The sequence below is a fragment of the Papaver somniferum genome, chromosome 10 (genome assembly GCF_003573695.1).
Source record: "Papaver somniferum cultivar HN1 chromosome 10, ASM357369v1, whole genome shotgun sequence".
NCBI lineage: Eukaryota > Viridiplantae > Streptophyta > Magnoliopsida > Ranunculales > Papaveraceae > Papaver > Papaver somniferum.
The window spans coordinates 32034336-32095283 of record NC_039367.1 but is presented as its reverse complement, the minus strand read 5'-3'; the positions used below and the strand labels follow the sequence as shown (position 1 = coordinate 32095283).

The 60948-nt window shown below is 35.2% G+C and overlaps 1 protein-coding gene and 2 long non-coding RNA genes across 3 annotated transcripts; all 3 read right to left on the bottom strand.

Annotated features, from left to right (window-relative positions):
* Positions 1–11543: 11543 nt before the first annotated feature.
* Positions 11544–13643, bottom strand: LOC113318883. Its single transcript, XM_026567165.1, has 3 exons — positions 13166–13643; positions 12994–13060; positions 11544–12865 (listed from the first exon to the last, which is right to left on the bottom strand). The coding sequence occupies exons 1-3, from the start codon at positions 13235–13237 to the stop codon at positions 12039–12041; spliced, it is 966 nt and encodes a 321-aa protein (XP_026422950.1). The 5' UTR covers positions 13238–13643; the 3' UTR covers positions 11544–12038.
* Positions 13644–19523: 5880 nt separating this feature from the next.
* On the bottom strand, positions 19524–20512 carry LOC113316973. The gene is made up of 3 exons (XR_003343143.1): positions 20290–20512; positions 19975–20112; positions 19524–19771 (listed from the first exon to the last, which is right to left on the bottom strand). It is a non-coding gene; the product is annotated as an uncharacterized LOC113316973 (long non-coding RNA).
* A 479-nt stretch (positions 20513–20991) lies between these two features.
* Positions 20992–22156, bottom strand: LOC113316972. The gene is made up of 4 exons (XR_003343142.1): positions 21824–22156; positions 21635–21670; positions 21270–21360; positions 20992–21176 (listed from the first exon to the last, which is right to left on the bottom strand). It is a non-coding gene; the product is annotated as an uncharacterized LOC113316972 (long non-coding RNA).
* Between the last annotated feature and the right edge of the window lie 38792 nt (positions 22157–60948).

The window sequence follows — 60948 nt, the reverse complement described above, 5'->3', positions numbered from 1 at the left end:
TAAGTGTTACTTCAATTTTGTATTTATTTTCGTAGGATTGATTTTTCTGTCTGAGTTCTCTTTGTGTTGTGTCAAAAGAAATTCTTTTTTCTTTCAAAATTAAGGTCGCTCTTATTGTTCTTTCAGGAATGACATACTATGGGGGGGAGTTCTCAATTGAACTTGTGCTTAATTGCCAATTTTTTGTGGGGAGTGCGTATGTGGAATATTATAGGGGTTATCTTGTATCTTTATAGACTCCTTGATGAATGCATTTAGCTTCGGCTTTATGATTGCATCTAAATAAGATGATATATGCTTTCTTTTGGTCATGGAATGTCTCTTTTCAGAAATTTCATTAGGATCCCGTTCTTGTACCTTTGCCAATTTTATTGACAAGAAAGGGGAGAATGTAGTTCACACTACAAATACATATGGTTTTCGGATCATTACGTAAGCGGGAATGGTTTCCATGTGATACGGAGTATTGACTAAGGGGGAGTGACATATCACCATAGTATTTTTGTTAAAGTTGTGATGCAATTGGATTTTGATACTGTGTAATGATATTATAACACTGTATAACAATGATTGAGAACTCTTGTTTTCTCGTTGTTATAGCTACGCATTTTCAACAACGATGATGCTAAAATTACAAACTTTGGGATCATATGAGTACTTGGAAGTGACGAAGGTTTCGAGTAATGTTGAAGATTAGACATGTGGAATAGGATCTAAAAAGTTTATTTATATATTTTTTGTATTCCATATGTATTGATAGTTTTGTCACTTAAATTGAAAAAGTGGGAGATTGTTAGAGCATTGCTCGGTCAAACTCACATGCGTTGCTATCTCAAGCATGTTTTTCAATGTTAGTGATCAAAACTATAAGTCTTGATTTCTAGTATACTATATCTAAGTTCTCGAACTAGGATAGAAAGTGTAGTTGAGCTCAAGAACTCCATGGCAATCATCATACAAGACGAAGGACTACTCAAGGAACTGGTGGATTTTCATCGACTAAAAGGTATGTGGAGACTTGAACTTATATATCAGTCAAAATTCTATTTATCTCCTATCTTGAGACAAAATTCGTTTTTCTAAATAGACTTAGATTATACACATTTGGTATTTCGAGCCGAGTTTATATTTCCTATTTATTTCTCGAAATATGTGTTGGTAAAGCTTTCGCTTTATCCAAGTTCATGTTTACCTAGTGACGAAAGTCATGTTAAGTTTCAATCACTTTGAAAATTGCTCTGATGAAAAATAGTTTGTGAATAACAACTATATAACGTCCTCTAAGAATGTTTCAATGATTGAATGAGAGTTTAGACTATATAAACATTTGGAGGATATAAGCATTGTTGTGGAAACACATATATGTATAAGTCCTTATTGCTTGAACCAAAGTTTGCGAACTTTGTTGATCAAGTGAAACCGGAGAAGTGTGTGATCTAAGTCCGCGAACTCAGTCCGCAAACTCAATCCGCGAACTGGCGAAGTTCACAAACCCGAGAATTTCTGCTGGAGTTTGTAAACTTCATCCGGGAACTTAAGTCCGTGAACCCAGTCCACGAACTTGAGTAGGTTATGTCTAAAAACGATATTTGTGAACTTATCTTTATAAACTAAGGAATACAATTGCAAAACGTGGCTTTATAGTTCATGAACCGATTCGAGTGAATCAATTCTACTTTAACCTTTGTTTTTCTTCTCTAAAAGCAGGTTAATGACTTAAAGACTTCATTGGGATTGTGAAGCCAGACCGATACTATTTTTCTTGTAGTTATGTGATCTGATCTTGATGTTTCTATCGTACGAATTCAATTGCAGTAATTGGCTTGATATTCCTATCTCTGATAGGCAAGATAAAAAGAAATCACAAACACGCCGTCTCATCGTTTGTGATTCCACAATATTTTTTTCACTGCGTCGATTAAGACTATTGTGAGGTGATTGATAATACTAGAATGTTCTTCGAGAATATAAGTCTATTTTATCAATTGGTTCTTGTTCACCTTGATTTATCAAAAGACGGAACAAAACTCGTAGGTATATTCTTGGGAGACAGATTTATCTATTACCGTAAACTTTTTTGTGTGATACAGATTTGTTTATTAAAGTCTTCGACTTTGGGTCGTAGAAACTCTTAGTTGTGAGTGAGATCAGATAAGAGAATTAAGTGCATAGTATCCTACTGGGATCAGAGACTTAGGAGCATAACTTTACCTTGGATCAGTGTGAGATTGATTGGGGTTCAACTACAATCCAGACCGAAGTTAGTTTGGAGTAGGCTAGTGTTTGTAGCGGCTTAATACAATATGTGTTCAATCTGGACTAGGTCCCGGGGTTTTTCTGCATTTGTGGTTTCCTCGTTAACAAAATTCTGGTATCTGTGTTATTTCTTTTCCGCATTATATTTGTTTATATAATTGAAATAATACAGGTTGTGCGTTGTTCAATCAATTAGAATATCCGACCTTTGGGTTGTTGATTTAAATTGATTGACACTTGTATATTGGTCTTTGGTACCATCCAAGTTATTTCTCTTTGATAAAGACTCGCATATTTCTATTTTCTTGAGTAAAGATCAAATCGAGAGATTGAGATATAAACTCTTTGATATACTTTTTATCTAGATTGAGTCTGACTATCTAGTTGATTCTCTAAAAGTATATTGGAGTTTGTACATACAAATTGCTAATCGAATTGTTGGGTGTGGTTGTTAGACCCCCACTTTTTCAAGTTCAATTAAGAACTCTCCCCCATAAAATGTCATTCCCGAAAGAACAACAAGAGCGACCTTAATTTCAGAAGAAAAGAAGGATTTATTTGGACATAACAAATCACATACGAGTATGAATTTAAATACAATATACTCAATTAAATTAACCATAAGAGAACCCATGATTAATTAATCGGAAATACTCAGTATAAGTGAACTTATATAGACTCAAAAATACTCAATTAGATTTATCACAAGAGAACCCATAATTAATCTAATTAGAATACACAACCAAATTAACCACAAAAAAGTAATCAATTTAATTGGTCATGCTCGATATAAGAGAACTTACGGAGCAACAACTAAATAACCAACTGAGGATGATTAATTTAGTTGAATCATGCTCGACATAAAGTACCTCACGGAGAAACAACTAAGCTTATCATAAGTGAATGAATAACTCAGTCGATTGCGCTCAACATAAGACACCTTATGGAACAACACAGTATATGCACAAAAATTGTAGACTAGAGGTCGACCAAATACTGTGGAATAATCAAGGATTCATTCTAATTTCCATCACCATTTGCACAATGACATACAATAGACATAATCCTTGTAAACAAAATATTTTAACCTATCTTCCATCAATAATTGACATAATAGGCTTAACTTTTGTATTTGTCAAAATTTCATTCCTTCTTTTATAAACACATGTATATCGACATATAAAGGACTTAACTTTTGACAAGGTATGAGACAATCATAGTTCACGGACGCAAACACACATATCGCATAACCAATTGCAATATATAAAACTATAAAGATTAATACTGCGAAAATCATCTTCCAAGAAATTTAGAATTTAAACCAATAAATATAAAAACATAAAGATGAAAACGTTGGACATAGCTATGTCTAATCACAATAATGGTTATTCCAAACTCTAGTTATTCTTCTTAAACAAAACAAGAAATAGAAGATTTACTAGACATGCGAAATAAAATTACTCATCATTTTCATCATAGGAACCTCTCCAAGATGCTTGAATCATGTTCAATTCTTCCTTGAGATCGAAAAACTTAGTTGCAACCCATGATAATTGTTCTTATACGAACTTCACTCTTGAATTTACCTTATACACACCCTTGTGAATTTTTTGAAGTAGACTCAAGGTGGTAGGATCACAATCATCAAGGGAATTATCTCTTTGTATTTTGCACACATTCTCCCTTATACGTTTGAAAGTAAAGGGACGAACCAGTTTAGGAACGCCAAGTGAGTTGCCAATTGCATCAATACCATGTTCACGGAAACTTTGACCAATCAAGCATGGGTAACCTAACTTCTTGCTGGATGAAGTCATCGAGATCATTTGAGAATTGATGAAACCACAAATATTGAGACTCGGAACACCCAATTCAAGGAAATACACCAATTCCGCAAACTCATGACTCCACTTGGAATTCTCAATTATGAAGGGACAAGATTAGATATACCAAGTTTACCAAAATCCATCAGATCAACACTAAGAACATTATTAGGAAACTTTCCTTGATTCCAAGTCACCTTCTTACCGCGAAGGCCAAGAAAGATGTCATCACGTGATGGTCGTTCATTACTTGGTCTAGGTAGACGAACATTTACCAATGGAATTTTGGTAATCTTCGAAATCAACTCTATATTAACAAGAAATCTTTCTCTACTTATCATGGTTTTGAATTCCATTTTACCAAGATCAACATCATGAATGTTGCCATAGAAGACTCTTGTGAGAGTATCAAATCCTTGGCCAAGACCATCAAATAAGTTTCCAAGATTGAATTTTTCAAAACAAACTAAATCTTTAGAAGAATCCAATTTCTTTTCTAGAATAAAACCCATAGATGAAATCCTTTCAAAAATATTAGCACAAGAATCATTGACAAACCTGATTCTAATAGAATTTTGGTCTAAAGGAAGATCCATGCTAGAGGAACCCAATCTTTTTGAAGTTCTTTTTTGAACCCTTGAGATTCATCATGAGATCTTGAAATTGGAGAGGAAAAAGAGGAAATTACTTACTTGGGATGAACTTTGACCACCTCCTTGTCTTATTTTCCTCCAAGGAAGAATTAATGGAGAAAAGAGATGAACCCTAAAAAGTTCACGTACACTGAAAGAGAATGTCCGCGTACCTCTTCTTTATAGGCTCACTTATGGGGTTGGACCCTTCTATGAACCGTGACCCACAAAAGGAATGTGGGATTTGTTTTAATGTACAATCCGTGACAACACACAATGTTGAGAGGAACCAGATGCCATAGAAAGCCTAATCAAAACTTAACCCAACTGTACACAAATCAAACCAGTTCTTGCACCATCTCAAGATATATACAAATGGGGTAATGCCAGGTATGTTACCAAATAACATGATGTGCAGAGATATCCTCATGCAATATTTTTGGTTGATATTTGTGAACAATTCCAGTGATATAATCAAAGTAATGATGATAATCATGGTTGTCTGAGCTTTCTATCTTCCTCTTTGGATGACTAGAAAGAAGATTCTTCCGATTTTTAGTCCGTACATTGTTGTTTGATAGTTTTACATGTACAACACATTTATAGGATTTATTCTTAGACTTAACAGAATTAAGTTTTTCTAAGAATTTATATACACTTTCGAAGGCTCTAAATAGATCTTTGTCTCCATTATGATAGTATTCCTCAAAGGAATGAAGAATTAATCTAGTGAGAGTCCATATCTTTGAGTGTAACGAGTGTTTTCCCAATCTTCCCTTCTTTCTATTTTTTCCTTTAGATTGAATCTCATCATATAAATTTTCCTTTTTAGATGAATTGAGATTATCATGAGAACCTTGAAGGTTTTGTCCATAATAATCTTTGAGCAATCTTCAAGGAATTCTGGCGTGCGATACATATGCCAAGAGCAAGTTTTCCAAAGAAAATTTCCATGGAAAATTTTTATGGACCGAACAAACACAAACTTATCAGGTTTAAGGTGTTTGCCTGCTCTGATACCAATTGAAAAAGCGGGGGTACAAAAACCACACCCAATATTTCAATTAACAATCTGTATGGACAAACTCCAATATACTTTTAAGAGAATCAACTAGACTCAATCGTAATAAAGTATATCAAAGAGTTATATCTCTCTTTCTTGATTCAATTCTTTCTCAAGCAAATAGAAATATGCGAGTCTAATTGAATACAAAAGAAATCACTTGAACGGTTCCAAAGACCAATGTTCAAGGATCAATCAATTTCAATCAACAACCAAAGGCCGGATTTCCAATTGATTGATTCAAACGCACAACCTGTGATATTTCAACTATATAAAAAATTATAATGCGGAATAGAAATAACACAGATACCAGTTATTTGTTAACGAGGAAACCGCAAATACAGAAAAACCCCGTGACCTAGTCCAGATTGAAAACGCATTGTGTTAAGCCGCTACAGACACCAGCCTACTACAAACTAACTTCGATCTGGACTGTAGTTGAACCCCAATCAATCTCACACTGATCCAAGGTACAGTTGTGCTCCTTACGTCTCTGATCCAAGCAGCATACTACGCACTTGATTCCCTTAGCTGATCTCACCCACAACTAAGAGTTGTTACGACCCAAAGTCGAAGACTTTAATAAACAAATATGTATCACACAGAAAAGTCTACATGAATAGATAAATCTGTTTCCCACATAAATACCCACAAGTTTTGTTCCTTCTTTTTATAAATCAAGGTGAACAGGAACCAATTGATAACCTGGACTTATATTCCCGAATAACAACCTAGTATTATCAATCACCTCACAATAATCTTAGTCGACGTGGCGAAAGAAGATATTGTGGAATCACAAACGATGAGACGAAGATGTTTGTGACTACTTTTGTATCTTGCCTATATTAGATATTAATGTAAAGCTAATCATTACGATTGTACTCAACACGATAGAATCGACAAGATCAGATCACACAACTACGAGAAAGTAGTATTGGTCTGGCTTCACAATCCCAATGAAGTATTTAAGTCGTTAACCTTGTTTTCAAGAAGAAACCTAAGGTTCAAGGAGAATCAACTCTAGCTAATACAACTAGTATCACACAGGAGACGTGGGGATTAGGTTTCCCAGTTGCTAGAGTTCTTCCTTATATATTCTTTCAAATCAGTGTTTGCAATCAATGTTAGCTTAGTAACAAAGCATTCAATATTCACCGTTTGATGAAAACTTGATTAGATTCAAGCTAATATCTTTCAATCGTCGAATCAAAAACTTATCTTGTTACACACAAATGAAATGCACGATTTTAGGTTTATGTAAGCGTACCCAAACATGTACATTTGTTGGCTCAACAATAGTTAACCTGCTTCAAAAAAAAAAAACAATAGTTAACCAAATGGTTATCCATATGAGAACTTTCATATCAACCATATTCTTCTTCACCATATCTAGTTCAAATGACTCAAATGAACTAGTTAGAGAGTTTTTCAATTGCAAGGAAATCTTATGTAACTACACCAGACACAATCGAAGCAAAAACGATTTGATTCACTCGAATCGGTTCATGAACTTTATAGCCCTGGTTTGTATTTTGCATTCATTGGTTAATATTAATATAAGTTCACAAACAATCGTCTTTAGATATAACCAACTTAAGTTTGCAGACTTAGTTCGCGGACTGAGTTCACGGTTCTTGTTCCGGTTCTCTTGATCAACAAAGTTCGCAAACTTCGATTCAAGGAAAAGGACTTATACATATATGTGTTGCCACACAATGCTTATATCCATCATTGGTTATATAATCTAAACTTTCATTTCAATCATCGAAACATTCTTAGAGGACGTTATTACATAGTTGTTATTCACAAACTATTTTTCGTCAAAGTAAATAATTTTCAAAGTGATTGAAACACAACATGAATTTCGTCACTAGGTAAATATGAACTTGCAAAAGAGAAAGCTTACAAATACATATTTTGAGAAATAGATAGGCGAGATAGACTCGGCTCGAAATAGCAAATGTGTATAGTCAAAGTCTATTTAGAAAAACGAATTTTGTCTCAAAATAGGAGATAGAGTAGATAGACTTTTGAGTGATTGATAAGTTCAAGTCTCCACATACCTTTTAGTCTATGAAGTTTCACCAGTTCCTTGACTAGTCCTTCGTCTTTTATGATGATTGCCATGGAGTTCTTGAGCTCAACTACACTTTCTATCCTAGTCCGAGATTTAGCTATAGTAGGCTAAAAATCAAGACTTATAGTTTTGATCACTAATATTGACTAACATGCTTGAGATAACAACGCATGCGAGTTCGACCGAGCAATGCTCTAACAGAGAAGATCATGAGGCAGTTCCTTTGGGGTTCTTCAGCTAAGAAGCAAAAAAGAAGCTGGGTTGGTTGGAAGAAGATTAGTCTGTCTAAGGAGAGTGGAGGTGTTGGAATCAAGAAGCTTATGATCACGAATGATGCCCTTCATGCAAAGTGGATTTGGAGATATGGGAATGAGTAAGATGCATTATGGAGAAAGATTATCAATCAAAAGTTTGGGGGAAACACAAAAGTTTTTTTTACTAATACTACAAACAAGAATACAGGGAAAAGTTTATGGGAAGGGATCCTATACTCAGTTCCAAGTCTTGAGCAATGCACTGCAATCCAAGTGAACAATGGCAATAGAATTTTGTTCTAGAAAGATAAGTGACTTAATGGCCAGGCTCCTATGTTGATGTTTCCTTCACTATTCAAGATCAGTAACAAGAAAAATGCTCAACTATAGGATATGTTGGATGTCAGTGTTAATAATAATTGGAATTTTGCATTCTGCAGGTTACTAAAAGAGCAGGAAATTGAAGATGTGGCTCATCTTTTGTATTTGCTTCCTAATATTGATAGAGATAGTGGCAGTGATCAAAGAGTTTGGCAGGAGGAAACAAAAGGCTTTTCTGTGACAGAATGTTATAAAGCCTTAAAAAATGATGGTCTATTGAGGTTTCCTTTCAAATCTATTTGGAACCCCATAATTCCTCATAAGGTTGCACTCTTTGTATGGACTTTGTGTTGCAACGCTGCTTTTACCCTGGAATCTAATTCATATAGGAATACTATCATGGTAAATGGTTGCCTATTATGCAAGAAGTCAGTTGAATCAAACCAACATATCTTTCTTCACTGTGAAACTACCAGGTCAGTGTGGTATTACTTCTTGAATTTTTATAAATTGCAGTGGGTTTTTCATGATTCAATAAGAAGTAACATCTGAGAATGGAGAAAGAAGAATTGCAAGAACAGTTCAATCAAGAGCAAAATTTGGACTTTGTATCCATTTGCTATTTGGTAGGCTATATGGATTGAGAGGAATGCAAGACTATTGAATGGGCAATATAAGACTCGGGAGGAATTGATTGATAGTGTGAAGATCAATATTTATAATTGGTGTGTCGGAACAGACATCTTTGAAGACGTATCTATAAACTCTGTCTTGAATAACTGGGAGGGTGTAATGGCTTAGATGGGTAGTTAGCTTTTTTGCTTGGGAGCTTTTGGGTTCAAAATTTTGTTTAGTGGATGTGCTCTTTTGAGTATGGTCTCATACTTTTGTTCCTTCTTTTTCTTTCTTTTCAGTTGCACACTACCTTAGTGGAATGCTGATTTTTACCAATAAAATTGTCATTTTTGAGTTAAAAAAAATTTTAGGCTTTGACGGTCCCTTTCAATTCTAACATTATTTAACTCCATGCTCTTCGCCCAACAAGCAACTTCCGGTATGCCCAAAGGCTCTGCTCCTTCCGCACAGGAGGCACGGAGGAAAAGTTAAAAAGTGTAACTTCGGAATGTTTCCTTCTAAACATTGAAATGACATATGAACCGGACCCATACATCCGCTGCCAGGCTTACCGAGTGTAAAGTCCAGAAGATGATCTCAACCCTCACAAAAACTCTCTCCGCTTTCGGAACTGCACGTTAACAGGGGATATTTATGATATGGTCCCACCACTGTGTGAGAGGTGGGTTCGTAGGGCAGATTGCGGGATTCAACCCCAGTCGGTCAATACATCGTTTTTTATTATTGAAGTGTGTAATACAGCAGACACGATCGTCATCAAGTGATACCGAGACATCTTATACCACACTTGAAGATAAAAGGGAAATCAACAAAGTGCTTGCAACGAGTGATGTTGGTTCTTTATACAGACTTCTTCTGTCACATGAGACTGTTGAGAAATACATCTTCTCATATTGGGACGTAAACGGCAATGAATGTTGACCAATGAGTTTAGAAGCTGGCGACGAGATTGGAATGTTTTGGGATTCAGTCTCTTATCTTTGTTTTCAAACTACTCAAAAAGCACCCTTAAACAGAGAAATTTAAGATCCCCTGGTTCAATATGTAATTTCTTTCTTTTTGAGTGTTTAATGAAACTCATTATGTTTTTCAGATGCTCTTTGCTTGATTTTCTTTGACAAACTAAGCATGCATACGAGTGACAAACTAAGTGCATAACCTGAGGAAAAAAGAAAGGGGAATAGGAAATCCTGGCAGAGATGCCAGAACTTCCACATTGAAACCAGCTTGACTAAATAAAGAAGAACAAAATTGCATACAGCAACTGCTAATTCCTCCAATTAAGACAAAAAAATCAAAGCTCACAACAGTAACTCCAGCATTATGTGTTTCACACTTCCAAGTAACTAAGCATCCACAACCGTGACTGCACGGAGAAACTGATATCATAAAAAAATTATACAGCATATACATAGAAAAAGTACGGGTACCATCTTAAAAACCATCCCTTGGTTTATCTAGCCTAAGTGTCAGTATAGTAAAAGCTACTCTAATGGTGTGCATTAGAGCTGCCAGTGACTCGGTACTAGAGATAAGACCATGTGAAAAATACTTCTCCTGGATGCAGAGACAAATGTCTCACCTACTACTGTACTTCCCTCCAATCTATCACAAGCTTAATTTTCACGAGTTCTGCGGCTTCTGCCTCATGTTTCCAACCCCAGTCATATTCCTACAATATATATCTAAGATTAACATAGACAGGGTAAAGCAGTCGATAATCAGTTACAGTGTGCATGAGGATTAGTAATTTCTGAAATTTGAAAAAAAAATCTATGATCAACCTATCACACCAGACCACAGCTCAAGCATCACAGTGAAACCAGCTTGACTGAATACAGAAGATAAAGTTACATACAGAAACGGCTGATTCCTCCAATTAAGACAAAAATCAAAGCCCCACAACATTAACTCCAGCATAATGTGTTCACATAACTAGAAGAATAGCTGATTCCATATGTTAAATTGCTACATTAACTCTCTCTCAGCGGCAATTGGCTTATATGATATATAATCACAGTACAGACTAAGACTACTTACAAAATTCAATAGCTCGAAAACACTATCCTGAGATTAGCAGCACGGAAACCATGTCCCTGCACTATCTATTTCTTACACTTCAATAAATATGCCAGTACTCAGCATTCCGGTCCTCCTTAGGCAACCATCATAAACTCCTGAGAAACAGTGAAAAGAAATATACAAGTACAACTGACAAGTTGCCTACAACTGTAAGATAACTTGCGTTAGAAAGAAAGTCAAATGCCATATTTCCACTTACTTTGCTGCTTATGAAGGGCATGTAGTTGTTTCTATAGCTTAGGCTATTCAATACTACATTCACCACAAGACAATTTGTCGATGTTCATATGGCACTTTCAACAAAATCTACCAAATTCTCATCCAGGTTAGGTTATCCACAGGAAAAGCATATATTAAACAGAAATGGAAAGTGTATGTACCATATCGTGCCAGAGAAACTTGTGAAATGCAAGTACTTCATTATGATTGTTCAGCTTAAAGTTTATTGTTTCATACAAGATAACATTCTGATGAAATGGATCACCAAGAGCTGAAAATATTACAAATATTCCAGTTTATTGTTCTGCATAATGGACACAAAAATTCCAATGCTACAAGCATAAAGCAGATAGTAAATGCACAATGACACTAATTATTTGAGCATATAACTACACTTATCGATTTGAAAATATTGTACTGGATTTTGATGTATTCATTGTCTATACCACCATATCTATTCACATGCCCGCATGTCATCTACATCAGCACAAACATCATACGAGGAAGCATATAACTCGGTAACATACCAAGTTCAGTTCCTCCAGTGCCTCGTCAAATCCATATCCCTGTATTCACATCTTCCTCAATGAAATTTCTAACTGTGAAGACGACACATAAGACACGAGAAAAACAACAAACACATTCCACAACAAAAAAAGGGACTTTGTTCTATTCCTAAGACCTTGTATTCATGCTACACGAACGAGCAAACCGGATAGAAGGAGCAGCTCCTCCACCAACACCTGTATCCTTGTTTAAAGGATCAGCATACTGTTTTCTGCAACCCGGACAACGCACATCAGCTTCAAGAATCCTCTTATGACAGAAGAGGCAAAGATGAAATCCACAAGAACAAGGGAGAAAACTCGAGTCCGTCAGATCCAAGTCTTCATAGCAGATAGGACAAGATGAAGGTGGTGATGTTATAACGTGGCAAGCCCAATTAACACCTCCACGACCACAGTGCCTATCAGAATTCGTTGGTAAACTAAGTTGTTTTGCAAGATTAGGTAAACTCTGTGGACGATAAGCATCATCAGGCCTCCATGCACGAGGTTTTGCCTCAGGATTCAATACAGCCCTGTTACGTTCAGGTTTGGCCAATTCAGCAGAGACTTTTTTTGCAGCAAAAGGATCAGATTTAGGGGCTTTCTCCTTTTCATCTGCAATTAAGGCATCAGCCATTGTCTCCCAGTCATCCAAACATCCATCGTCATCATCTTCTACTCTTTCCTCTTCCTCTTCTTCGCTGATGGTTCCAGAAAAACATCCATTACTACTACTGCAACTTCCACTGCTACTCCCTGGACGTTCTTTTCTAGTATCATTCCCACCCAAAACACTATCAACCCTACCACCACAATTAATTATGAATTCCACAACATTTTCACCCCTTGTTGATTTCATCTCCAAATTCCTCTCATTTTTTGAAGGTGGTAAAGATACTGGAAGAACTGAATCGTTCCCCCCACTCAATTCCTCCTTAAATCCCTTGTTTTTGGCTGAACCATCCAATAATATTGTTTCAATAATAAAGCATAAAGAAACGATCTTTCTTGACAAATAACAAAACCATCGAAGAAAACACTGAAATTAATTCATAAAATCAATAATTCACCCATGCACATACCTTGAGATAGCCATTGTTCTCTCCGCGCATCGAGTTTTTCTTGCTTCAATTTCGCCAACCTGTTTGTCTGAATTATAAAAAAAAAATCAGAACCCATGAATTTTTTCCAAGAAAAGATAGAATCTTTGATGAATTGAATCAAAACCCATGATTCAAAATTAGTTTCACCCACCCTTTTTTTCTTGCCGAATTCCTTGGGGCAAACAGGAACAGAACCCTTGTTCATCATTGAATCAGAACCCATGATCGATTTCTAACAAATTTGCGATTGAGATTTCTTGAAACCCTAATTCACAGGAAGAAGATATAAAACCCTGAAAAATTTTCTTGAAATTTTTGAGAAAGATATTTTCGTGAGAGAGTGGATAACGAAAGCCTCTGTGTGTTGTTTGGTTTCTGGTGAAGTTCAATTTCCCCCCTTTCGTATGTCTAGTTCTTTTCTCTCAATATTTCCGTTTTAGCTGTATTTAATTGTTTGTATATGGGTTGTGGGGGGTTTTAATGGCTGTTTTTTGTGCAAATTGGGGATATACGGGATTTGTTTTGTCTTTTTTTTTTTTCACATTTGTAAATTACGTGGGTATTACTTAATGAATTAATGAGTAATTGCATTTAATGAGGCAATTAAAGGAAGATTAATTGCATGTCCCCCAGTAATTAATTAAAGATTATCTATTCCCGGATGATTATTTGTTTCTGCTGTGATATTCCCAAAGAAAAACCAAAACATGGGAAAGGAGCTGATGGCCGTAGGCTGATGCTAGCTGCGGTGGCGAATGGTCAGAAGCAATTTTTATTTTTCATCGATTATGTATTGCTATTTAAAAAAATTATTGGACCACAATTTGTTGCTAGGTTATCGATCAATGATTTGTACAAGTTATAATTATTTGTACACTTTATTTACATCAACAAAACAGAATAAAAACTAGAACTTAACCGGTTGAGAGAAGAATGAAAGAATGAATATTTAAATCATGGCGTGTTGCGTACTTCGCGAAATTATGCGCCAAAGAATTAGCATCTTGCATAATGAAATAAAAACTAAGTGCACTGATCTCTTAAGAGCAACTGGAGTGGTGCGATCAAAACCAAAGATCAAAGATCAAAAAAAAGACCAAATTTGGGTTTAGTCCGTGTTGTGACGCAACGGTACATGATTAAAATTTCGTCAGGCGGACTGTTATGGCTGCGCCCCATTTTACACTTTCATCAGGCGGACCTTAAAAGTCCGCCCCATTTATTTATTTTTTGTAACTTTCATCAGGCGGACTTTAAAAGTCCGCCCCATTTTTTTCGTAACTTTCATCATTCTTTTTCTTTTTTATTTAATTTGAATTTTCATCGGGCGTAATTTAAATCTCCGCCCGTTAACAAGCGTACTTTAAATTTCCGCCCAGCAACAAGCGTACTTTAAATTTACGCCCAGCAACAAGCGTACTTTAAATTTACGCCCGACTATATTAGAATTTGGGATTTGGTCGCGACCATATTTGGTCTGGAATTTGATCTTTGATTGGGATTTGATCTTTACTCCGTCCCACTGTGTTACGATCTCATCCCAAATTTTTGGTTATACTCGCCCACTGTGGATGCTCTGAGAGAGTACAATGATGTCTTCAATCAACAGTCTAATCTAAGGAATAGACCAAATTTCTCGGTTTAGTACCCATCGCTTGTTGGTAATCACCATCTATTATGATAGAAGATTACCATTTACTGCAGCCATTAGAAGGTCATTTTATAGATAGTTGTCGAGGCTGTTGCTTGGTATTCAGCGCCAGCATTCATAGGCACAACTGTAGCTGTGGACTTGTGGTTTTTGGCTGCACCATCAAAGTTGAGCTTTATAGTACCGGCTGTATACGGTAACCAAATGGCGTTTGAACCGTCATTTGTAGGTATTGTAACGCTTTTTTGACATTGTTTTTATGGGTAAAAATACTCACTAAATAACCTATTGGACTAAAAAAAATATTATTATAGGGACTCCAAGAAAATAGTTTTGAGGGTTTCTAAGAGCAACTGCAGTGGAAGAGTAAACCCAAATTTTCAGTCGAGTGGGCTGGCGTAGTGGGACGGACCATCGATCAAAATTTGATCAAAGAGTAAAATCCAGACCAAATTTGGTCGACGATCAAGACCAAATCCAAATATAGTCGGGCGTTAATATAATCTCCGCTACACATCGGGCGTTGATATAATGTTCGCCTACACAAGGGGCGTTGATATAATCTCCGTCATTCATCGCGCGTTGATATAATGTCCGCTACACAAGGGGCGTTGATATAATGTACGCCTGAAACAGGACGTTGGTTAAATGTACGCCCGATGGGGCGTTCATAAACTTAACGCGCGAAATGGGGCGTTCATATACTTAACGCCCCACTCCATTTTCAACTTTACAATTTATGAAACTTGCATGGGGCGGGCTTTATACCTCCGCCCCGTTTATTTTATTTTTATTTTTTTTTTGTTTTTGAAGCGTATACTATACCAACGCCCCACGTCGGGCGTTATCTTTACGAACGCCCCACTCGGGCGTTATCTTTACCAACGCTCCACGTCGGGCGTTATCTTTACCAACCCCTGATCCCAGGCCTAATGTTTATCAACGCGCGACCAAATATACTCTTTTCCCACTACGCCACATGACGGATTAAACCCAAATTTGATCTTTTTTTTTAATCTTTGGTTATACTCGCACCACTGTGGACGCTCTAAGGACTCAAATATCCTACAATGAAGACATAATTTATAAGAAAATATTAAAATACCCTTAACCTATTAAATTTTGAAAACCTAAAACTAATTTGTTTTCATTCCTTTACTTTAATTCTTACATTTTCTTCTTCCCATCACCTCCATCGCTTATTTCTTCGATTAATCGTCAATTCTCAAAATAATTCATTATCGATTAACACCATTTAATCCACCCACAATAACTTCAATAAGGTAAACATCAAAAACCCATCATATTTAATTGGTTTCAATGCATGGATAAACGGAATCAATTAAATTGGGTTTTTGAAAAACAGTTTCAGAAGTGTCTACGGTTAGGAAGTATGACTTTTCCCAGCCGTAGACTGTCTACAGTGCGGAAGTATGAATTTTCCCAACCGTAGACTGGATTGCCTACGGTGGGGAAGTATGAATTTTCAAACGGTTGTCTGTCTACGGTTAGGAAATTGGCTACGGTGGGGCAATATGAATTTTCCCAACCGTAAACTGAACTGTCTACGGTTGGGAAATATGATTTCCCAACCGTAGACAATACTGAAACTGTTTTTCAAAAATAAGTGATGGTTTTCTTAGTTTTTTCTTTTTATGATCGTCATCTTCATCGCGACGGAAAAGAAGAAGAGAGAAAGAAGAATAATAAGGTTATTTTTTTATGATTTCAGCTTCATCATGATTTATAAATGGAAAGAGAAGGAGAAGATACTAGATTTAGTTTTTGTATATGATCATCTTCATCATGATTTATGATTGAAAAGAGAAGGAAAAGATAATGAATTTAATTTTATAATTCATGAAGGGTATTTTAGCCATCACAAAAATAGTTAGATATGGGGTTTTGTTGATTACTATTTCATAACTCGATTTTGTCATCTTGTAAGCCCTCAAAACTTCTTTGTTAAAGCCCTATAATAGGTTTCAAAAAAAAAAAAATCTATATTTATAAGGTTTTATTCTCAAAGACCTTCAGATTTCTCGATTTCCAATAACAAGCTAGCTCCCTTACAAAAGTCTCAAATTTGTCCAGCATACCAAGCTAGTCAGCTATAAGGTCCCGAATTGACTTGTTATTTAACTGTTCTGTTATTGTTCCCAAAGGTGAAGCAACCAAAATTAATCTTCCTCGTGGGCAATGGAGGAGCAAGTGATATAAAGACTCGTCTTGGTCTATACGGAAGCAGCAATCTGGGTCGATATTTCGAGTAAATCTGTTGATGGATTTTCTGCAACCAACCCCATTGTGTAAACTGCACTACATGAAAACTTAAACTTGTGGAGCTCTACATTTGACTTTAGTTTCTTCCAAGGGGACATATCGTTATTGGAACTAGAACATTGCCCCTGCTCATCCATGAGAAACCTCTAAAAAGTTTTGGAGTGAAAACACCAGCGGGAGTTGGCTTCCATATAAGCATGTCTCTATCAGCATGGCCTGTAATATGAATATCTAAAATAACATTAGCGGTGGTAGTACTGAACAAAGATGATATAAGTTCAGTATTCCATCTCACGATACTAGTTCCACTAATTCTCGTAAATTCATTCACCGTATGAAAATTGCGTTGGTCTATGTTATCGAGTTCAAGTCAAAATGTATTTAGGATCCAAGGATCACACCAAATGTTAATTTATTTATCATCCCCGCTAACCATAAATAACCTTTTTTAAGCTCATTTCTTATACTAATAAGATAATGCCATGTACTCGAGACTCCTTGAGCTTTGTTGACATCCCACAATTTGTTATTCCACATGTACTTGGCCTTTGACAATTGTACCAAGGAGTATTAGGTTCTATAAGTAATCTCCTTCCCAGTTTACCCACCATGGTTTTGTTTATATGCTCAAGAGATCTCCACCCCATATTTCCATCCTGTTTAGTTTTTATAAACCAATCCTAGTTGACAAAGTGCAAGTGTTTCAAATCTTTGTTATGTCCCCACCAGAAAATTCGAATTATTTACTCTAATTTTCTAATAACCTTCTTATGGATGAACGATGTCGCTACAAAGTATACCGGTATAAGAGTAATTTTTATGGGATGAACAAACTCTAAGTTTATTCATTTTGATCCTATTATGGGATGAACAAACCAAGAAAACAGATGTTCAAATGAACAGATCTGTTCATTTGAACATCGAGTCACATCAACGGACGTGCGACATAACTGATAACTCTGACGATATGGTGGTTGTCGCCCGAGTTTCTATTGAAAACGCGCGTTTTTAGCTATATCGCCAGCATCATCAGCAAAATCTCCAGGTCTGGCTCAGTGGCGCCAACGGCTCCATCTGAACGGCTGAGTAATCAGGTGATCCAACGGCTACATTTATTTGAATTCCATAAATACTCCTCATTTCAACTATAAATTCACACATTCTACTCTTCACTCTCAATTCTTGATTGAACATGTCTCGACCCCGGTTAGTTCGGCGAATTTCGTATACTAAAGAAGAAGATGAATCTATTTGCAAAAACTATATTTTTATCTACTCAGCTTGCTTCGGCAAACTATCCATGGGTGAATTTCTGGGCGGTTATTCACGATGGGTTGTGCAGTGACACTCGTAATCCGAGTCGTCGTTCTATATCATACATAGAGCATCGTTTTGGTACAATTAAGAAAGAAGTAAATGATTTTGTAGCTTTAACCATACACGTAAATCGATATCGACTGAGAAGTGAAACTAATGCTGAGATGGTGACAAGATCGTTGGCTGAATGGCGAAGATGGAAAAATGTGGCTTTTGCTTTCGACAAATGTTTTGAAATCCTTAAGGTGTTGAACAGTTTCAACCCTTCCTTGGTGTTGTTGTTTCCACCTAGTACTTCTTCTCATTAGTGAAGCTAATGTAATGTGTAGTCCGTCGTAATTTAGTGAAGCCAATGTAACACTTTTAAACATATGTAATTTTATTTAATTAAAGACTGTCGTGCTTTTAAAACGAAAACTACAAATGTAGCAGAATTAAAAATTACAATAATTAAAAACTACAAACAAAAAAGAAAACTACAAATGTAAAACGCTACTTCTAACATCGCTCATCTCTATCTCTAGCTCCCACATTGGTATTTTTTGTGGCCAATAATTCACAGAGTCTTGGGGATAGACCTGCGAAATCACCCATTGCCAACATCGTTTGTAAATTTCCCAATGGCGATAGACCTGGCTGAACAAAATTAGGTGATTAGTAAACACTCTGTGTACTCGGTCCTCCAAGCATATAAGAGGTTTGTTTTTGTTGTGGTGTTGGTATGTAGCATTCACTTTGGTTGTATGGCACATTTTGGTTGTAGGGCACATTTTATGGCACATTCTGGTTGTGGTTGTAGGGCGAAAATGAAGATGAAATGCGCCTGGGTTCAATCTGATATGCCTGAGGTTCAGATACAGGCACAATTTGTGGTGAAGATGTAGTATTGTATTGTGTGTCTCACACCATTGTTTCTTCACTTTCGTGCATTGTTGATCTGTCGTTTTCTGGGCTTTCATGATGCACTACACCAAAAAAACGATTTTATAACGTTCATTTTCGTTGCTAATAATTTAAGCAACTGTTATGTATGTTGCCCACACGACGTCACAAAGGTAACGTTCATATACGTTGCTTAATTTAATTAAAGCTACGCTTCAATCGTTGCTTTAATTATAATTAATGCACTATAAAATAATATAAGCAACATATATATACGTTGCAAATATTTTACCAGAATAAAAAAAAATTAAGTTACATAATTTGTAATGGTATTTACGAAGTTCCAGTACTAAAAATAATATTGAACCTTGGCCTGATAAAAAATCACTAATCCTTGCAACATTATTCATCCTTGCAGCATTTTACAACTTAGTTTGAACTTACACAATGAAATTCCATTCTGAACTAGGTATTAGAGCAGGAATTCATTAATAGCAAACCTCATTCATTTCTGCACTTGGCAGGATAGACAGGAAGGATGTAATGAACCAATCCACCCTCAAGATTGACAGCTTCATAAACTACGTCTTTGAAGCCTTCTCAACCAGAATATTTGTGCGGTTTCTGCAAAATAAGTACACTAGAGTAAGGTAAGAGGATAACTAGCATATAATTGATCCAGCAAATAGAAGAACATTACAAAAAACAAAGGGGGGAGACGAGACAAAAAAAAGAACAACAAAACCACAAGCTATAAATATTTGTCACATTTGGTATATCAGTCCATTCGTCGATGCATCAAATCATCCTAGATTAAATATTCTAACCTTGAGTCTCAACTGGTGAACTGCTCCCAGCAAAAAGGGTGATTCAGACTCCAGTGCTATTTCCTTGGTTATGGTACATCTGACCTTCAAACCAGTATGAAAAGATTCCGGATTTCTCTCCTTCGGGTCTATGGTAACCTAATACATTTCAGATGAAACCAATTTACAAATCACAACCAACGTTACCATGCATAAGCACGTGACTATCATGTTACATCTTTTACACGAATGGAAAGCTCAATCTCTAGATACTAAACAAAACCCATCACAAAGAAGAAAGACTTGAAATGGATCTTATAAAAAACTACAAGTTACCTATTAAACTTTGGAGAGATTGCTCAAGCTGCCAACATGCTATTGCATGAAAACAAACATGCTGCTGCAATTGCTCTTTAAAGGAACAGAGACAAAGAACAGAACGTGTCTGCACGACACACAGAACTTGATTAGAAAACAATAGAAATCGGATCGGTTAAGTAAAACAAGAATTGGGAGCATTAAGCAATGGTAGTAAGTAGTCACCACGGAGTAGGGAAGAAAGAATTTAATATGCATGTGTAAATAGATATATACATTACCCTGTCAAGCAATCAACCAGTCATTGTTGTAGGAGTAAATAGATATATACAAAGTTAAAGAGAATGATTACATTAGAAACATAATCTGTAACTAAAAAATTGTATACCTAATTGCAGCTATAACTTTGAGCAAAAACTCTTCAACACCAATTACTTCCTGCAAAGACCAATAACTTACATTAGAAACTCTTCAATGGCCATACTTAAGTCACTCTTCTAAAGTTTTCTCAATGTTTCTTTATGTCCATAATTACACTTGTAAAGTTGAAAAGACACAAATAGATGAATTCAGATTAAAGATCAGGCTGCACTAGGCCAATCCCACATGCAAAAAAAAAAAACAATTTATACAAGTTAAGATATGACTCAATTCACATTGTACATACTGCATGATAGATACACCAAGTACTTCAACGCCTTCAGGTTCTTACTAGGGTGCTTGCATGCCAGCAAACATTGACGGCATATATGAATGAACTGCATAAGGATTTACTGGGCCCATATTGGAACCATAGGGCATCATGCCAGGAGTCGCATAAACATTTGGAAAGGGTCTAAATTGGAGGCCATTCCAATAAGGAGGTGGTCCATAAGCTGGCATACCTCCTTGGTAAACAGCATCCCCTGAAATGGAAACAAGAAAATAAAAGCTGTGTCATTTCATTTACTCTTGCACATAAAGCATGCAGGACATAGACCATAACCTATCTATGTTACCTGTCTGAAGCATTGAATACTGATTGGAAGAAACTGGACAGTCTCTACTGAAAAGATCAGGAGAACCACACATATAACAAGCACGATCACCCTGTTTCCAGACAATGTAACTAATATTAGTATTTTAAAAAATGAGAAGAGTAGTGCCTTCAAGATTCCACTTCAAAATTCACAATATTATCCAGCATGGTCCAGGAAAAAGTAAACTGCATACACTCCGGATGATGAAATTTTCATGTTAAAGTGCATAAAGAAGCATAGCTGAAGTGGTTACCTTTTTGTCCACATGAATGAAAATCACCAAGTCAGCAGATAAATCACACAAAATACAATCTAGTGACATTAAAGCTGAAGCAGTTGTTTACCTGCAGAGTTATGCCACATTCCTTTCCTTCTCTTGGCTAAATAAGCATGGCCACAGAAGAACAAAATGAAGATAGGTTAATTAGTATATCTGATCAGGGATATATTGTGAACACTCCTTCAATATTGAAATCTTTCCTTCTAGCAAACTAAGGGAAAAGCGCTGCGCAAACCAGCAAGAATAATTGTACCTTCCTCATTTTGCAGGTGATTTTGAGGGATAGTTTTCCCCTTCATATCAGCAAGAGGTGTGAAGTCTTCTGGTACTGCTTTTAGTGACGAGGCTGATCTTTTGCCGGCAGCAGATCCATTGTTTTGGCAGCAGTTCCAATGTTTCAGAATGTTGATTCATACACAGATTCAGTCATAACTTGACTGAAGCCTTCCCCTGTAGCAGATGGAGAATGACATAACTGCTGGTCTCGTTGATTAATAGACACCACACAGTCGAACTCTTTTGCTACAATCCATATGCTTCATCTGTACACCATTTTGATAGTCATTCTTCGGAACTATATACTCATTTTCACGGAAGTACTAGAGTAGTTAAAGAACTTCCCTCGCCCGGGGCATAAAGAAAATAACCAAACTTTCATTAAATCCTAATGAAGAATATAACCCAATTGAAATAATGAGAAAACAAGAGAATCAATAGATGAATAACATCCAGAAATCACCCAACAGCGTTTCAATCAACCAAAATCAAAAAAAGAAAAAAAAAACAGAATTAGGGTTTATACCTTCTTCTGAAAATTAGGGTTAGTGGTTGATAGATCGAACTTTCTGATAGAGGGGTTTTGATTAGGATACATATCTTAAAAATAGATTTGAGGTTTTAAAGCCGAATTCTGGGGTTTCTTCTCTGGTTGAAAATAAGGTTTTTTCAGCAAATTAGAATCTTCAATTGAACTGCTATTTCTTTTCATCTGAAGTCTCAATCTTAAATCTGTCTGAGACAGTTGATGAGAGAATGGAATTTGTCTGAGAGAGTTGAGAGAAAAAAAAAAAAGAGAAGAGGGCTGAAAAAAAACTCTTAAAAATAATACAATTTAGAATAGCCGTAGGATTGCGACCTATATCAACGGTGCAAAAATTACTCAAAATTATTATGAGTTGATTTATAAATGATGCAACGAATATTTTATTTTGCAACTTATATTTCTGTTGCTCAGTATGCAACTTTTATATCAGTTGGGCATCAAAAACTTCTGGCGTTGCAATAACCAGGATATGGTGTAGTGATGATATGGCGGAATTGGAAGAATGTGACGGCAGCCCATCATCATTTGCAGTTGGAGGTGGAGTTGGAGTCATTCCAAACATTGTGTTTGTATGCCATTTTCGTACTAGTTCCAAGTGTGCCGCCTCTAATTGTCGATTAAGCCAGTGCAGATCGTTGAGTTGATTTCGCATCTCATCCTCACTTGCATTGACATTGTAGTAAGGATAATCACGTTCCATACATTGGAAAACAATGGGGATCGTGGTTGGCTCACCTTTTGAAGTAATAATTTGCATCTCCCAATGAATTTCGGGCATATTTGACGAGGATGATGAAGAACTTGCACCCGTCTTGGGATAAGGCATAAAGCTTGGATCTTCTGGAGGTGGTTGGATAGGAATGATATTTGGATTATGGGACATAATTGATAACCCTGGTAAATCAACCCCATAGACGTGCATACCCCGTGTCCCAATCACAGGCTTCGCAATTGTCTTGTACCAGCTGACATACTACGCATCATTGAGAACCGGCTTTGTATTTAGTTCATACCTCTCCCATTCGGTTACTATCAACCGATAATAATCTGATACATAGGTTTCCATCTGTTGTAGCGGGTTAATTGCAATTACAAATATACTTTGTATTTGGTACCGCACTCTTTCTCCCAAATACCAAATCCCTCTTTTTGATTCCAGACTGTAAAAAACAACTCTACGAGAAGAATAATCAAGAATACGTACTCCAAGCGCTTCACTATACTGAGGATAACCAACGTAATGGCGAATAACTACGTTGTTGTGGTTCCGAGTCATCTGTTGTATCCTCTGCAGAAAATTGGAACCAAAGACGTCGATGCCAGTGTTCTTCTCCATGTTGGTCTTCGCATACATGTCGAACATTGGAAATCTATATGACCCCTATTTTAGGATTGATTTTCCAAGATAGAAGTAGATATACCACCAATACTGCAAATTACTCCATAATTTTATTATATTAACTAAATAATCCACATTTGCTCATAAAAATTATTTAAATTAAGTAATAATAATAAATTTAAAAGTAATAATTTTGATATTTACCTCGATGATGCACCAAAAACCATTGATGTTTTTATTTCCGTAGACGCTTTATCCAGCGCAAAGTACAATTCTCCTAAAATGCAGACCCCCAGTCATAATCTGGTGCTTTGTCGAGATCTTCCAACGCTTCAAAACAACCAACATGAGCAAAAGAAGTTGAGTTTGGAAAGAATATCTGACCCAGTACCCATAAGATAAACAATCTTTCAAGTTCATCATAGTTATCTACATATTCTGGGTTTCTGGGTAGGTTTAGAAAACTCTTCAAGGCCGAACATCTAATCCCATTTACTTTCAGACCTTTATTTGGGATATTTGATTCCATAAACGAGGTACAACGGTTCTCCCGTTTACTATTTGAGATCCATTCGATCTCGTTGAATGATGGCGAGTCTCCAATTCCACTTGGGATCCCACAAACTAAATAAAAATCAAGGGGAGTAATTCCTATTACAAGTATAATATCAACTATGATTAATTCTTTCGATTATTTAATAATTTAATTTTTTTAATTTAAGTTAACTTAAAAAAACTTACCAAATTTCGAAATCCAGAAAATAAAATGTGTGCGTCGTCTTCCACCACTGTTTTTGGAATTCTTTTGTTATGTAATCTAGGCTCTATTTTATAAAGCGTACGCCAAGGATATCTGTCAACCCTTGCTCGGACGGCTGGCGGTAGACGAAGATAAATATCATTTAATTATGAAAATCCACCTCTCTTGACATGATAATCCTCAGATTATTCATGATTCCCTGACACATGACCTGGAATTAATTATGGAGCAACAACTGGGATTGGATTATCAAACTCTTCTTCTCGATTTTGAGAAAAATCTACATTTGTGTGAGGCAACTGTAACGATTCACCTCTTCGATCTCTTTTATTCTTTAGAGAGTTTATCGTTCTTCTCGCTAAATGCATATTGTAGTCGAAATATTTGGTTTTAGAAGAGGTTTTAGAAGAATGAAATGGGAGTGGTGCGAAATGGTGTGACTGGAAATGAAATGAATAGCAGGAATTTATAGGCTAAGAATTCGACCGTTAGAGATATGGAGTCGACCGTTGGAGTCTTTGATCCTAACGCCCGCGAAAGCGTACCAAACGTTGGTGTTAACATGCCTGTCGCCCAAGTCCTTGACCCGAACGCCCGAGTTCGTGATATCTTCGCGCGTCTGTTCGCCCAGCGCACTACGTTTTCCCATAGTTGAAAATCGAGTTTGGCCATCCACATGGCTGAACAAATTTTTGTGTTTGGCCATTGCCATAGGAACTGCTCTAAGCCCTAGTTGAATTCGACCGACATGTGAAAAATTATTAATTTACTAATGCGGGTGATTATAATTCAATCAACAATGAATCACTAGTTATTGTCTTACGATGTAATATATTTTACTCCAGCATATAAACCTCTTTTATTGTTTAGTCGTGCTTTGTTTAGTTTGGGTGGATTATCTAGATTATAAAAATTATATTTTGATGTTCCCTAGTATGTTGGACTCAACCTTTCTACCAGAAAACTACATAAAAATCTAATAAAAATCACTGAGAAAGAGTTGTTTTACGATATCTATGTTCGAGACATTTGTTAAAGTTTTTGTATTCTCTACTCGAGTGTGGAGTTAAGTTATGTTATCATTCTGGGTAGACATGCAATTCACATTTATTATAGTAAACCAACCAAAAATAAAAACTTTATACTAGCATTTTCTTCAAAAGTCATTGAACCAGCATAATATCAGCGGCAAAATAATATCGATTTATGTCTCGTTTGAGGTGAGTAATATTATGTGTCACTAGTTTGGAAATGAAGAAATCTAGGAAACGATATCAAAAAATGGTAACTGCACGATTTCACTTAGTTTCAATCACGATAAAGATGTGAATCCTCCGACACAAGGTTCTTCTGTTCAAGATGATGAATTCCTTGATTCCCAGTATTTATGTATCGAAGGAATAAGTATGAACAATAGTAGATAAGAATTGTATAAATATGTTCAGTATTTCATGTCATTTGAACTTTCATACACAACTTGCATAAACTTTGAAATCGTTAAAAACGTACGAATAATGAAACAGACATTCAAAACATGCAAGATTCCAGAATCGAGTTTGAATTCTCATTTAAATAGAAATTAACTTCATCTGAGTTCAAATCTGCTTGTAAGCTTGTTTTACTTTATATCATGTTTTTTAAAGCACGAACCCAAACTATATTGAGATATCAAGTTATCAAAAGTTTAACACTAAGTAGTAACAAGGGAAACATTAGTGTTCTTTCATTAAATCATACCAAGATTAATATGTTAATAAAACATCCAATAACTTTTGCTGCAATTATATTTGGGGTTTATTTTATGAAAATCAATAATGGAATAATGGAAAAGCAAGTTCAAGGTCATATATAACTTAAACTGTATAATACAACTCAAGATACTCGAATGTACTGATCCACATCATCCGAATATATTAAGTAATCCATCTCCACATAAGTCCATAAACAACAATCATACCTTTTTTAACGTCACATTGATTTCATTATCGAAAGTAAAAAATCTCAAAAATCTCAACAACAAAAAATCCCAACATAAACCATGATTCTTTTCAGGGTTCCTTGATTTTTATTTTGTTTTATTGGGACATCAAATTGACATTTGATCTTTACAATCTTCAAAGGTTAGGTTTTGATTTAACTGGTGAGTTTATGTTTAATAAAATTTGGACTACATAAAGTTTTCTTTTGACTGAACCCTTCTTATCATTTATTCTCTCCTTGGCTTAGAAATTGAGGCACATAACATAAATATAATTGTGATTGTTGAGTTGAAATCAATTATAATTTTATAGAAGTTTGTGACATGACATTCAGCTAATTAGTTCTCTGTTAACATATATTGTGTGTCCCTTGTAGGTTCAATGGAAAAGACTGCTTTTCTTCCTAAAGAGTCTCTGTTTAGAGGAAAGCCAATGGAAAACAGGAAAACAAGCAGAAGAATTAGAAGACAAAAAAAGTTTTGAAAGGACCTACATGACAAGTTGAAATTAATAGCAGAACCCCGTATAAGACTAACTGCAGAAAAGGTGGAGCAAGACTTTTTTTTGGATATACATATTACTGAGACTTCGAAGATTGGAAAGTACGAGGAAATCATTCTTAGATTTAATGACTTGGTTGAGAATAATTAAATAAATAAGAACCTAGGACTATAAAAATGATGCAAGAGGCATAGATTTAACGAGAAGAAGATGATGAAAATGAGATTAAATGGATCAATATTTATTAGTAATGTGTGTGTTATAGATGCTCCAAAACATTATGGAATAATTAGGGTTTGCTGCTTAACTTTATATTATGTATTGACTATTAATTATCATAGTGTTGATTTAAATGACTCTTAATTAAAATGGTTAAGTTCTGTAAAAAATGGAGGAAATAGTTTTGATTATTTTTCTCCGTAAAAAAACAACCTTTTCAAAGTTCATTCAATTTGTTTAGGTTTGACAAGTCTCGGGAACTGCTCTAAATCTGCAATTCAATGAAACCTGTTTTGATGGGGAGAATAAGAATTGTATTCAAGTTCGAGTCTGAATTTGCGGATTCTAAATTGATGATGAGATGCATTAGTTAGAGCTTGATTTATTCTCGGGTTTCAGTTCCCAAATTGCCTCTTCCGCACCATCTCACTTTCACCATTTTGATAGTCTTTGCCCTAAGAACTTGATCATTATAACCGACAACACTCTGTCATGAGCTTCGATGTGTTTTCGTTGAAAGTCTTGTCACTCAATCACATGAGAATGGTCAACATTGTACGCGTCGAGATATGGATACTGGACTTCGGGTTTCTTTCGACGAATTTGAGAAATCGTTTCTACATAGCATAATAAACAAGGGCGGGCACAATGCACTTCGTATTAAAAAAAAAAAGATATGGACTATCGAAAAATACACAAGCAAAACTGGCGGGAAAAAAAACACTAGCATCAAGGTTGCTTAGCATCTTTTGTAATAAAAGACCTCATCAATATTACCAGTGCATCCAAGCTTATAGAAATTAGAATACAAAAATACAAAAAATACGGCCCATAAGGCTAAGGATACAATCATACAATAATCCTTTTTAAGTTTTAAGTAATTGGATTTCGAAATTTTGGTGAGAGAGCTAGGATGGTCAGAGCATTGAATTATTCGGGTGGACGTACTATATCTGATTGATGTCATACTTCGTGTTTGACCAAATAAAAATATTAACAACTACGAGCCTACGATGTGCCTATTTTCCCGTGTCACGGATTTGCATAGGCTTAAATTTACTTGATTCCTATTCGTATGAGCTAACCTAAAGTTACTTTATGTTTCACAAATATAGCATTTACAAATGACTCCATTTACCCTCACATAATCGCGCTAACAGGAACCTAGAGAGGGGTATATACGTAAAAGAACATTAACTCCGCTTAGTTGTAAGAATAGCAGGAGTACTAATTTTTATTGTCTTGTTCCATATTTATTACCCCTATCTCTCTTGGTCCTTCTGCAAATAAGAAAATATTATTCTTCATACACATGATTTCACAAGGTTCTGGTACATCACTTTTGGTCATTTGTTTAGGTACTGAGTAAGTTTATTCCTTCCTTCCATTATGAGTTTGTCTTTTCTAAGTTATCGCTTCCTGTGGTTTCTTTTTTATATACTTTTGGGTGCTTGATCACTTGGGGTTTCATTAGATCAACAAGAAATTTTGAGGATCCCTGTTTCTCTACAACTTGTAATATCTTGCCTTACTTGTTGTTTTTTTTTTTCTATTCTCTTGTTTCAACTTGGCTCTTGCTAGGTTCTTATTGCCTTGTTTCCTCTGTTTAGGTTCTCGTGAGTTTTTTTTCCCCTTTTAATAATACTTTTGTCTTCAAAAATCTCTCCTTGTCTTTTATTTGTCCAGTTCTTCCACTAAACCACATCAAGATTAATATGTGAATAAAACATCCAATGGATTTTGCTACAATTATATTTGGGGGTAATCATATGAAAATAAATAACAGGATAATGGAAAAGCAAGTTCAAGGTCATATATAACTTAAACTGTGCAATCCAACTTAAGATATTCGAATGTACTGATCCACATCATCTGAATATTTTAAATAATCCATCTCTACGTAAATCCATAAATGAAAATCAAACCCTTATCTAATGCACATTGACTTTATCATCACAAGTAAAAAATCTTATTAAAAAAAATCCCAACTTAAAACCATGATTTTTTTCAGGGTTCCTTGATTTTTTTTATTGGGACATCAGATTGAGATTTGAGCTTTACAATCTTCTAAGATTAGGGTTTGATTTAACCGGTGATTTTATGTTGAAGAAAATTTGGACTACATCAAGTTTTATTTTGACTGAAACCCATTCTTAACATTTATTCTCTCACCGGCTTAGAAATTGATGCACATAACATAAACGTAATCTGTGATTGTTGAGCTGAAATCAACTACAATTGTTTAGAAGTTTGTGATATGGCATTCAACTAATTAGTACTCTGTTAACATATATTGTGTGTCCCTTGTAGGTTCAGTGGACAAAATTGTTTTTCTTCCTAAAGAGTCTCTGTTTAGAGGAAAGCCAATGAAAAAAGGAAAAAAAGCAGAAGAATTAGAAGACAAAAAATTTTTTGAAAGGACCTACAAGACAAGCTGAAATTAATAGCAGAACCCCGTATAAGACTAACTGCAGAAAAGGTGGAGCAAGCCAGTTTTTTGGATATACGTATTACTGAGACTTCGAAGATTGGAAAGTACGAGGAAATCGTTCTTAGATTTAATGACTTGATTGATAATAATAATCAAATTGATAAGAACTTAGGACTATAAAAATGATGCAAGAGGCAGAGATTTAACAAGAAAAAGATGGTGAAAATGAGATTAATTTTATCAGTATTTATTAGTAATCTGTTGCATAGATGCTCCAAAACATTATGGATTAATTATAGGGTTTGCTGCTTCACTTTATACTATGTGTTGACTGTTAATTAGCATAATGTTGTTGATTTACATGACTCTTAATTAAAAATTTTAAGTTCTGTTAAAAAAAGAGGTAATATTTTTGGTTATTTTTTTTTCTCCAAAAAGAACCTTTTCAAAGTTCATTTAATTTGTTTATGTTTGAAAAGTCTCGGGAACTGCTCTAAATCGGCAATTTAATGAAATCTGTATCGATGGGGAGAATAAGAACTAAATTCAAGTTCGAGTATGAATTTGGGTATTCTAGATTGATGATTAGATGCAGTAGTTAGATTTTGATTGATTCTCGGGCTTCAATCCCATATTGCCTCTTCCAAACCATCTCACTTTTTTTTCCGTTTTGATAGTCTTTGCCCCAATAACTTGATTATTATAACTAACAACACTCTGTCATTGTAACACTCTGTCATGAGCTTCGATGTGTTCTCGCTACAAGCCTTGTCACTCAATCACATGAGAATAGTCAATATTATACCGCGCCGATATATGGATACTGGACTTTGGGTTTCTTCCGGCGAATTTGAGAAGTCGTTTCTCGACAAGCATTACAAACGAGGGCGGGTGCAATGCGTTTAATAAAAAGATATGGACTGTCGAAAAGTATACAAGCAAAACTGGCGGGGGAAAAAAAACACTAGCGTCAAGATTGCCAAGTTTTGCATTTGTATATTTGTTTTATATTTTTTTAGCATCTTTTGTAATAAAAGACCTCACCAATATTACCGGTGAATCCAAGCTTATAGAAGTTAGAATACAAAAACACAAAAATAAAATAAAAAATAATTGGCCCATAATACTAAGGGTACAATCATACAATAATCCTTTTATGTTTTAAGTAATTGGATTTTGAAATTTTGGTGAGAGAGCTAGGATGGTATCATACTATATATGATCTTCTGATATGATATCATACTTTGTGTTTGACCAAATGAAAATACTAACATCTACGAGCCTACGATGTGCCTATTTTCCCGTGTCACGGATTTTCATAGGCTTAAAGTTACTTGATTCTTATTCTTTGGAGCTAACCTAAAGTTGCTTGATGTTGCACAAATATAACATTTTCAAATGACTTCGTTTACCTACACATAACCGCGCTAACGGGAACCTAGAGAGGGTATATACGTAAAAGAACATTAAATCTGATCAGTTGTAAGAGTAGCAGGTGTACTATTTTTTATCGTCTTGTTCCATATTAATTTATTATTTCTTATGGATGAACGACGTCGCCACGAAGTATACCGGAATAATCCCTAGTTGAATTCGACCGGCATGAGAAAAAAATACTAATTTACTATGTAATAATACGGGTGATTATAATTCAATCAACAATTAATCATTACTTATTGTCTTACGATGTAACCTATTTTAGTCTAGCATAAAAACCTATTTTATTGTTTAGTCTTGCTTTGTTTAGTTTGAGTGGATTATCTAGATTATAACAATTATATTTTGATATTCACCATTAGGTTCAACTCAACTTTTCCACCAGAAAATTACATAAAAATCTCATCAAAATCACTGAGAAAGAGTTGTTTCACGATATCTCTGGTCATGAACATATGTTAGAGTTTTGGTATTCTATACTCGAGTGTGGAGTTAAGTTATGTTATCATTATGGGTAAACATGCAATTCACATTTATTATAGTAAACCAATGTTAGAGCATATCTCGGTTGAACCCACCAAGCGTTGTTATGTCAAGTTTGGTTGTTGATAGACACATTTTTGTGTCTAATTTGATCTCAATACTATATATTGTTGGCACTCGATTTTGTACTAATTTTGTTATTTTATGTATTTGTAGGTATTTTTTGGAAATAAATATTTTTGGAAAATTCGGCTCGAAAAGTTGATTTTGGCACCCGGAGGACACGTGTTATTCGGACTCCCAAGTTTGGATAAGGGGTAACCTAATTACTAAGGGGCACCCCCAGGTCACCCCCAAGGAATCTGCTATTTTCACCCCTGAACTGGATAGGGGAAGGTCTTCAACAAAATTCAATTTTTTTTTTGGCGGGAAATTTTTCTTCTTCCCTGGCAGAATTTCGTTCGAGATTTTGATGGATTTGTTGGGAGATTAAAGAGCTAATACTTAATGGGTATATGTGATATGAGTATAAGAAGATATTATGGTGGTTGGGATCGATCAACTTTGGCCAGAAAATCAATTCCCGATCAAAACAAGAGAGAAGAATATCGGTTTCATTTTTGGAAAGAAAATCACGTAAAAGATGCTGCATGGTTGTGGAGTTAAGACCAGATACTTTCCTAGGTTGCGTATCAATCAGTTTCTGAATATTTTCAAGGAAATCTATGCGTACCAGAGCAAGAATGGAAATAAAATATTCCCAAGAATATTTTTCTTTACTGCCGAGTTAAAGAGAATTATATGGAGTGAATGAGCGAGATTCGATGGGTATGTTGTCTATAAATATGTTGCTATGGTTGTATAGAAGGGCTGTCGAGAGTTGGGAGAAGAGAGGAGAGCCACAGAAGCAGAAATCAAGAGTTGATCAAACTCTGTTTCTGCTGCTGTTGATGATGAAGAACACCAAGAACGCGAAGAACAAACTCGCAGCAGCAGTCGTTTATCAACAGTGAAAGAGACTCACAGGCGTGGGTCGTAGGTGCGGGTCTTAGAGATTCAGTAACAATAACACCTCTTCTGTGTCGTTTATTTTGACGCCTTTTATGGGTCGCAGAATCCTGTTTAATACTATTTACTTATCTTTCTCTTCATTGTAAAACACTTTTGAGCATCAATGAAATTATTTGAGAGGTTTTCCAACATGATGAGCTAAACCCAACACTGGGACGATGGAGGAGGCCGTGTTTCATCCATGTGGTAATTTAAATTAATTCTTTATTTACTTTTTGCACCAATTTTAATTGAGATAAGATTTTAAATTAATTACTTGTGATTTCATTTGATGGAGTATACTTAGTCCTAGGGATTTTTGATATGCCATGCTTAAGAAATACAAGTAATATTTTATAAAATCTATCTTGGCAATAAACTAGAGTTAATATTTGTTTTGTTTTGAACTATAATCGCCTAGAATTAAATTCTGAACCACTTGAAAATGAAAAATGGCTGAATCTTTAGTACCAGTAACTCTTTACCAATTTGTCTGTATTTGTATATAATTTTTATAAATCTAAAAATCCTTCACCTTCACAAGTCTTAGAGTTCGAACCTTCATTACTACAACCTAGAAAAATATTTAATCAAAATGGCGCCGCCGACGCGGATTTGTGTGCTTAGGTAGAATTTTTTTAGGTTTATTATTTTATTTTTTTTAGAATTGTTTGTTCCTTTTTACGTTTCTTTTTGTCTTTATTTTGCAGGTTCAAAGTGAAAATTAAGGACTTGGAGAGGAAAAAGCTTAAAGCGAAAAGCAAAAAGAGAAGAAAAAAAGGACAATTTTAGGATTTAATTTTTAATTTTTTTGAGTGTGTGAGGAAAACTGTAATTTTTTATTTATTTATTTTGGACTTTGGACTTTAAACAATTGGAATTTATTTTTTTTTAAAACCCTACGGAAGGGTTATAAATTAAAAAAATAAAAATAAAAAATAAAAAATTAATACAAACTGTTTGCAGGGAAGGACGACGATTACTATATCGTCTCGGCCCCTCGGGTTCGTACACGGCATAGGAGTCGTGGCCCGAGTCGACGACAACGGTTCATCGCCCGTCTGGTACGGGAGGTAAGTCCAATCGAAACACCCGCGAATCTCCTGCAAGCGGGTTACTGTCTTCCTTAAGGTGATAATTGTTTGAGGACGAACCAGACTGTCTTTATTTTCCTAGTAAAGGGCAAGGCCTGGCCTAAACAAGATAAGGGTTCGGATTTCATCACCGCTCCCTTCTTGCCCGCCTTAGGAAAACGAAACCTAACGCGAACCCAAGCTTAAAATTTGGAATAGAACGAGACCGATAGGGTAACGAGCTTAATAGGAAACTCGTTCGAAAAATATTGGTTGCTCTTTAAGCACACTCCAAAGTTCATGATGGTTTCTGTGAGTTGAATGCGTGACTGCGCCGCCTTGTGATAGCGGTGAGGCCTTGGGTATCAAAGCTCCACTGAGCTTCCCTCGCCTCAATTCAACTTACTTTGACTCGGATTGATTCCAGAGGGGTTTGCTCAAATTGCAACGAATTCCCTTTCGAAAGATAGAAGCTGGTCTAGAAACAATCTAAGTGGAGCCATCATGCTTTTTGTTTGCTAGAAATCTTTAGGTTTGTTTTGGTGGAGTCGAGTCGGCCTTGTTTGTGGTTGTGTAGAATTCCCTTGCAATTAAGAATGTCGAACTGGTATGATAGAAGCCAATACAATGAGTATCGACCTGAATTTGAATATGGACATCATCAGTTTTATGACCATGGTGGGAATAGTAGTTGGGAACGCCAACCTTTTCAAGGTTATGGTTCATACCATAGTGAGCCCAATTACTATCCACACACGAATTGGTCTTACGAGCAAGAAAATCAGGAATATTATAATACTAGTCATGAGTTTTTGGAAAATTACTTAAAAACTAGTCCTGATTATGACATTTCTAAACCTGTTCAATCTCTAGAAGAAACCTACCAACAAATTCGAATGGAGTATGAACGTGCAGTTAGTTCAAGAGAATAGAGTACACAACGGTCTAAGATATTCAATGAGACTTGTGAACCTATAAGTGTTACGCTCAGTGAAATTCAAGCACGTTTAGAGGCAGAAAATGAACAGTTAGCTAATGCTGCTCGAAATAATCTAAATTTCCAAAATAGGGTTTCTAATTCTACCCTTGATATCAATAGTGAATATTTACCTAATTTAGAGGATGAGGTTAGAATTGGTAACACTACTTGTTTTGATAAGGTTCGATCTTTTTCATGTTATTATAGTGATGATTATGATGAAGATAGTATTGATGAAGAACATGAAATATGCAGGCATAGTGATCAGGAATTTGTTACTCCGATTGAGATTTATAATGATAGTGTTGTTTCTAACACAAATCCAAATAATTTTAATAATTATTCACCTATTCAAAAGGATGTGGATTTGACTAGAGATACCACCATTTTAGACGATGTAGTTCATGATCCTTTAGCCTGCAGTATGTTGGATAATCCATTATTTGATGTGCCTATCAGTGAATCGGAGGAGGTAACTATGATTAAAACCTTAGTTTATGAGCCTTTCTCTGATAATCCTTTATATGATTGTGATGATGGTTTAGAGGAAAGAGTTTACCCTGAGAATACTGTTTTAGAATCTAGCGATTTAGAAACACTATTCTTAGAAGATGATAAACTCGTAGAAATGAGTGAGGATGAACCCAACTTAGAAGAATCTATTGACCATTTCCAGGAATCTGATGACCTAGAAATTAGGGAAGTTGTGACTAGTCTTTCTAGAGACACAAAAAACTCTAAGTTTGGGGGTGATTATCATTCTCCGTGTGCTTTAACTCTTAGAAAGTACCCTCCTGTAGGACTTGACATTTGTGCCTCAACCATCTTACAAGATTATCTTCATACACGTTTTCCCGAACCTAATGATGTCCAGAAAGAAGCTCAGTTGTTAGAAACCCATCCTCTGGTTGATGTGGTTAACCCAGACTATGATACCAAGATTGACTTTGTTTTCCCACCAAAAACTTTTCAACCAATTGTGGGAACTTTTGATTTTAAGATGTGTCGGTTATTAAGTTTTGAGACTAAACCTAATCACTTTAGGATATTAGGGTCGACACATTTTCTTAAGAATGACCACCACTCTCACTGTGGTCAATTTTGTAAGTCATATCTGATTGACTTAGAGGATCCGCAATTATTTAGGTTATTACTTTGTGATTCCAAGTTCTTATTTGAGTTTTTCCAGACTCTAGGACCTAATAATTTGGATCCAACCTATGAAGAAACGCAACCAATGAAAATATTCTATTTAGACCCTTTCATAGAACCTGAACCTGAACCACAATTAGCGATAGTTATCAGGAAACTAGGTAAGGGCATGCTAGTGTTGTTCATTTCGTTGGTTCACTGTAGTTTCCTTTTGTCAGCTCTTTTTGGTTTTAAAGACCCACAGTTATTCCGGCTACTGTTATACGGTTCGAGTTGACTAAACCTTTCCTACGTCTGGCTGAAGACTTTAAACTTAGCACTTCTTTGGAGGTAACCCAATCTCATGCAACACGGTAATATCTTTCCTTAACTCTTTTGCTTCAAATAGTAACCGTTTCTCCTTGTTCATGCTTTTAATTTCATCTTTAGAACATTGAGGACAATGTTAGATTTAAGTTTGGGGGTATGGGAAAATCTTTTAGTTGCAATAAATAAACTCCAGAGCCTAGAAATTTACGCCTATTAAGGATAGCACTAACCAATCTAAGTGGATGGAAACATTTTTGTTTTAGGAGCTGAGGAACCAATCTGACTAGATGGAAACATCTATAGAGTCTATTCATAAAAGCACAGAGCTCAGGTGTTAGAAATAACATGATAGTTTCGCCATATCTCGTCGAGTCCTTTTCACTTTCTATTTTTAGTTTTCTTTTATTTCAAGTGATTTGGTGGGGCACACGATTCAAGTTGTTACCACTGCTAGGGTAAAATAGAGTGACTGAGTATTGAAAAAAAAATATGAAAAAAAAAAAGTTTTAGACCAGACCATTTGACCAAACGGAATAAAATTCAATAAAGTCGACCACTGGTACCCTTGTATATGTCAGTTGTGTTGACCTAGAGTTAGGATTATTGACCACTGGTTCCCTTGTATATGCCAGTGTGTTAATATTAGTCAGACCGGTATCTCAGTCATTTAGGTTAGGTTCACCTTGGCAGAGGCCTTCAGACAGATATGGGAAACACCGTTCGCTTTTCAACCATCTACATTTTTCTTTTTCCATCTTCTTAATCTTTTCATGTGATTAGTCTGACTCCGAGTATGATGTCCATCGTGAAACTATCTTAGTAGAGCTCAGTCACTTATATGAATTTTAGTATGCTTGAGTGCAACTCGTATACAGCAATTGAAATTTCGCGTCAGGGTACTTCCTCCTGTAATTAATAAGTATGCCAACCAAGGAGGTTCTTTAGTGCTTTCCAAGATTTTTCGTAGATAACTAGGGTCTGGAGTATTGGTTTTTGTGGGTACACCTCTGATAAACCCACCCGAGATTAACTCGGTCACTTTTCAAGAATAAATTTTGCTCGAGGACTAGCAAATAATAAGTTTGGGGGTATTTGATAGACACATTTTTGTGTCTAATTTGATCTCAATACTATATATTGTTGGCACTCGATTTTGTACTAATTTTGTTATTTTATGTATTTGTAGGTATTTTTTGGAAATAAATATTTTTGGAAAATTCGGCTCGAAAAGTTGATTTTAGCACCCGGAGGACACGTGTTATTCGGACTCCCAAGTTTGGATAAGGGGTAACCTAATTACTAAGGGGCACCCCCAGGTCACCCTCAAGGCATCTGCTATTTGCACCCCTGAACTGGATAGGGGAAGGTCTTCAACAAAATTCAAATTCTTTTTTTTGGCGGGAAATTTTTCTTCTTCCCTGGCAGAATTTCGTTCGAGATTTTAATGGATCTGTTAGGAGATTAAAGAGCTAATACTTAATGGGTATATGTGATATGAGTATAAGAAGATATTATGGTGGTTGGGATCGATCAACTTTGGCCAGAAAATCAATTACCGATCAAAACAGGAGAGAAGAATATCGGTTTCATTTTTGGAAAGAAAATCACGTAAAAGATGCTGCATGGTTGTGGAGTTAAGACCAGATACTTTCCTAGGTTGCGTATCAATCAGTTTCTGAATATTTTCAAGGAAATATATGCGTACCAGAGCAAGAATGGAAAGAAAATATTCCCAAGAATATTTTTCTTTACTGCCGAGTTAAAGAGAATTATATGGAGTGAATGAGCGAGATTCGATGGGTATGTTGGCTATAAATATATTGCTATGGTTGTCTAGAAGGGATGTAGAGAGTTGGGAGAAGAGAGGAGATCCACAGAAGCAGAAATCAAGAGTTGATCAAACTCTGTTTCTGCTGCTGCTGATGATGAAGAACACCAAGAACGCGAAGAACAGACTCGCAGCAGCAGTCGTTTATCAACAGTGAAACAGACTCACGGGCGTGGGTCGTAGGTGCGGGTCTTAGAGATTCAGTAACAATAGCACCTCTTCTGTGTCGTTTATTTTGGACGCCTTTTGTGGGTCGCAGAATCCTGTTTAATACTATTTACTTATGTTTCTCTTCATTGTAAAACACTTTTGAGCATCAATGAAATTATTTGAGAGGTTTTCCAACATGATGAGCTAAACCCAACACTGGGACGACGGAGGGGGTCGTGTTTCATCCATGTGGTAATTTAAATTAATTCTTTATTTACTTTTTGCACGAATTTTAATTGAAATAAGATTTTAAATTAATTACTTGTGATTTCATTTGATGGAGTATGCTTAGTCCTAGGGATTTTTGATATGCCATGCTTAAGAAATACAAGTAATATTTTATAAAATCTATCTTGGCAATAAACTAGAGTTAATATTTGTTTTGTTTTGAACTATAATCGCCTAGAATTAAATTCTGAACCACTTGAAAATGAAAAATGGCCGAATATTTAGTCCCAGTAACTCTCTACCAATTTGTTTATATTTGTATATAATTTTTATAAATCTAAAAATCCTTCACCTTCACAAGTCTTAGAGTTCGAACCTTCATTACTACAACCCAGAAAAATATTTAATCAGTTGTCATATCAAAACTTATTTAAAGAGTCGCTTGATTATTTACTAGAATCAACTTCGTATAGGTTAGCTTGAAAATATTAGGATATGATACATTACAAGTATTACGTGAAGATTTGAAGAATGTGAAGAAGTAAGGAGCTACCACGACGACATCATCCTTCCACTTGAGGTTAGTAATATTTGACTTGAACGGTTTCATTCCCTAACATATCTTTCAAGTCGTGCATATTGAAAACATAACTGTAAAGCTATGAATAATTATACTCTAGTTAGACATAGTATTAAGGAATATAATACAAAGTTTAACGCTTATATTTTGAACTTCGTATATAATACATCGACATAGTCGTATGAATGATATTGTGATTATGTATGGGTATGGGTGAAGATTTCGTCTTAGAAAACAATGTTTTACATTCGTTTAAAGGAAGTACAATTCATAACTTGTTTTATGAATCGAAAGGGAAATCGCTAGGCTTATTGGTATTGTTATTCATTGAAAATATTTGGATTACCAATATGTGTGTTTAGTATAACCGCTCATAACTTGTTTATGTATCTTGGTAAAACTATTCACAAAGCCTGACTTTTGTATTGGTATGACTTTTATTAGTGAAACCGATCTTAAGTAATCCCCTGTGATGGTATGATCGATTTTTTGTAATTGGTATGACCAACTTTAGACATTGGGGAACCGATCCTAGTAAGAGGTGCAACCGATCACAAAAGGGGAATCGATCCTTGTAAGAGGTGTAACAAGTTTTTAGTAATTGGGGAACTGATCCTATGAACATGTGCAACAAATACAAGTTAGATACCATAAATATGTGGGAACCGATCCTAGTACCTAGTCAACCAAGTTTTGGTAACTAGCGTGACTAATTCTAGTACCTACATGGAGGTAGAACCGAAACTTGTTTTGGTAGAACCGTGAAACCCATGATTGGTGATTTGATAGGATAATCAATCACATAGTTCTTGGAAGTCAGATGAACCAATTCTAAACTTGTTTGAAAGTGTGGCAAATACGTTCCAAGATTGTAAATATGAAAAAGAATTTACAAAGTAAAGACGTTGACATATTTTGAACATGTGCGGTAACGCTTGTCTTTTATTATTCAAAGATATTCCTTAATAGCTAAAGGAGAATCCCGGATCGAAATAAATTGAGAATCTTTTAATTAAGGTTTTTATTTTTATATGCTTTTAATTTTCATCAATTAAAATGCATATCTTTAGAAAATAAAAATTGGTAATATGCATTTACTAATTGGAGATTTTCTACTTAGATTTCGGTCATTATTTGGACAAACCATTTCTAGGAATTATGGAAACCGAATTTGGAAATATATTGCATATCTTGATAATATTTTCGGTTTTGGAAATTCGCTGGTGTCCAAACTTCCTTGGTCTACAAATATTGAAGTTTGCATTTCAAGCAAACTAATCCTCAGAGCCAGCAAAACTACCTTGTTATGTTGTTACTGATGGAGCAGTCTATTCAGATAGGAAAATAACCTAATTAGGAGAAATCTCTTACGACCGCTCGTTTTAAAGACTTCTTTGGGATTGGGAAGCTCTACGAGTACCGTTGGTGGGAAACTAGATAATTGCAGTTTATTATTAGTTTTCGATTGATTTGATTGACTAACGGTTGGTGAACTTTGATTGCACCTAGTTTGTTTATGCTTGAGAATCTTCTCTTCTGATATAAGATCCACTCAAACTAGATCGAAGTTTCGACGGGGATCTTTAGACTAGTTGTAGATCCAAAGACGTCTTGTGATAATCTATTGTTAACAGACTCCGTTTTGTGTGTGATTGATTACAAGAGATTCAAGTTTATTGTGTGCAGGTGTTTATTGAAGATCTAAGAAGATTTGAAGACGAAGAAGATTTATGATTTGGGTTCATAATCTTTGGTGTGCACCATAAAAGAGATCCAACTATAATCGGTTTATCTTTGTAATAGATTTAAGGTATCGTGAAAAAGAGGGGGTACAACAACCACACCCAATATTTCACTTAGCAATCTGTATGGACAAACTCCAATATACTTTCTAGAGAATCAACTAGAGAGTCAGACTCAATCTAGAGAAAAGTATATCAAAGAGTTTATATCTCAATCTCTCGATTTGATCTTTACTCAAGCAAATAGAAATTTGTGAGTCTTTATCAAAGAGAGATAACTTGGATGGTACCAAAGACCAGTATACAAGTGTCAATCAATTTAAATCAACAACCAAAATGTTGGATATTCTAATTAATTGAACAACGCACAACCTGTGATATTTCAATTATATAACAAAATACAATGCGGAAAAAAAATAACACAGACACCAGAATTTTGTTAACGAGGAAACCGCAAATGCAGAAAACCCCCGGGACCTAGTCCAGATTGAACACACATTGTATTAAGCCGCTACAGACACTATCCTACTCTAAACTAACTTCGGTCTGGACTGTAGTTGAACCCAAATCAATCTCACACTGATCCAAGGTACATTTGCGCTCATTACATCTCTGATACCAGCAGGATACTACGCACTTGATTCCCTAAGCTGATCTCACCCACAACTAACAGTTACTACGACCCAAAGTCGAAGACTTTAATAAATAAATCTGTATCACACAGAAAAGTCTACAGAATAGGTAAATCCGTCTCCCACAAATATACCTACGAGATTTTGTTCCCACTTGCGACAAATCAAGGTGAACAAGAACCAATTGATAACCCGAACTTATATTCCCGAATAACAGCCTAGTATTATCAATCACCTCACAATAATCTTAATCGATGCAGCGAAAAAAGATATTGCGGAATCACAAACGATGAGACGAAGATGTTTGTGATTACTTTTCTATCTTGCCTATCAGAGATATAAATCTCAAGCCAATTATTACAATTGTACTCAAAACGATAGAAACAACAAGATCAGATCACACAACTACAAGAAAAGTAGTATCGGTATGGCTTTACAATCCCAATGAAGTCTTTAAGTCGTTAACCTGGTTTAGAGAAGAAAACCCAAGGTTAAAGGAGAATCGACTCTAGATTATGCAACTAGTATCACACGTAAGGTGTGGGTATTAGGTTTCCCAGTTGCTAGAGTTCTCCCTTATATAATCTTTCAAATCAGGGTTGGCAATCAATGTTAGCTTGGTAACAAAGCATTCAATATTCATCGTTATATGAAAACCTGATTATATTCAAGCTAATATTTCTCAACCGTTGGATCAAAAACTTAGCTTGTTACACACAAATGAAATGTTCTATTTTGGGTTTATGTAACCGTTTCCAAACATTAACATTTGTTGGTTCAACAATAGTTAACCAAATGGTTAGCCAAATGACCAATTTCATATCAACCATATTCTTTATCACCATAACTAGTTCAAATGACTCAAATGAACTAGTTAGAGAGTTGTTCAATTGCTTAGATCTTATGTAACTACACAAGACATAATCGAAGCAAAAACAGTTCGATTCACTCGAATCGGTTCGTGAACTTTATAGCCACGGTTTGCAAAGAATTCCTTAGTTTATTTAAATATGAGTTCAAGAAAAACCGTTTTTAGACATAACCTATTCAAGTTCGTGGACTGGGTTCTCGGACTTAAACTCACGGAAGGAGTTCACAAACTCCAGCAAAAATTCTCGGGTCGAGAACTTCCGCAGTTCGTGGACTTCGCGGACTTGGCTCGCACCACATTTTGTTTCTCTAGATCAACAAAGTTCGCAAACTTTGTTTCAAGGAATAAGGACTTAAACATATATGTATTTCCACAATAATGCTTATATCCTACCAATGATTATATAGTCTAAACTCTCATTTCAATCATTGAAACATTCTCAGAGGACGTTATACAACCGTTATTCACAAACCATTTTTCGTCTGAGAAATTTTCAAAGTGATTGAAACATAACATGACATTGTAACTAGGTAAAGATGAATTTGGCTAAAGCGAAATCTTACCAACATATATTTAGAGAAATAGATAGGCGAGATAAACTCGACTCGAAATAGCAAATGTGTATAATTAAAGTTTATATATCAAAACGACATTTGTCTCAAGAATAGGAGATAGAGTAAATATACTTTTGAATATGATATATAAGTTCAAGTCTCCACATACCTTTTTGTCGATGAAGTTCCAGCAGTTCCTTGAGTAGTCCTTCGTCTTGTATGATGATTGCTGATAGACACATTTTTGTGTTCTAAGTTGTCCTCAATTTTCTGTATTGTTGGTACTCGATTTCGTATTTATTACGGTGTTTTGTGTGTTTGTAGGTATTTTTTTGGAAATAAATATTGTTGGAAAATTTGGCTCGAAAAATCACTCGGAGCACTCCCGGAGGACATTTGCTATATGGACCCCAGATTTGGATAAGGAGATACCAAGGATACGTGAAGCCCAAATTTGTCATTAGCACCCATCTGGCTATTCACACCCCCTACTATGGATAAGGGGCACCCTCCTTCATCGTTTGAATTCTTAGTTTGGCGGAAAACTTGCCAGTAAACCGCATAATTTTGGATTTTAGGCGAGTTTTAGGGAGATTAAATCGTGGAAATTGGTTGTAAATGTCCTGCCTTAACTAAACAGGACTGGTAAGCCAATTGGATTCGTCTAAGTTTGGCTACAATCTCGTTTGGAAGAAAACAGAGGAGTGAATAAAACACGGTTTTTCTGGTGGATGTGGCGTGAAGATATCATCCCTGCACGGGCATACAACCTTATAAACATATTTTGGAGCGTGTAAGGAGTGCGTTTGGATCAAATCAAGGCTCAGAAGAGATTAAAAAAAATTAAGAAAATATTCCCGAGAATATTTTCCTTAATGCCGAGTAATAAAGAATCATTCGCAGTTATGAAGGAGATTTCTTGTGCATGATAGGCTATATAAGGTGTAGAGGATCAGTAGAGCGAGGACGGAGAGCATTGGAAGCATTTTAGAACGTCACAGTGTTGATAAACCAAGTTGCGTAAACCACCATTGTTGTTGCTGCACCAAGAACACGAAGAACATAAGACCCACACCCAACAGTCTTATTTGCTACAATAACTGCGACAATTGATCAACAGTCTAGAAGCTACAATGACAGTGACACTTTATCTGTATCGTTCTTTGGTTTGTAACAAATATAATTGTTACAATCCCGGTCTTAATCATTTTCGCTCATTTTAATCTTTGTAAACACTTTGAGCAATGAAATCAATTTTTGAGCGTGTTTCCAACATGATGATGAGCTAAATACAATCCTTGGGGCTATGGAGGAAGTTGTTGTTTCGGTAGAAGTGATATATCTTTATTTTAAATTAATTATAGCAATTCTATCATAATTTTTGCATTGAACTAAAATTGGATAATATGATTTTAATTAGTTAGGTGTATTTTCTCTTGATAGAATATGCTTGCTTTAGAGTTTTGATATTCTATGCTTGGATTAACATATATTATTTTGGAAATCTACATGTCTAGGCAATACTATTAGAATCAATTTGAATGTTGAGTTGCATAATTATTGTTTTATTAAATCACTAATATCGACCAATGGTGGAATCCTAGCCCCATTCTCTCCATAATTTTCACAACATCTTTTTAATTTAGTTTGCTATTTTTATTTATAAAAATTAAGTCTAAAAATTCGCCTTCACAAGTCTTGAACGAACCTATTACTACAACTCAATTGAAAATAACCATCAATTGTCATGGAGTTCTTGAGCTCAACTACACTTTCTATACTAATCCGAGACCTTTATTTATAATAGGATAGATTATGTGTTCCCAACTAGGACCATCCGAGATTCAGCTGTGCCAGCGATGGTAACTTTGAAAGATTACGTGTTCCCAACTAGGACCATCCGAGCTTCGTGCATTAAATTGCCAGCCACTACGTCTAATTTAGAGATAAAACATAGTATTCTTCAGATGATCCCTATATTCTTAGCAAAAGATGATGAGAACCTTTATTTTCATATTAGGGACTTTGAGGAAATTTGTGGGACAATTAGAATAAAAGACCTTACTGATGAAGTTTTGAAACTTAAGATGTTTCCCTTTTCCTTGAGAGATAAAGCCAAGACCTGGCTGAACAACCTACCGTCTGAATCCATTGAAACATGGCAGGAAATTATTACTGCTTTCTATATGAAATTCTACCCTAAGCATAAAACTGCAGCTGTTATGAAGAAAATTAGTGCTAGTGTGCAACAATAGGGAGAGTCTCTTTATAGGTTTTTAGAGAGATTCAATGATATCCTATCCTAGTGTCCTCACCATGGATTTGATAAGATGAAAAATTGTAGAGATTATTTATGATGGTTTAGACTATTCGACCAAATCCATGGTCAAGTCTATGTGCGCTGGTGAGTTCACTAGTAAAAATGTTGATGATGCTTTTACCTTCTTAGGAGTTATCGCTGAAAAATCCCAACAGTAGGAGTCTTGTGTTGAACCCCCTAAAAGACTCTTGGTTAATAGAAGTACTTCCAATATGATAGATACGAGTTTTGCATCAGATGTTAAGTTTGCTTCTTTGTCTAGAAGTTTAGAAGCTTTGGAAATGGATCAGTCTAAAAATAGGTCCCTTGTTGAACCTAATAGAGCCTCTCAAGTCTCTAGTTGTGGAATAGAGCCCGATAACTCATTTTGGTAAGGTCAGGTTAGTGAAGAGCAAGTGCATGTTGTCTATAACAATGCTAGGTTTGAGAACCGTCAGAAGTTTGACCCATACTCAGAGACCTACAACCCTGGTTAGAGAAACCATCCTAATTTTTCTTGGTCTAAGGGCCAGAATCCAGTTCAGTCTAGTAATTCTCAGCCTCCCCCAGGTTTTGGTTATAATAACAACTCTTCAGGTCAACCCCAGTTTAAGAACACTTCTGAGAAAAAGATCTCTACCTTAGAAGAAACTCTTACTATGTTATCAAAGAACCATGATCTGTTATCCGCTAACCACCTTAGCTTTCAACAAGAAACCAGGCAGAATTTGAAGAATAATTCCCAGACTCTTGCTAAATTAGAACTTCAAGTTGGCCATATATCTAAGTTTATTAGTGAGAGAGAAGAAGGAAGGTTCCCTAGTCATCCTGATCTTAACCATAAAGGAAAGAAATCGTACAATCATGTGAATTCAATAACAACCCTTAGGAGTGGTAAAACGGTAGACAATAAGGTAGCCATGCCTAGTGGACATATTGTAGTTCCACCATCTACTTCCCAAGAGGAACCCGTAGCTGAGGAAACTGAAACAATCTCTAAGGACTCCAAAGAAATTCCTGTTGAGCCCGGCTTTGTTCCCAGAGCCCCATTCCCACAGTTGTTAGACCCAACAAAGAAGGAGTCGACTTTCAACGAGATAATGGAAACATTTAAGCAGGTGAACATTAACATTCCTTTGTTAGAAGCAATTAGGCAGATGCCTGCTTATGCCAAGTTCCTTAAAGATCTTTGTACACGAAAGCGTAAGCTTAATGTCCAAAAGAAAGCCTTTTTAGATGGTCAAGTAAGTTCCATTCTTCTGAACCAAACACCCCCTAAGTATAAGGACCCTGGATGCCCCACCATACCTTGTGCAATTGGAAATTACATGGTCGATAAAGCTTTACTTGACTTAGGAGCTAGTGTTAAATTACTTCCGTATCATGTATACAACCAGCTAGGTCTTGGTAAGTTGAAACCGACTAAAATGACACTACAATTAGTTGATAGGTAAGTCAAAGTACCTCGTGGTGTTATAGAGGATGTTCTTATTGAGGTTGATAAGTTTATTTATCTAGTGGGTTTCGTTGTTCTAGACACCCAGCCTGTTCAGGACCCAAGTGCTCAAATCACGGTGATTTTAGGTCACCCATTTTTAGCCGCAGCTAATGCTGTCATCAACTGTAGGACTGGGCTTATGAACATATCCTTTGGTAATATGACCACTGAAATAAATGTCTTTAATGTTACTAGACAAACTTCTGAGAACGATGATTTAAAAGAAGTGAATATGATTAGTACTTTAGTTCAGGATAATTGGCTTGACACTTTACTGGTAGATCCTCTATATGATTTTGAGGAAACCATTCTCTTAGATAAGATGTGTGATCAATCTTTAGAAGAAGCTCTTGAGTATTTTAAAGATTCCATGGACCCAAATATTCAGGAAATAGCTTTAGGTCTTTCTGAGAGTAATGATGACCCTAAGTTTGGGGGTAGAGAACTAGAAGAAGTATTTTAAGGACTCTGAAGATCCGGAAAATAAAACAATAGTTAGAGGTTTGTCTGTGAGTTATGAAAACCCTAAGTTTAGGGGTATTTATGGTTCTTGTGATTGTCACGTATCCCTAATTAGAGTCCCTAACTTGGGACTCGACCCTTGTGCATCTAAGATATTACTTGAGTCTATTCAGACTCCACAACCCGATCCTCCTGATACTGTCCAGGAGGCAACCAAGGTATTAGAGACCCGATTTTTGGATGAATCTATTTATCGAGACACACATATGAAGTTCAATTACGCTCCCCATATAAACCCAGTTGTCTTGAAACCTTAGATAAGGACGTGTTCCTTCTTTTCATTTTTCTGAACCAGTGCAGTTGTCTCATATTTGTGTCAGCTCTATTTGGTTTTATGGACCCACAATTGTTTCCACTATTGGTATATGACTTTGGAAGGTGACAATCCTTTTTGAGGTATTTGATGTCTAGCTAAAGACTTTAAATTTAGCATTTCCTGGGAGGAACCCACGCTCATGCTTACGGTAATATCCTCCCTTATTTCTTTTTCCATCCATCAAGTGGTAACAGTTTCTTCTTGTTCATGCTTCATATTTAGAACATCGAGGACAATGTTATATTTCATTTTGGGGGAGGGGAAGAAACTTTTTGGCTAGCTTTTAGTTGCAATAAATAAACTCCAAAGCCTATAAATTTATGCTTATTAAGGTTGGCACTAACCAATCTAAGTGGATGGGAACATCTTGGTTGTAGGAGTTGAGGAACCAATCTGATTAGATGGAAACATCTAAAGAGTATATTCATAAAAGCACATATCTCAGGTGTTAGAATTAAAAAAAAAAACATGGTAGTTTCGCCATATCTCGTTGAATCCTAATCCTTCTGTTTTTATTTTTAAGTGATTTGGTGGGTTACACAATTCAAGTTGTTACCATTGCCAGGATGAAACAAAGTGACTGGGATACCAAAAAAAAAATTGAGACCAGACCATCAGACCAACCGGAATAAATTCAATAAAGTCGACCACTGGTGCCCTTGTGTATGCCAGTTGTGTTGACCTGGAGTTAGGTTTATTGACCACTGGTCCCCTTGTATATGCTAGTTGTGTTGATATTAGTCAGACCGGTATCTCAGTCCATTAGGATAGGTTCATCTTGGCAGAGGCCTTCAGACTGATATGGGAAACACCGTTCACTTTAAACCATCTTCTTCTTCTTTTTTTCTTTATCCATCTTCTTAATCATTCCATGTGATTGGTTGACTCCGGTTACGATGTACAGAAACTATCTGAGTAGAGCTTTGTCACTTAATATGAATTTTAGTATGCTTGAGTGCAAACTCGTGTACATCAATTGGAATTTCGCATCAGGCTACTTCCTCCTATAGTCAATGAGAGTATGCCAACCAAGGAGATTCTTTATTGCCTTCCAAGGTTCTTCGTAGATATCTAGGGTCTGGAGTAAAGTTTTTGTGGGTACACCTCTGGTAAACCCTCCGGAGACAACACTCCTCCGCTAGGGCCACCTAGCGTTTTAACGGCTTGTTGCACGTGCTAAGTGTAGTCATTTTATTTTCTAGATTAGATTTGCTCGAGGACTAGCAAATAATAGGTTTGGGGTTATTTGATAGACACATTTTTGTGTCTAAGTTGTCCTTAATTTTCTGTATTTTTGGTACTTGATTTCGTACTTATTATGGTGTTTTGTGTGTTTGTAGGTATTTTTTTGGAAATAAATATTGGTGGAAAATTTGGCTCGAAAAATCACTCGGAGCACTCCCGGAGGACATTTGCTTTACAGACCCCATATTTGGCTAAGGAGCTACCACGACTATGTGAAGCCCAAATTTTTCATTAGCACCCACCTGTATATTCGCACCCGCTACTCTGGATAAGGGGCACCCTCCTTCATCGTTTGAATTCTTAGTTTGGCGGGAAAACTTGCCAGTCAACCGCATAATTTTCTGGTTGGATTTTAGGCTAGTTTTAGGGAGATTAAATCGTGGAAATTGGTTGTAAATGTCCTGCCTTAACTAAACAGGACTGGTAAGCCAATTGAATTCGTCTAAGTTTGGCTACAATCTCGTGTGGAAGAAAACAAAGGAGTGAACAAAACACGGTTTTTCTGGTAGATGTGGCGTGAAGATATCAGCCCTGCACGGGTATACAACCTTATAAACATATTTTGGAGCGTGTAAGGAGTGCGTTTGGATCAAATCAAGGCTCGGAAGAGATTAAAAAAAAGTAAGAAAACATTCCCGAGAATATTTTCCTTAGTGCCGAGTAATGAAGAATCATTCGCAGTTATGAAGGAGATTTCTTGTGCATGATAGGCTATATAAGGTGTAGAGGATCAGTAGAGCGAGGACGGAGAGGATTCGAAGCATTTTAGAACGTCACAGAGTTGAAAAACCAAGTTGCAGAAACCACCATTGTTGCTGCTACACCAAGAACACGAAGAACATAAGACCCACACCCAGCAGTCTTATTTGCTACAGTGACTGCGACAGTTGATTAACAGTGTAGAAGCTACAGTGACAGTTACACTTTATTTGTATCACTCTCTGGTTTGTAACAAATATAATTGTTACAAACCCGATTTTAATCATTTTCTCACATTTTCATCTTTGTAAACACTTTGAGCAATGAAATCAACTTTTGAGCGTGTTTCCAACATGATGATGAGCTAAATCCAATCATTGGGGCATGATGATGAGCTAAATCCAATCATTGGGGCTATGGAGGAAGATGTTGTTTTGGTAGAAGTGATATATCTTTATTTTAAATTAATTATAGCAATTATATTATGATTTTTGCATTGAACTAAAATTGGATAATATGATTTTAATTAGTTAGGTGTATTGTATCTTGATAGATATGCTTGCTTTAGAGTTTTGATATTCTAAGCTTGGATTAACATCTATTCTTTTGGAAATCTACATGTCTAGGCAATACTATTAGAATCAATTTGAATGTTGAGTTGCATAATTTTGTTTTATTAAATCACTAATATCGACCAATGGTGGAATCCTAGCCCCATTCTCTCCATAATTTTCAGAACATCTTTTTAATTTAGTTTGTTATTTTTTTTATAAAAATTAAGTCTAAAAATCCGCTTTCACAAGTCTTGAACGAACCTATTACTACAACTCAATTGAAAATAACCATCAATTGTCATGGAGTTCTTGAGCTGAACTTCACTTTCTATACTAATCCGAGACCTTTGTTTATAATAGGATAGAAATCAAGACTTATAGTTTTGATCACTAACATTGACAAACATGCTTGAGATAGCAACGCATGCGAGTTCGACCGAGCAATGCTCTAACATATCCCACTACATTTACTACCATAGATATATAGTTACACGTGCGTAATGGATTTTACTAAACAAGGCTACTAGTTATATGTAAATTACTTATAAATATGTGCACATAAATAATAATGCTAAGCATAACAAGATCTATCAATCTTAGGTATTAATACTTCCTAAGTTAGCATGTGGACAACCATTACGTAAATAAAATATCGTTCATTAGTTGGCACTAATTTAATTAACTAAGTTACATACATGACATATCAATCTAATATCCATAAGGTGGAAGTAAGATCATGCATGTTCTAGCATTTCCAAGACAACTATAAGCAGCATGTGTAGAATGTTCATGACCATGAGATTTCCCAACCTACTTGGTTAGTTTGCGAAAATTGTCTAACAAATATATCAAGGAAAGTTTTGAAACCTATGTTAATAGTTTCTAAAACCCCGATAGAGAGTAACTAAACAATTTCACAATTCATTTTTTCGGAAATCGTACACTAATCTTTTGCACCTCATCAGTGGCACTTACTTTTCGATTCTTTCAGTTTCAGTAATATTTAGAATTCAGTTTTTGAAGCCCCAATTTATTAACTGTTAATATTCGATATTTACTTTTCTTTTTACGGAACTTCAATATCAATGAGTGAAATCGGGTCCTTAGTTGATAGGTCATTGGTTCCCGAAACAAGGAAGCTTATTTCAGAAAACCGTACAGAGCATTGTGTAAAATTAAGTTATGTAACATAATTCCTTCAATACTTTGACCATATTAAATGATCAATATCTCGTACTAAAGCGAGAGCATTCATATTCGATTATATTTTTCTTTAATAGCTTGCAAAATCAAGAAACATGAAAATGATTATAAAAAAGAAAAGTCTTCAGTTACTAACCTTTTTTTTGAAGTATAATGTATTTATTTGTTCTTTAGTCTCCAGTTCGTCAATTCTTCAAAGGAAACTAAAACATTACGTATTATACAATTATAACCTCCGTCTAATATGACAAAGTTGACTTTAGCAAGCAATTCAAGCAGATGGTTTTGACATCTAAATTTGAATATTTTAGGATTGACATACCAATGCATGTGGGTTTAACCGAACAATATTTTGCATAAATTTTTTCTTGCAATCTCAATACTTGAGTATTAGCTGTCAAAGAATATATATGATTAAAAAGTAAAAAATCAAAAATTGAGAACAAGGATTTGGAGCGTCACTCAAAGCGGAACTCAGATGGTGAGTTTTGCAACTTCTTGTACAACTACAAGGCACAATATATAGTTTAACACAAAATACAAAAAATAACATTCGACCTCTTAGAACCAAGAATAATACTCCCTCTATCCTTTTTTATTTGTCCTAATTTTTACTTTGGTCTGTCCCTTTTTATCTGTCCGCTCTGTTTATAGACATACTTTTCCCTTAAACTATCAAATATATCCTTTATTTTTAATAATCATAAAATCATTTTTAATATCAAAATCTTAAATAATATCACCATATACAAGGGAAAAAACTTACTCGATATCTTTATATTAATTGTCATTCATTTTTTAAATAAAAATTTAAGCTATCAAACTAAAATTTTCCTAAAATAATAATATTATCAAATTTATAACATGCAATTGAGGGATATGAAAACTAATTGGGGGATATGAATTACTTCCCCCAACCAATAGTGTCTACTAAGGGGTGTTTTTGGGGAGGGGAAATTCTAAAGTACACTTCCCTCAAAATAAAAATCAAAAAACAAAATCATATCCCCCATTTCCATCTCCACTTCTTATTAATCTCTTTTAGGGTTAAATCTTTGAAACCCAAATGTTCCCCATTCCCTTTCAAATTCAAAATTTTCCCCACTCCCTTTCAAATTCTCTTCTCCTTCTCTGTCGGCTCCTCACTTTGAAAACAATTTTTTTTTTACATTCGGAAGTGATGAAGACCATGCCGGAAGTGATGAAGACCATGTCGGATATGATGAATACCATGCCGGAAGTGATGAAGACCACGCCGGAAGTGATGAAGACCATGTCGAAAATGATGAAGACCATGCCGGAAGTGAGGAAGACCATGCCGGTAGTGATTGTCGGCATGGTTATTTAGGATGAAGACCATGCCGGTAGTGAGTGCCGGAATGGTTATTTAGGATGAAGACCATGCCGATACTGGGTTTCTCAGTACCGACATGGTTATTTATGATGAAGACCATGCTGATACTGAGTTCCAGCATGGTTATTCAGGATGAATACCATGTCGATACTTGTTATTTCAGAAGAAAAAAAATTATGTATGTTTTTGTCCTCAAACCGGCATGGTTCATTTGGGAATCGACCATGCCGGCACCACTACCGGCATGCTCGATAATACTTTTACCATGCCGGAACTGAGTTTTTCAGGCGTAAAATTGGCAGATTCAATGAAAAAAATAAATCAAATTTCAATACATTAATACCTATATATGACTAATTGGAGCACTTGTATATTCATCTTGTTTACTTTCATGGTTGGTTCTTCCCATAAACTTTCATGATCATAAATATCTTGATTTAATGTTGTTGCATCAACAAATTCAATGATAATTATTTATTCTAATGATTATCAAACTAAACTATTAACTTATACCTAATTATATTTAACCACTAAACATGATTAGTGAGAGGTAGATTAGGTATTACGTAAAACACTTAGATAAGGGGTGACCCTGAATTGATATTTGGATCCAGGTTTTGTCCTTTTCCTCTATCTCCAATTAGTTTTGATATCCCCCAATTATGGATTCCAAATTTAAGCTAATAACTTAGTTTTGCTAATAATATAACATTAAATAGGCTAGTCAAGGGCTAGTCATGATATTTTATAGGATTTCCTTAATATCTTGACAAAGTCAAAAGCGGACTCTTAATTTAGGACGGAGGGAGTAGAAAATTTGAAATGTTCATTTAAAACCAGGAGGGTTGATATCTACTTAAGAAAAGTATCAGTAAAAATTACAAACGATCATAGAAAAACATTTATAATTTTGCCTACATTCGAGTATATGATCTCAAAAGATTTTAAATTTTAAAAATAACTTATCCTACTATAAACCCATACTAATTAGAATCAAATCATCATCAGACGAAGGCGAAAGTTATTTGCATTACAACAAGCAACATAAACTACAGGGACAAACTATGATTAATCAAGAAGTTTCATTAGTTGATACGATATTAATATCAAACCAAATATATGTAGATTACTTGCTATATTAATTGTTTATCCATATTATAAGGGACCATGGTGTTTTTCTAATTGGACGGTCGTCTATAGTTTGGACACATAAAAGACGGTCATGATCAAATCATTAGTATGTGTCTTTAGAAAAATTGACTCATATTTTTTTAAATCGAATTAGCCCACCTTCATCAACCTAAAAAGAAAAAATATCATTAGAATATTTGTGGTTACAACATGTAAAAATTTTATTTCGTTATGTTAAAGATTACTTTCCTTCACCAACCTGCAAAGAACATAGAATATTTTGTTAAAAATACAAAAATAATCATTTTTATATAACTTTCTTTCTCTCCTGAAACAATCAAAGAAAATTTATATCCAAATAATAAATCACCAAAACCTTTCACTTCAATCACATGCCTAATTTTAGTTTTAGTGAAAGTGGAAATGTTATTTTATTATAGGCCTAATTTTAATTTTAGTGAAAAATAAATGTTATTTTAAAGCTTATAATTGATCTAGATAGGACATGTAGACTCGCAAGCTGCATTCTTCCTTGCCTCACAAATGGGACCTAGCTTGGAATCACATTCCTTATCAAAGATAAACTGACACTGAAACCTAAATCTTTTCATAAATCTCGACTTTTTGGATGGTTACCTTTCTCCGCTGCATCTACTAAGTTTATTTTATTATCTTCTTGATCTTGATTGTCTTTTCCTCCATAATAACACGATTGAACATCGTTATCTAAATCTTAAATTACTGACCCATCACTATCACCAAATCCTTTTTATTCTCATGATTCACCTCCAGCTTCTCAACTGTTGATTTGGTATTGCAGATATCGAATATGGAAAACGTGCAGAGTGGTGTTATATCTTATCCAGAAATAGTTGCAAACATCGATGAAGATTCGGCATAGTGGTCCGAATATAACACAAAGCAGTATCAAAGATCACCAATTTTTGGGGATCGACTAAAAAATAATATTTTAGGCCAAAATAAAATAATTTACCTGGCATTTTTTTCGGAAGTTATTATTTTAATCGATCAAAAGTGTAACCGGATTTATAATGAAAAATATCTAAGACTTTCACAGCTACAAGTTCGTATGGGTCAAAAAAAAGTATATTATAGTTTGTAGTACTTATTTAAATCATTATGACCAAAAATTATTTCGTCTCATGTCATGCCGTTACGGCACGGGTTATATCTAGTTTACTATTGAAGGTCAATTGACTTAAAACTTATCCTAGTTATGCAAATAAATAAGATGCACTGATATTATATAGATTCAATAAGTGAAACCAAGTGATTCAATAGATTCAATAAATAAGATGTACTGCAAATAAATAAGATGTACTGATATCAGACAAGAATTTTTCATAATATACCGCGTGCCAATATTTGTGGAAAACCTCAAGATAACTGTCATTTTGGGCTTAAGGGGTAGAGTAATTCATATTCGTGTAAGTTGGAAGAAAAATATATTTTATAACGAAGCATCAACATTAGCACTACAACGCTAAATTTAAGAACAAACAAAATTCAAGTACTCAATTACTTCATACTAACCCCAGAACAATGGTTTCCACCTTGTACACGGTTATTAGAAACTATAAAACTCATAAAATGTTTGGATAGTAAAAAATGCATATCTACATCAAGTAGTAGCGACTATTACCACCAATATCACTTATCATACTAATGAAACTACACATAAGAAACCTACTTCTAAAATGCATCCATGACTAAGCACACAAAATTGACACACTCACATAAATCAATATACCACCGTAAACAACAATAATGGAAGTATCAAAACCCTGACCCTATAATACTATTTTTTTTTTACCTCTCATTCTCTTTGTCTTTGCTTCTTAGCCATTTTTCTAGTCCTTTTTATTTTATTTTATCATAGAATGTTGCACTTCTTTTTTTTGCTACAAGAAATTTATTAGATTGACACTAAATAACATTATTTAGCCGACAACAATAAGAGTTTTTTGTCAAAACATGTTTTGTGGGAGACTAAATATTTCAGGTATATTATCTAGGGTATTTATCAAACAACAAAAGTTTAGTTTGAAGCTTTTCTTTTAGCATAACTAAATTGTTTTTCATCAAACTTTGAATCAATAAACCAAGTTTTAATTTTTTTTTTCTTTACAAATTAATGTTTACCCATATGAAACTAGTAATTATATTTTACACGCAAAACTTTTCAAAATATATTATTATGGCCATCAACAAAAGTAGGGATACATACGTTTTCTTCAACCAAACAACATTTCACTTTGCTCCTTGTTTGAATATTTATCCATATCTTCTTTTTTTTAAAAAAAGTGGTGTGTTTCAGTTGGTTATTTTTATCCATATAATTTGATTGTAGCACACATGAGACCTATTTTCATAATTAAATTTGTATATATTAATACACAAAGTAAATACATTGAGACATCACAAAGGCATCATCATATTTTGAAAACTCAAACTCAAAAAAAAAATCATTTGTTTAGTATGTAAAGTAAAATCTAATTTTACATTTTTCCTCCCCTTTAAGCGAAACTTAACCATTGAAACTGGGAAAATATCGAAACATTTTAGTTAATAGTCGACAAAAATCAACATTATAAATGTATGATTAACAGTAAATGCATATCAAGTTGAGAAACAAAGCCTAATACATATATATTTTTAGTGCATCTACAACACATTAACAAATCCACATTACAAATAATGAATTTTAAGGTTCAAAACTCTCTTCAATCTTCTTCTCCTCTATTATATCTACTCAACCAGTGTCCCTCGAATCTTCACCGTCCATATCATCTTCATTGTCTACTTTTTCACAGCCACTTATATAGGAAGATATTCTTAGACGATTGCCCCCAAATTTTTATATATACGCTCGGTCACTTCTCCATTTATTTGATAACTCTTACATCAATGTACCCATATTTCAGGTCTTCTTCTTTCTTTGCAACACATGCAAACCCAAACTTGAGCACATCAATTGCCATATCTATTGTTTTAGTGTCGACCTTATCGATTCGGGTACTGATCAAATGAGATTTTATCCCTAACACATACATATCAGGTATCTATATTTCAAATCTTATTTTTCTTTAGAGATAACTTTAATAGTTGGTTTAGGGATTTCTTTCTTCTCAACCTTTAACAGTTTTTTGGAAACCTTATTTCATAGTGGACTTATGTTACATTAACCCCTAATTCCACATAAGACTATTTTTGGCTTCTCACCGATCAGAAACAACTTATCATACCCGACATGTACAAAAAACGTCATGCACCAAAAAAATATATAAGCATATACAAGTGGTAAAACACAAAAAACCAACACAAGATTGTTATGCTGGATAAAGTAATAGTTAATTGCCTGTTTCGGGGTTTACTCGCAAAGGTTCTTTTGGCATAAGGTACAAGAAACTACTGAGGCTATAGCCCCAAATATCGAACAAGCTTCTAGTACTAATGAAACTCAACCGAAGGAGCAGTTCTATCCATCACCTCAAATTGCTTTAGACAAACAATAAAGAGCCGATCACGCATTACATACCATCACGATTATATTGCCCAACTTATCTAAAAATCTTACACCATTATCATCAACATCATCAGCCATATGATTATCATAATATAATTACCATCATATTTACATCCATCAAATCTATCATTATTATTGTGTTTTCAAATCCATGAAGTTAAGATCATGAAATATATTCCATTATAAATACTAGTATATAAAATATTTCATAATCTTGTAGAACATATACATACATTTTTCTAGTAAGTTTGAATCATATAAAAACAATTTATGATTCTCACTAATATCTTTATTTTCTCTCTACTAAGTTACGTAATTGAAAATCAAATGCCATGTATAACATAATATACCCACAATATAAATCGAAAAAACCCCTGAAAGTATCAAATCATAAACTAGCAGAACATAAACATACATTTTTCTTGGTAAAGTTGAATTATATAAGAACAATTCCAGATTCTCATTAATATTTTATTTCTCTCTAATAAGTTACTTAACAGAAAATCGAATCCCACGAATAACGTAAACCCTATATTCGGAAGCCCCGAGAAGAATATATTACACGAATAACATAAACCCTATATTCGGAATCCCCAAGAAGAATATATTACATAAAAAAGCATCAGTATTATAACCACAACACTAGATCAGAGAAAAAAATAAAATCTGAGTACTCGATTATATGATACTCAATCAAGAACAATGGTTTCCACCTTGTACAAGGTTACCAAAAAATTAGAAAATTCAAAAGATGCTTGACTATTGAAAAATGGTTGTGGCTATCACCACCAGCATCACATCGCATACTAATGTAGTTACACTCATAAAAAACCTACTTATAAAAAATGCAACTCACTCATATCCATGACTATAAACACATAATATTGGATATACTCAATACTGAAAGTATCAAACCTAAACCCTATAATAGTAACTTCTTACCTCTCAGTCTCTCTCTGTCATCTTGCTTTGCTTCTTAGCCTTTTTAGCATGTTTTTCTTTATTCCAGGATGTTGCATTTCTTTTCTTTCCTATGAGAAATTTATTAGATTGACAGTTAAACAACACTATTTAACTGACAATAGTAATTGTTTGTTGTTCAAACATATTTTGTGGGCGAGCAAAATAATGTTTCAGATATATATAGGGTATGTCTCAAACAACAAAAGCTTAGTTAGGAGTTTGATTTTCCTTTAGTATAACTAAACTCCATTTCATCTAGCACATTAGCTTGGTACTCAACTTTAAAAATTAAAGGATGGTTCCTGGACCCATCATTAACTATAAATCAATTAATATAACCGATGGGTGGAAACTAAAAAAGAATCACTTGTGAAGTGTTGTTGCCCAACACAGATACAACAGAAAAATTCTCAAAAAATTTGTAACACACATACTTGTTGATGGTGGTTTTTAGTTAATGGTCAAAATTGTAAAACCCTGTATTTAATGCGCCATCATTCTGCAAAGAAGATTGAACCATTTAAAAATGATGAGTGCCCAAGCCTCTTTACTGCATATGTATTGAGAAATTCAACATATTTATGAAGTTTATTCAGAATGGTGCATGAAGCAATAACCCCTAATATTCTGTAAACTTTAACCTATTGCATTATTCACTAATACATGCTATGTTTTCAGCTGAACTCTCAAATTGGCATGACATGAAGATTACTGTTCACTCGCAGCGGAATACCGAAAATCTCCCGAAGTTTCAGTATTGAGACATGCATGAAAACACTCACATAGGCTACATCACCCTCTGACAAAGAGATCAGCGTGTTCACACACTTTTTAATTAAAAGTTAGTGTGATCGAACGCGTTTTAATTCCTTAAAGAAAATCTATACTGTTCGTATCACTCTTAAGAAACGATCACGGCCACACAATTCAACAAGCTTAGCCTACTCCTGAAAGAATAAGGCAATCATCACGATGACCACCGACGGGCCCACTAGCATCCCGACCGAGTGAATCCCATCTAGTACATCCTTAGCGCTTCGAACGATTGACCCTAATGTGGGTGATCGTGTTATTGGAAAAACAAGCTCAAACGAGCTTAGACCGGCGAAAACGGTCTCAAAACCCATTGTATCCGTCCAACATAGCCGGCCTAGTTGGACGGCGTAGATCGTATTTCAAACAATCAAAGAAGTGTTTTTCGTTGGCGGCCCAACTTCTCCCTTGGTCGATCGAACTTCCCACGACAAGTCCAGAGAATGTCAAAAAGTTTGCCCAAACTAGAGCGAACGCGCCATTCCAAAACCCTAATATGGGTTGCGGCGTGATACAACTATCGCAAATCAATCCCGACCACCCATCTTTGCCAGCCGAATTGAGTGGTTTAGATCTAATTTTAGATGGCCCAGGAGATGTCAGCATGCTCACAAGATGCCCGTCTTTGCACATGGATGATTGATAGATGCATTTATGTGTCTAATTTGTCCTCAATGTTCTGTATTGTTAGTACTCAATTTCGTACTTATTATGGTGTTTTGTGTGTTTTTAGGTATTTTTTTGGAAATAAACATTTTTGGAAAAATCGGATCGAAAAGTTGCTCGGGGGACCCTTGGAGGACATTTGTTATTCGGACTCTCATCATTAGTTAAGGGGCACTCAATTACTAAGGGGCACCTTCGTTGATATTCGCACCCCAGCACTATGGATAAGGGGCACCTTCATCCCCTTCGTTTGAATTAATTATTTTGGCGGGAAATCTTGACAAGGGAAGAACAGAATTAGGGTTCGAATTTCGGTGCTCTTCCGAAGAGACTCAATGGCTGAAACTGATGGCAATCATCTGTTAGAGCATAACAGGGATAGTAGGAGTGATTTTTTCGAATGAATTTATCTAGAACTCGAGTTAGAAGGAAACAGTGGTGTGAACTCTTCACGGGTATTTCAGGCAAGATTTTGCTAAAGCTTTGGCCGGATTCAAGGGGTTCTTTGGATTGTGTATATCCTGTTTCGACTAAACAAGGTTGGTAATCACTCTAGATTCGAAAAAATAGGTGGCTACGTCAAGTTTCAATCAAACAGGGAGTACGTGAGCAGCTGAGATATTCACGGGATTACAGAGATTTTGGACGTGTACTACACGCGTTAGTTGCTTCAGAAACATGAAGGAGTTAAACAAATATTTTATGCACGTCTCCAGATGCGTACCAGAGCAAGAATGGAAATAAAATATTCCCAAGAATATTTTTCTTTACTACCGAGTTAAATGGGTCTGTTGGCTATAAATATGTTGCTATGTTTTCCTAGAAGGGTTGTCGAGAGTTTGGGGGCTTGAGGAGAACTGAGGAGCAAGAAATCACCATGAACAGCAAGCTTCCTGCTGCTGATGAAGATGAAGAACACGAATAACAGACTCGCAGAAATCGTCGTTCTTCAACAGTGAAAAAGACTCACAGGCGTGGGTCGTAGGTGCGATAATTAGAACTACAGTAACAATAGCACTCCTTCTTTGTTGTTCATTTTGGACCATTTCTGTGGGTCGCACATTCACTGTTTTATTATTTCATCTCCATTTTCATCCTTGTAAACACCCTTTGAGCAATAAAAATTAATTTTGAGTGTGTTTTCAATATGCGTAGCTAGAACCCATCACTGGGACGACGGAGGAAGCTGTTTTTCACCCATGTGGTAATTCTATTTAATTTCTTTATGACTATTTGCACTATTATAATTGATTTATGATTTTTCTTGATTATTTGTGATTTCGTTTGATGTCGCATGCTTAGTCTTAGGGACTTTTGATGCGTCATGCTTGTGATTTACATATAATTCTTTATAAAATCTACCTTGGCAAAGATTTAGAGTCGATGTTTTCTATTTTATGAGCTTTAATTGTCCGGAATTAAATATTGAACTGCATGAATGTGAGAAT

Bases quoted from the DNA above. Each gene is read 5' to 3' on its own strand.
- LOC113318883 (XM_026567165.1), bottom strand. From the start codon at position 13,237: ATGGGTTCTGATTCAATGATGAACAAGGGTTCTGTTCCTGTTTGCCCC. The intron at 13,061-13,165 runs GTGGGTGAAACT...TTTATAATTCAG, and splicing joins AATTCGGCAAGAAAAAAAGG to ACAAACAGGTTGGCGAAATT. The intron at 12,866-12,993 runs GTATGTGCATGG...TGGATGGTTCAG, and splicing joins AGAACAATGGCTATCTCAAG to CCAAAAACAAGGGATTTAAG.